The sequence below is a fragment of the Alosa alosa genome, chromosome 3, assembly GCF_017589495.1.
Source record: "Alosa alosa isolate M-15738 ecotype Scorff River chromosome 3, AALO_Geno_1.1, whole genome shotgun sequence".
NCBI lineage: Eukaryota > Metazoa > Chordata > Actinopteri > Clupeiformes > Clupeidae > Alosa > Alosa alosa.
This window is the reverse complement of record NC_063191.1, coordinates 19,997,507-20,058,454: the sequence shown is the minus strand read 5'-3', so window position 1 is coordinate 20,058,454 and position 60,948 is coordinate 19,997,507. Positions and strand designations below refer to the sequence as shown.

The 60,948-nt window shown below is 43.8% G+C and overlaps 1 protein-coding gene across 1 annotated transcript; it reads left to right on the top strand.

Moving 5' to 3' along the window:
* Nucleotides 1-555: 555 nt before the first annotated feature.
* Nucleotides 556-34,427, top strand: LOC125292527 (anosmin-1). The gene is made up of 14 exons (XM_048239873.1): nt 556-794; nt 6,251-6,298; nt 19,401-19,463; nt 19,809-20,031; nt 23,696-23,880; nt 24,158-24,287; nt 26,606-26,811; nt 27,804-27,948; nt 28,201-28,347; nt 30,366-30,454; nt 31,415-31,586; nt 31,887-32,107; nt 32,649-32,790; nt 33,168-34,427. The coding sequence occupies exons 1-14, from the start codon at nt 603-605 to the stop codon at nt 33,224-33,226; spliced, it is 2,022 nt and encodes a 673-aa protein (XP_048095830.1). The 5' UTR covers nt 556-602; the 3' UTR covers nt 33,227-34,427.
* The last annotated feature ends 26,521 nt before the right edge of the window (nt 34,428-60,948 follow it).

The following is a 60,948-nucleotide window of genomic DNA, read 5'->3' as shown; positions in this document are numbered from 1 at the left end:
GATACACACAGCAACATTTGGATCAATGTTGCTGGGCAATGTTCCAAAGTTTTGTTGTTCTGGCCCATTGATATTGGGAAACATTTTTTTTTTCTGAGAGGGTTAATTATCAGTATGCAAATGATCATGATCACTCAATCTGAACCCATTGAACTGGTTATGTGGTTACCCAGCAATATTGCACAAAAAGTGGCTTTATGTATCATCACCTTACCACGTGCAAGCTAGAGTTGTTGACTTTTTGCACGTTCAGAGAATAGCTCTACAAGTTTGGAGCCATAATTGACAACATTTAATCTCCAGATGAGTAATGTTGGCTAAAATACTACCTAGCGTTTAATTTAATTGACTGTACTTGGATGATTCGATAGATCATTAATAGGACAGGGAGAAGGTTTACTTACACACAAACGTTTACTAGTTTGGACCTACCTGCTTTGGGGGACTGGTCGCTTTCGTCTATCACCTTAAACTCATCCAATAGCGAGCTACACGCGCCCCTGACTCCTCCCTGGTGGGTAACTGAAGTTTCTTTAGTTTCTCCAGCGAAGTCAGAACGCATAGTAGGGCCAACTGTATGCGGATAAACATTGGGTCGCACAATGTCCAAAAGGAGTCCAGTTATGTTCTTTTCCCTTTGTTTATGGATTATAGTACTTTCGAACCCGGTGAAGGTCGGTGCGAGGAAACACGACGAGTCCTTCTTCACCACTAGCATTTACCGAGCAAGATGCGCTTCGAGATGTCTAAGTCTTCACATCACCCGCATATCGGCGTTCTTCAAGCATTTTCAGGTAGCTTTGGCACATGTGGAGTTATTCATACGTCAGTTTGAGTGATGATGTTTATTTGAAAATGTGCCGTACATCAGCTATATTAGCTGTTTTGCAAAAACAATGTTGGCTTATTGCGTCTCTCTTTTGGACACCCCGTGCGCGCATTTAGACCTGCCTGTCGTTAACAGCATTAGTAGGGGATTCCTGAAGTTTTTAATGTATGTTTCTCACACATGGTGAATCATCTTCAACAAATAAGAGAAGCGTTTACAAGACGTTAGGTGTCACTGGGCTGCATTTGCTATTTTGCAAACTATTGGTGCTGATTTCAGAAATAAAATGAATGGAACACCTACCTGTTAAGCTGGCCATGGCAAAAACATCACCAATGCTAAAAAAAAGAAAACGAATTACTGCTTATAGGACCATACTATTTATCAGGTCCACTTGAGAGTCTACTGTGTCTTAGTTTAAAGTTCCAGATAATTTCCGTTCTCAACCGAGGAGTTGTTTAATAATGACGGTGATTACTACTCTAATTCATTTCTACTCTACTACTAAGAAACTGAGGTGAGAGAAGAGTGTTTTACTCAGAAGACGTGGTGAATATTTTACTTTTCCACTGAGGGTTCAGAGTGCATGTTGTAGCCAATTTCATTTTGGCAATATCTGTCACATTTCATATTCTTGGGATTAGACAGGGTAGGCTACTTGATCTTCCACCTTCCACCATTCATTCTTGTAGCATTTTGACAGAGTAGAAAATTATGTTCTCCCCATTGTAGTAGGTGTTCAGACCATTTCATCAGGAGAGGAATTAACTATCTCCTCCTCTGGGCTATTTGGTATGTTGTGTCAGAAGTTGTTTTTCACCCTTGACTAGACACACTGTTCTCTCCCAGAACCCCACTAAAGAGGACTGCAATAGATCTTTTCTTCTTTTACTTTTCATTCAGGGACTATCTCTTTTCTTTTATCAGTGGCATTAGCATAGCAGCCTTGTAGTTGATGTTCTAATTGTAGTAGACAGCACTCCATTTGGTGGTCACTGCACTTGTTCATTGGTGGTTTAGTAAATTCACACACTGTTTGCAAGTTTGTCAATTTTTGGCGTGGCAGCAGTATAAATTGGCAGTATAAAATAGGTATGCAAAAAGATGCATCAAGTTACCATTAAAATAACATTTATTTGAAAAGGGGAGAAGGACCATGTATTTTTTGTAAGAAGGAAAAGAATAGAGTACAGACCTGATAGCATCCACCTTAAGTAATTCTTTTCAGTCATGTAACCTGAAACAAGTCTTGGCCAGATAGATATGCAAATGTATGAACTGACCATCTAAAAAAAAGAAAAGAAAAGTTCTCTGGTGAGGATATTATTTGCTTGCTTGAAGTGAGTGTTACATATTGTGCTGCTTTTGGCTTTAGGCATTTCCCCAAAGCAGGAAATGGGAAGGTGAAAAATGATGCATTTATTTCTTGATAAGAGGCTGGTTGGACGGGATTGAACAGTGCTAAGAATAGAATGCAATTGTTGATTCTCGGAGTGGACTACCGAATGGACTGTGTTCTCAACAGGCCTTTCATGTGGAAATGGAGGTCTGGTCAGCTGCAAAAACATCCCCCCCCACCCAGCCCTGTGCCCCTGCCACCAAATGCCACCGTCACACTTCATAGAGGACACTGTGTCTCTCTGCTTTTCACTTGGTGAGGTCACCTTCTCTCAAAAGCAACATAACCTCATGTGATCAGCTCCAATGTAGTTTTTCTGGAACACACACACACGCTTCAACTCATATGGCAGGCAGCAGACTCTGATGAGGCAGCTAAGACTGACTTCAGATTTTATTATTGAGCTTTGTGGACTCAGAAATGATTGAAATGGAGAATGTTAGCATAATCAAATTGCAATTAATCATGCATGCATTTGGTTGCCACATGGGTGTTGCTGTCAGTGGTGAATTACAGCGCACAGTTTTGTTTCTGCCCTACTTTCCAATGCAGACTAAGGATGTTTACAACGGGGAGCACAAATATGGGGAGCTCCTGTAGCCCTTGGGTGCTGTGACATTAAGGTGTTTAAAGGTGAACGTACATGTGTACATGTGTTAATGGCTTCTGTGATAATGTTCATAATGTTGCACACTCGCCAGTTGCTCTGGTGACTAAATACTGCTACAGAGGAATACTTTTTGGCGTTTGTGACAGAATAGCATTAATGGGTTAATTGAAGCATGTTCTGTTTTGTTATGTGTTTTACTTTGCCCTGACTGGGTTAAGGAGAGTTCTGTCCACATTGAAGGATATTTTCGATATTTTCCGTCCTATATGGATGATTTGTATCTTTTCCACCATGGATAGAAGTAAACTCCCACTCGTAAATATTGTGGCTGACAGTGTGAAGTGAAACAGGGGTTTTGTTCCCTAATAGACTCAAAAGGCATCCCCCTTCTTTTGGATTATTAATGTGCTGGTCTACAGAACCAAAAAAACAAGGTGTGTCAATGAGGTCTTGTTTTTCCATGTGCAGCCATAAAACGGTGCATGTTAAATTCCACCCTTCATTCCCCCACATTCATGTTGAGGCCTTTGGTGTAATGTATGGCACACTGGGACCTGTGTTATTAACCAGTGGAAAGAAAAACAGTGGAAAGTAGTTTTGCTGTGTCCCCTTGTTTCATCTTTGATATTAAATAACTCCGGGTGGAATCAAACCTCAGCTACAGCTCGCCTCATGTGTGCAGGTTTGTAGTAATCATGATGGGATGAATAGGGGCCTATGTTGCCTGGGTTCACCTCTCTGCATGGGGTTATAGACCAGGACAGTCTTGTCCAGTCTATGCACCTACTATTGCACCCATGCCTCATCTTACCAGTGCCTCACAACTTAATGGCAACTCTTAACCTTTGAGCAGCTGATTTCATATGCCCATCGATTCAACATCAATGCTTTTGAAAAAAACATGTTTTTCACCTAAAGATCACAATAGGGGGGAAATGTGTAGGTTAAGAACATGCTCACAGATGTTGAGCAGGTGGAGAGGGATGAGGTTTGTGCTCTTTGGCCTGTCCTAGGGATTGTTTTGTTTGGATTAAGGGTGTATGTAGGAAGCTTATCTTAACTGCTGTGTAATCAAGACACTCTAAACATGCTAAAGAGCTATGCGCCTAGAGAGTGGCCCTTAGCATTTCCCATGAACAGAACCTTGGAATGTGACTTTATTGTTCACAATTATGTCAATTTCAGATTGTCGCTGCAACTGAATGCAGTTTCTATGGCTTAATGAGGTGTTCTGGAGCAGTGTGTTGATAACCAGTATCGCAACACCTCTGCTGGTGTTCTGTGAGCTCGGGCTGCAAAATGTCCTTTTGTACTGATGGGAATGTACAAGAACAGGCCCATACACCACTAAGGAAACTGTGGCTATATCCCCCTGAAATATCCAAACAGGAAGGCCCCAGGTCACCTGCTAGGTCTTCTCAGCTGACAGGGACCATAAACCAAATCTGAATGCCGTGTTTACACGTCTATATCAACAAGGCTTAAACATGGACCCACTCCCAGATGCACTGTCACTCACGCAGCTTCCGCAGGTTGCCTCTTCTCTCCGATGGCAGCAGCTGCACTGACGCAATGCAAAAGCAATTGATCTGCAGACTCCACGGCGTGCATCAGCTCATCATAACATTCAAGCCGAGCAGGAATGTCTTCAGGACTTTAGGGGCTGAGGAGCTGACCTATAATTATCCCTCGTCGGCCCGTGACATGGAAGGGTCAGCCCGTAACAGCTGGGACAACATCCCGCTGAGCCGCCGCGCTGCAGAGATGCTGTCACAGATCAAAATGAACCTCTCCATAGAGCCCTGCCACTGATGACTGATGGGTTCCGAGAGGTGTCAGAGACACTGGCCATGATGTAAGGGTTTGTCAGTGGCCATGACACGCCATATAAATTACTCTGAGTGATGGCCAGTGGGATAACCATAAGGACCATTTTTTTTTTTCATTTTAAAACATGATTTACTGTTCTCTATTTTCTCTCTCTCTCTCTCTGTTTCTCTCTTTTCTCCCATGCAGTCCCCTTTCCTCTGTCTCTCTTACCATCACCAGGCTGCAGGTACCATACTGGGATCAGAGAAATCAAATCTTTGCGGCTGTAGCTCCCTCCGCAGAAAAAAAGAATTTTGAATTAGGTAAAACGGAATGAGGGCAGGTGACGCATTCCCTTTTCCCTCCCCCCAGTGGAAATACTCCTGAACGCTGTTAAGTAGGCAGCGGCTTCTCGTCTGAAATGGGATGGTATCGACTTAAAAGGATAGACTCTGTTCCAGTCTCGGCCATGGATGGCTTTGAAGCCTGTTGACCATTATCCTTGACACTGACTGCACAACACCCACCGGAGCTGGACGGCAAATTAAGTCCTTTAATGATAAGTTCGCTCCCAAGGTTTCACAGGGAATTTCCAGTGGATTACATTGTTTGAGGAGGCTTTGAACTTGACATTGAACTTAAGCAGACTTTTTGCATGGCAGGGTAGTGAAGTTTGGCTGTGTCCTTTAATGTAAGGACCAGAACACTGATTCATTGCCTGCCGTGACCTTTTATTAGCCTCACATTTGTCTCAACGACTTAGTTTTGCCAAAACACTTTATTACTAGACCCCATGTTCACCAAATGTCAAATTCTGTTATAAAATAGAAAATAAATAATGAATAGAAATACATTAAGTAATTACTAGGCCTGTTCAGGGAACATCTAAAAATGTGTGCTCCATCATCCCCTGCAGCCAAACTGTGGTGCTAAATGTTGTGTCATTGTATTTCATATCTCCACCAGAGGAGCACTGCCAGGGCTGGAAGTAACAGCTCACGTCTCCCCACTGGAACCCAGGAAATTACTGCCTGTAATTGCTCCTCCATGGTACATTTGAAAGTGAACAGGAAAAACTACATTGTTACCCAATACACTTAGGACAACATGTCTGAGTTCATGGAAACCATAACTTGGCCCTCTCGGAGAAATTAGAGAGTGGTTTAGGTGTTTGCGCTCCGCATAAGTGTGCTGACACAAGTTCCTGTTTGTATAACCTCTCAAATGTCAGGAGGTTATAAAGCAGTCTGTGATGGAGCTGGGGTCAGGGTGTCCTCTGGCATCCGTGAAACTGACCAGAGACTCGGCTGGTACACATCTTTCAGCCATCTGTGGCAGCTCTCGTGGGATTCTGAACAGAATGTATACCGTCTTAATTAATTACCTCTGGGATTGCAGCTAATTACTGTGAGTGTATGAAAGGTAAAAGAAAAATCCATTGTTGAGGGAGGAGGGGCACTATAAATGTGTCTATGTTTGACTTCCTCTGGAGAGAAAATTTACTGTAACAAAGCATTCATTTTATACGTTTTACAACTTATTGATTCTAAATGTAATGCAACCCTAACTTATGCCCCCCCTCCCTCTCTCTCTCTCCTTACAGAGTAATGGATCCTTGGCATGGTGTCAAAATCACAAACAGTGCTCAAAGGTAAAGTAACAGGAGGCTAAATGGGTTCTTTGGGCAATGTGACATGGTGCTATAAAATGTAATTATGTCTAGCAATTTACCACAACATGTTTTTGTTGTTGTTGTTACAGTTACAACTCATTATATAGCATATTAATAATGGCATTATGGAGTTTCAGATATAGATACAGCAGCCCAGTGGTGGGATGTATGTAGACAGCTCAACCGCCACACTGTCAGATGAGGATAATCAGTTTGTGTGTGTTTGTGTTGTCTGATGTCCAAGCTGTCATCGCTCCGGCTCCTGCTGCTTACACAAACATCCTCTGCAGCTCACCACAGTTTATAGACCTCATTTATGGATTCGCTGCAGATTCACATCAACATCTTTTATGGCCGACTTTTCCTCTCACTCACAATAGGTGAGGCTGAAGTTGCTGGCTGTTGTAACCGCCGTGTCGGGCCTAATAAGCGTGCCACTGGGATGCCTGGACCGGGCTCCTGCTCATTTGAATTCTTGTCATTTTGCTCCGTGGCTGGGCTCATGGCGCGCTGCTCATGGCGCGCTGCTCTGGCGCGGCGGTGTCCCGTGGCGGAGGATGGTGTGTTGGCCGGCTGAGGGGCTGGTGTTGACATGTTCTCTCAGCTCTCCCCTGAGCTGTTGACATCCCGTTCGCAGTTTGCCCGAGCCCACTGTGGGCCGCGCATTCACGGGAGGGGAACCTGCTCAACAGGAGCGCTCTTACTGGCGTCCACATGGGACCGGGCCAAACTCAGTGCCGTGATGTTGTCTGTTTTTCTTTTCTACGCTCATGGCACCAGTCTGCATATTTTGTTTCAAAGGTTGTCAGAGGTAGAAGGCAGCGGGTGGGAAGGATTGAAAATAAACTTGGTATTGAATGTTGTCTTTTACGAGAGCCTAGATGTTTATACTGTCTGCCATGCGATTGTATGAGTGCTTCTATTTTGATTGCTCTGTTTTTTTTACACATTGAAGAAGTTTACAGTAAATTGTGTTTTTGATGAGGTGGTGACAAAATTGCTGTCAACCATGTCTATTTAATAGCATTGATAAACAAAAGTTTAAGTAAATAAAAGTGTTGAAACATACACTTTGGTTAAGATTTTCAGTCAAACAGTCCCACATTCCAGTCCCATGGCAGTCTGATTAGAACTGAGGTAATACTGCTGCAACTTTAATATGTTCGGTAAAGACAGTGATAGTGAGAAAAACTCTGTAGTCTGAAGTAATGGATATGTTGAACCAGAGCTGTGTGATCCATTTGAACATTTGGTATCATTTATTTGAACCACGAAGTAGGCCCAGTTCACAAATCCTGCATTTTTAGTTGCACATCTTTGACACATGGATGTGTCTATTTCTGTTAGGACTCACTCCAGTCACATGCCTTCTGTATGAGGAATCCGTGGATGAAGGTCTACAGATTACACACTAGTCTGTCTTGTCACAACACATTGCGTAATGTCATGGTTATGACATCCATGGTTTATAAAGGAACTGCTATTTTAAATGGTGGAAGCCAGACACCATGAGCTATCTACTTAGGCACACCCTTTCAGTCTTTTTGCTACTAGCTGTCCAGTTCTGTGATGGTGTTTTTAAGTTGTAAATGTGTTAGTAGTTGTGTGAGCTGATAAACAGTTAGCCTGAAAATATGGCTTATAAAAGTGGAACAGAAAGGAGCATCCGTGAGCTCCTGCCAAAGGCCTTGGGCGCAAAACAAAAATGAATTTCATCCAGCTTAAGGCAGATGAGGTTTTACGAGGTCAGGGCTAATGAGCTTGTCTGGGTGCTTGAAGGAGGAGATAGAGGGGCATCTCTCTCAAGGCTCAGGCTCCCTCTTCAATGCAGCAAAACTTGTTCCCCTCTGTGCGGAGATAGCCAACCTTGGCTCCTGGCATGAACAGATCCCAAGTCATTCATCAAGAGTTTTATGTTTGAAAAGGATGTGGCTGGATGCATGCCCAAGCACAGCACATTGTTTTCATAATCAGCCATCTATGTCACAGAAAGTCTAAAAATGCCTGGGATTTTTTTTCTTCTTCATGCACATATTGTCCCCACCCCCTGAATCAAGCATGTCAGTTTGCCTCATTCACTGTGTGAAGATAAATAATATATTTTTGGTGTGAATTAGACACAGATGTAGATGATGTAATTATTTTCTATGCAAGGCAATGCTATCTGGCATTATTATTGCCAAAATAACTTGGGGATGCTGTCATCAACCCCCGACAGATCGGAGAACATAGGGCTATATTGCAAATTCAGTTATGTCTGTGTAGTATTGTATTTCTTTCCAAGTGCATACTATTTTATGACAGCATTATGTTTAGAGACCCATAAACTCAACTCAACACAAAAGCTGAGTTGAAATAGAGTTACTAGAGCATCTGTTTTCATCCTTGTGTGTGTTTATAGAGTTCAGATATACTCTACTGATCTGCATAATTGACAGAGTGCTTTATTGAGGTATTCAGAGTGACTGGCACACAAAGGCTCTGGCCATTGTGACCATGTTGAACAATTCCCTCACACAGGCCAGAGTGTTACAGTGCTGGGCGTGTGAATGGCCCTACAGCTACCGATTAGCCTCCTCACTTCATCAGCAGTGCACAGCCTCAGTGGAAGTCAAACAGGACGACAAAAGCACTGGTCCAAGCAAACCCCCTGTGACTGCTGTGGGGATCAAGTCTCTCACACTGAAAGGTTCGTCAAAGACTCCCACTGGGGTCCCTGGGCAGATAATGTGTGGAGAGATTGGTTAATTATTTAAACAAAGATTCTGACCCACCCCCCTCTAGTCTGTCAGCACTTTTGGAAATCAAAGCCTGTAGCATTAATTTGAGTGGGGAAATGTAATCTTGGCTGGCTCATATGCAGTGTCCAGAGTTGGCCCGACTTGGCAGTGTGGCCATTGTTATGGTAATTAACCTCACTGGCCTCTCACTGGAGCAGGGAGAGGGGGCATTGGGGACCGATGTGGAGTCATTAGCATGCTATAACATCCCCATTTCCCCATTGAGGCGCGAGACGCCAGGAGGCCGGAATGCCAGCCTTTGTGAAGGGTTTTGTCATGTTGCTTCTTTATCTTTCATACAACCACTTGAAAAAAGCAAAAGCAAAACCAGGCTTACCCATCAAAAGTTTGAGAATGCCGGGCTCCTCTTTCACTGCCTTCACAGTATAAAAGAGGTGTATGGAAACAATCAAAACAATCAGAAATATCCCAGATTTTGAAGTCTGCCGAGTACAATCAGGACAGCACTCTACAAGAGTCAAGCATCAAATCAAACACTGGAGTTGATTTGCGAATAGGAATTACTCAAACCCAGCTCCACAGCCACATGCATTATTCAGCTGGCCAGTGAGACCACAGGAACCTATCCAAAATGTAATTACATTGTTTCCTGAAATCTTCAATCGAACATTTAGAAACTGAAGCAGTAGAAGTGTTCCTCTTTTTATTCTGTTATGCTGAAATGAATATGTCAGTGAACAGAGAGGCCCCTGTTGCAAGGCTGAGGAAGATTAATTCATTAATCTCTAACTCGGCCTCCCTGAGCGGTAAGACTTCGCTCCAGCATCCTCTTCCCCCTCTTTATTCTACTTCCAAGGTCTTCCTCATCAGCCAGTAGAAAGGCTCTTTTGGGCGATGGCGTCTATAGGGCCGCTATTTAATTGCAGGGAGTCGTGTCCTTAATGAGACTGAAATGCCCAGGTGTCTCTTTTCAAACTGCGCTTTTTGCAATGGTGCCTATTGTGAGGGAAAGCCCTGAAGATATGGCTTGTGTGTGAGTGTTTATTTAGTGGCATCACTCTTGAGATCTCCTTTGAATTCGATGTAAACGTGAAAAATAAAGGTCAGTATGACAATCACAACACACCCCTAAGGCTTTCAGGGAAGAGTGTTGTTGGAATACTGCTGGTTTCCTCTCTCCTTCTCTCTACTTGTGCTTGAGAACTGTCAGGCGACACGTCTCAAATGGTAGTGTTGTTTCTAGGTCAATCAGTCCAGTGGAATTAAATTGGTAGCGCTGGCACTGCATGCATCTTCATTAATCTTCATTTAAGAAATAACTTTTGCTTCAGGGAAAATATCACTTTCCCCATTTGCTTCAAACTTGGCCGGAGAGTGCTGGCGTTTCACTGTGAGCTCTTTGTGTGGTCATCTTTTCTTTGCCGCCAGCAGTCATAAAGGGTCCCCTGAAAAAGAGGTAGGTGCTAGGTGGTTGTTTTATTGTGTGGCGAGGCTGGTTTCCTTGTCTGGCAGGAAATGCATCAAAGCACCTTTTGGTTCTCTTCAGCCAGACTCTCACACCTAGCGCCATGTGTGTATGAGGTGTGCCACCTTCGTAGACAAAGCAGACTACAGCTAAAGGTGTCGCCACTGAGTGTGAAACTACCATTTTTTCCTGTACCCCTGCATTGAGACTTAACTGGATCCAGTCCAAATATTTAGTTGTCAGACACTTTTCTCCCTCCCTCTCCCTCTCTCTCTCTCTCTCTCTCTCTCTCTTTTCTTCTCTCTCTCTCTCTCTCTCTCTCTCTCTCTCTCTCTGTCTTTGTCTTTGATTCTCACTCTTCATGATGTTGTTACCTCTTGCAGATGCCTTAACATGGACCATTTATTTCTCAGTATTTCATAGCTTTCCACAGTGGCTTCACTAAACACATTAATGGATCCCTTATCCATTAATATTTACCTCTGTCCTGTGCCGTGGTGGTGTGGGGGGGACGTGGGGGGGCATGGGGCTGCGAGTCTGGCCGGGTGTGTGGGTGGCGGAAGAGTGGCGCAGAGGGCTGGTCAGTCTCTGCAGGGAGGAGCAGCTCTGGACATGGCTGTTAAGTTTCATTGGGTGAAGGAGGGGGCCCGCGCTGTTGCCTGCTATCTGTGGAGCTCATTATTCACATGGTGGGTGGCAAGGATGGGGGTGAAAAAAGAGAAGAGGAGCTGGACTGGGGCATGCAGAGAGGTGGAGTCCTGCTGCAGCCTAGCTCACTCCCAGGGTCATTGTTCTTTTCTCAGACTAGTCATGTCTGAAAAGGAGCGAGGTGACTTTTATGTTGGATTCAAACAGTTGGCAAGCTGTAGTGGCTTGCTTGCTTGTTTATATATATATCTTCAAAAGGACTGAATGTGGGTTGCATGTTAAAGTGTGTCATCAGGAATGTGTACTTATATAGCATCTGCATTCCAAATATATCCTGATTGAGAAATAATCTGTTTCTTTACAGCTGTCATGATCTGATGTGTCTGCATGTCAAATAACAGCTTGTTTTTAATTTAGCTGGTGTTGAAGGAGGATTATCTGAATTACGACAGCTTGTAAAAATCCTCTTTAAGCAATAAAGACTTGTCACAGAAAGAATGTCTGTGATTATCCTCATGCCAGAGTGTGTACTGCTTCTCTGAGGGCCTATCTTTCTTATCAGCATCCGCAAGTTCCTATGATAGTTCTGTCCTCTCTGGAAGCCTCCCGAGATGATGCAGATGGACCAGAAAAAGCCCTCAAAAGGGACCGATAACATGGGATAGAGGTCAACACTGATGGATTGAATGTTTCTGACATTTGATTTAGTTGTTTCAGTGACCTAGCAATTAACCACAGTGATGTGTCAATTAATAGCAGCCTACCCACTGATACCACTGGAGCACTAGACAGTTGAGAATATGGAGATTTATATTCAAAACATGTTCTATTTGTTAGAAATATGTAATTCCAACTGTATTTGGATTGGATGGGCAAAGTGAACTTTGTACCACTATAGCTAAAGTTGTTGTAGCATTCTTTGCTACACAGCACAATTTACAAACTGCATGTTTATCAGTTTGCTGCAGCAGCAGTGACATTTGTTGAGCTTTACTTGAAATGGTTCAGCAGGGGCTACTCAATTATCTTAAGCCTCTTGGTTGTCTGGTCAGTATGTCGGGGGAGTGAGTGTGCCTGCTCAGATTCCTAAGGACACCCAATTTATCAGTAATCAAAAAGTCATCCATTCTGGACTAATCCCACATTGATCCCCTGAAACGTGCAACGGTTTAAATCTGTTCCATTTGCTATTCCATTGCCCTATGACTTCCAGCTGGTCTAAGCTGGAAATAATGGAGCATGTTAATTATTTTGAAGACCTTATAGCTCCCTAAATCGCACCATACTGTAGCCGCATTCCCCAGCAGATGATTGAAAATGATTGGTCCATATCCTCACTCCTCACTTCAGGCTGCATACTCACAACATGGCATGACTGCTATGTGCAGCCCACAACCAAAGCCTGGCCATGGGAACTCATGCTCTGCTCTGGAGTGTATATCTGAATCTGGAGCAGGCACAGCATGTTCACACATTAGTTTGTGTTCGGTGGCATTTTGAAGTGTCCATCATTTCTCGAAGACTGTGGGTTTTGCCGTCGCCACCTCCTTAATATTATGGAGTCTTAAGAAGAGTTGTGTTCAGGAAATCTTCTGAGAAGCTAGCCAGAATGATCCAGGCGCTGTGCTGAGCGGCTGACTTTCCCAGGCTTGTGGCCCCTGAAAAACCACCAAAGCAGGCTGTTATCAGGCATCTGACCTCTCCTGATGGATGTATCCTGTTGAGTCTAATTGTCACAGAATGTAAACGGAGCCCCCAGAGGAGCACTAAGTTCAGCTTGTGCCACCACGGCGCTAGCAGGCTCGGCACACCCTAAACTAGTTTATCAACACCAATTAACCCACTCTCCCAGATCTACAGCACGGGCTGTCTCATGATACCAGCAACAACAACAACAACAACAGAACAAGAGCAGCTGTTGAATGGGCGCAGTTGTAGTTTGATCCGCGGCGGTGGGGGGTCGGTGTTGTCTGCGCGAGACGTCAGGTTCATTAAGAATTAAGCGAATTGGCTATTACATTCCACTGTCGACAAAGCCTAGTGCTGTTCGAGCCGTTTCACTTTTTTCTCCAGCTCATAAATAAGACAGGCACCTCTGATTGTGAGGTGCATGTATAATTCATAGAATCCCCCAAACACCGCCCCCCCCCCCCTCCTCCTTCCCCTCCCAGCCCATTCTGCTGAGCTATCCCTCCCAGTCCTTTTGTTGTCTGCTTCTCCAACTGCATTTAAATTAATAATTGAGGTGATACTTCAAGAATGTCTGTTTGATACCACCTGCTAGGCAATTCAGCAGTGTTCTCTTTTCCCCTTCAAAGGAGGCAATGCTCCATCTAAGTACTTTGAGCGATTAAACGTGTTGGGTGTGTTGCTTAGACCAATGCTAGTAGACCTATGAGCTATACTTTTAATGGAATTTGTTGTGCTTGAATTGTGTCTATAATCCATGTAGGCGTTTGTTAAGCTTCAAATCGCTGGATATTTTCATAGTTTCTTATGGCCTTTTACCGTCTCTAAGACTCTAAGAGCTACTGAATCACCCAGCTCACAAAGAGTGTGCATTCAGCGTGGCTTTTCTACAGTAAATGACATAACTAAATATCTGGGCGGATGGGTGGATAGATACGGTAATTGCTCAAATAAATGTTTGAAAGCTGAATGATTGTAAACATATGAGTCAGATTGACAATTCACATCTAAGCTCAGCGATGAAAAGCAGACAGCCTCCCTTCCCCTAAAGGCTTTTATATGACAGCAGTGGTGAAGTCGAAATTCAGTTTGGTGAGCGTTGTTGTACTCTGAACCCGCCAAAGGGTCCAGGGCTACATGACTCATGGAATCCTTGGTAAACACCACGACCAACACAAACTGATGTGGATGCCTTTCAAGTCCGATGCAACTTGAGTCAAACCAGTGCTTGAGTCCTGATGAAAGATGGAGGGGGTTGGGGCGAGAGTCGAGTTGCGGAGTCGAAGCACCGAAGCTAATCAGTCGCGCTCTTTCTCCAACCTTGACATGCCTAATCCACTCACACACTTAAATGTGGCAGCATGTTCAGACTGCTTTTGCAAACACACACCTGTGTTGATTTACCAAAAAGGAGAATGATACCATACTTGATAGCTTGTGCTATCCTGTCCATTGCCACATTTTTGAAAAATAGCTTCTCTGAATAAAGATTTCACTGAGCCATGATTAAAATATCTGTAAGTTCACAGAGTGCATGCCACATGTTTCCACGCAAGTTGAGATCAAGGCGTCGCTATCAATCTTCACCTCTCATTCCTATACACACCACAGTTGGAAAGCATTCGTAGGTATGTGTAGGTATTTAGGTAGGTAGGCTGTGTAGGTATTGCAAAATTGTATGGAGGGAAATAGCACAGCAGTGAAAGTGTTAGTGATAGTGAGGTCTTCAGCACAGTGTGAGTATGTTCAACAATTGTAGAGATACATGAGATACATACCCCAGCAGGGCTAATTATTCTGTGAAGCTCTGTGGTTATAGGGACTGAGTTCACCTCCCTTGTGCCCAGCAAGAGATTGATTTTTAATTCCCGATATGCCAGGAAGCCTGTGTGGATATTTTAACACGGGCAAGGAATAAAATGCCTGACTGCAGTATGGATTTGGACAAGAATGAAACTGACTTTATGTTATGATAATGTTGTTGGAAGCAGGGCCCATGCCATGAATAAGAATGAGGTGTTGTAAAGGGTAGACCATGGGTTGACAGGGGAACTATCAAGAGTAATGGTGCTTACAGCCTTCCCTGTGTTAGTGTTTGTGCGTGTGTGTGTGTGTGTGTGTGTGTGTGTGTGTGTGTGTGTGCATGCTTGTCAGGAAGCCTAAAAGAGTGTAAAAGAGAAAAGGAGAGAGAAATAGGTCCACAAACCGATATGAAGCTCAAGGATGGCGATCAACCTGAGGAGGGCTCGCTGGGTCGATACTCACTTCCATATAGGAGGGGGGGGGGGGATTGAGTCCCCCCCACGTTTGTGAAAATAGCAAGGGCTGGGAGAGGACACATAACTCAGTGCTGTACAGTACCAAACGGGGACGCTGAATTTACACGGCCGATCAACAAAGGGAGATTCTCCCAGGCCCCTCCCTGGCTGGGTCCACAGCGGGGCGCGATCCCGCTGCTCACCTCTCCGCCATTCCGCTCACACTCCATAAATCTCCCGCTGCTCCGCACTGAGCTGACACGCAGCCTCACCGCGTTGTTTCAGGCAGAACAACGCTTAGCGTTGGTGGGAGAGAGATGGAAAGAGGGAGAGGGAGAGAGAGAGAGAGAGAGGGACCGAAAGTGAGGAGGTGCGCTGGAGGGAAAGTTTTTCATCTGGTGGAACTGGTGTAGAAAAGGAAGTGTTGGCTCTCATCTGGTTGTTTTTAACAGGAGAATTACATTTGTAGTGGCCAGCCATTTGGTAACAACATACACATGGCTGTGTGTGTTTGTGTGTGTTTGTGTGTGTGTGTGTGTGTGTGTGTGTGTGTGTGTGTGTGTGTGTGTCTGTGTGTGTCATTTGATAACAACATACACATGGCTGAGTGTGTTTGTGTGTGTCTGTGTGTGTGTCTGAGTGTCTGCTGTGGAGCCTGGCCACACACATGCGTTCTCTCTTGTGTGAGCTTGTTCTGTGTGCGTGCCTATTCCTCCCGTGTGATTCAATTTCAAGAGTTATGTGCCTCTTATTATTATGACTGCAGTGTGTATGGTAAAGCCTGCGGCAATCTTCACTGGTAGCACTTCATGCTTCATTAAGCAAAGCAAAGCACCTCAGCTGCCTTTTGTACATTCGTCTCAGCATAGTTTATGTTGTTTCAGCTGTCCCCTTTGGGATGTGCATGTTTCAGGACGAGACAGAGATAATCTTGAAATGCCACAGGGAAGTTTGTTTTTGGATGCTCAGTGTCCTCTTTAGTTGTCTGCCCCCACCCCCCCCGCCCCATCCCCTTGCCTTTACCCAGGGAGGAGAGATTGTGGCGGGGCCGCCATTCATCCTGACTTTCACATCGGCCCCACATAAAGCCTTTCAAGGTTCCCCAGTGCAACAACTGCTGCATTTTATTACAGCGTGAAATGGGAAAAAGAAAAGAGCCCAACGGCAGACCCTACTTATCCATGCAGAATGTGTCACTTTTGGGGAAGAAGATAACAACACAAAGGGAGGCGGGTGAGGCACAATGCTTTTGTTTGCAGGCTGCTCTAGCCGCCATTCACTGGACTTACAAGCTTCTGGTAAAGCCGGCAAAGCTCGTGTTTGGGTCTGCACAGGGAACCAGTGTGAATTTCTCCCCACCACCCCAGTTTCCTTTGCTCCTACACAATAAAATGGTGGTTCTTTTTATTATCATTTCACCATGTAGATTCAGTCATCTGAACAAAACCCTTCTGTTCTGGACCCCGAGGACACTGACACAGAACACCTGATCCTAACAATCAGCACTTACTGTGGTGAATGGATCCAGTTGTAAACATGTGTTTTAAAAGCTATATTTTTGATTGATGCAAGCGGCTTTGTAATTATAAAGAGCTCTCATATTTGCTTTGGCAAGACATCTGTTGTCACCCTTCCCCTTTCCCTGCTAAACTGTCAGTGTGTGGGTGGGATGTTGGGAAACGCTGACAGATTGTCAGTTATCAGCACACCTGTGCAGGGGTTTCAGACGCTCGACTGCTCACTTACCTGCTGCCACCCTCACCTTTTGTGACACACCTTACCGCTCTGAAAGGCTGAAAAATGCCAAAAATTCCATGAAAGGGATGAACGTGAATGAATGCAGCTTATCCTGCTGTGTGAGAATAGTATCAACAGGTAGAGAGAGCCCTCTAAGGTACTGGGCATTATTGTTAAAAGAGAACCATTAAAGGGCCAAAAAAAGAAGTATAGACGTATTTGACCTTCCCCCCCTTTAACTATTGTAATGCCTTCATATCCTGTGTCCATGGGAGCGGTGAGAACGAGAGTGGCCCTGATCCTGGGCTTTAACTGTGTTTAGAGATTTGTAGAGGGGATTTAGAGCCTTGGCCTGTGCATGAGCTTGTTTCCTCCGTTTCCTCGGTGGGTCTGCTGGAGCCACGCAAGTCGTTGTCCAGGTATGGCCTCGAAGACGCACTGGAAATCAAACTAAGGGTGCTGCTATGTTGCCGTGAGGGAAGGATAAATCCCTCTCTTTAGTTTCATGCCTTGCCTTGGTCAGCTCGGCGTGGAGTTCTTTTTCTTGTGGGGGAGAATCCACATCACCATGCAATTTCAACATCATCTGGTTGTCGTCAAATTTTCCACCAATCTGTTCAGATATTGGCGTTCACTCACCTCTGAATTTCTAAATCAGTGTTCCCTATTCCCTGAGTTCCATTCCGTGAGGCCTGCTGTGATGTGGGCTTTCACTGGCCCCAATCTAATCATCATTAAGGAACACTTGCACCGGATTCCAGGAAGCCAGCGTGCATTCTGAACACCTCATCACCTGTGTTCTCTAATCTCACAATTGTTTAGGCCCTGCATAATCAGGCTGGACAACCAGTGCCTGAGTCATGAGTGAAGATGTTCTGCCCACTTAACACAATGGCCCCCATCTCTCAGCACCACGTCTGCGCCACTTAACACTTGCGTGGCCAGACGATGTCACACGTCCTCCCCTGAGACAGGACACGCCAAGTGCTAATTAAGAGACTTGCGGAGTGTAAAACTGGCAGTGCCTGCGCGCCGGGCCCCCTTGATTTCAGCCTCACAGGAGCCAGGCTGTACGCTTCAGCATGTGCGTGTCCCATACTCGCCATTAAAGCCAAATAAACGTTTTCTGTGGGAATGGCATTATAACGATGGACCCGCCTAATGAGCGAATTAAAGAGCCATAAACAACTGCGCAGTGAGCAGTGCATCAGACAGAGGCTCTCGTAAAAGTCCATTTTCCCTTTGCTCCCCTGATTTACCCTGATTTTCCCATCTCGGGAGTCCTTGTTACTGTAGATGTAAAAGGCTACCTAGGTCTGTATTTTCGGCACACTATAAGTCCGTTGATTGGCCGTTCCCTCATGCAGCTCAGACAGCCCCGGTCATCTGTATGGACGTGAACCTAACGTGGGCTCCTTCCCAGGCTGTCTCTGCAGCGGGATGCTCGTGCAGGGCTCGGGGTAGACCCAGGCTCAAATTGAAAAGGGCTGAGTCTGGTTGGCCGCTTGTCTGCTTGGTGTGGTTTGGGTCGGCCCCAGTGGCTGCACAGAAGCAGCCCGACCGCAGGTTTCGGTTCTCCCTGCGAGCAAGCGCACTCCCAGGGTTCTCTCTCTCTCCGAGCGGCCGGCACCAGGAACGTATGAACCGTTTGCTCGCTGCTCGATCCCGTCTGAAGATGCGCTCTTTGTTGTGGTGGACTCAGCATGATTCTATCAGACATGCATGAACTTTCATCTTTTATTACATTTGGACACATTGGATTTGATTTGTTGTGGGTAAATAGCTGCACTTACGACCAAAAGAATATGACTGTAGTGATACATTTTCTCTGCTTCTCATGCGCTATGTTTGACTGGGTGCCTGGCGTTGTTGTTACATTATAGTGCATAGCTCTTTTATCTGCAACCCACGTAAAATATCCAGTAAATAAGTTCCATGTGTGGCAAAGAAGGGAATCCCAGGAACATTTAAACGGGGTGTATCATCCATTAGGCTGCTCCCAGTGCACAACTGGAAGTGGTACAGAGAGAAGCGTGGTGCTGATGCCAGAGCCTATCAGGTCCAGACGTGAGCAGGACCGAGTACTGATGCATCCCCAAAGGAATTTCTGAGCGCTCCCACCAGCCAAACGCCACGCACCGCCGGCAACCGAATCTTTTATGCTGAGCCGTCCCCTATTCGCCGCCACTCTAACACATTGCTGGTCTGGTAAATATTAGAGGACTGTGTGTCCTGTGTGGAGGTATTTTTGGGGACATGTTTGCTTTGTGGGAGTGCGCTGCATCATGTGGATAATGGCGCACGTGTGTGTGTGTGTGTGTGTGTGTGTGTGTGTGTGTGTGTGTGTGTGTAGTGTGGAAGTGGAAGGTGCTTGGCAGACGGTGTGGAGGCAGCCGGCTGCTTTGATGTGGTGTTTTCTTTGAAGCACTGACTCTGTCCTTTTTTGTCACTGTCTGTCTCTCCTTTTCTCCTTGTCTCTCTCACTCCATTCTTCGCTCTGTCTTGCCCCTTCTGTCTTGCCCCTTGCCCCTTGCCGCTCCCAGTGCCTTGAGCCCTGCAAAGAGTCCTGGGACCTGAAGGAGAACCAGTGCCAGGACTTATGTGAGGTATGTCACCGACTCTGCTGTTTGAGTGCTCCCTGTAGGCTGGGAAAATTCAATAAGGGAAATGATGAGAGAATAAGGCTGAAGTGGAAGCTCTGTGTTCTTAATGTCGTACATTACCGAATCAAAGCCCTTACCCACCCACCCATCAAACTCATGAGTCATGAGCTGCAATGTAAACAGGGCTATTCCTATAATGGGGCACCTCTCTGACCTAACAGGCGGTGCTGCACTTGGCTTCTCAAATCAATCTGACATGGGTTTTTCCTTCAAGTCATATTTCTTTCCTCCCTTTCCCCCCTGCTTTTACTCTGCTCTGTCAAAAAAAAAAAAAAAAATGCTCCTCAGCCGCTTTTCCCCAAGAAGCACTACGAGTGTCTGACGAGCTGTGAGTTTCTGAAGTCGGTGGAGTCGGCGAAGCAGGGCGACTGCCCGGCCCCCGAGAAGGCCACTGGCTTCGCCGCTGCCTGCGTGGAGAGCTGTGAGGAGGACAGCGAGTGCTCCACTGTCAAGAGGTGCTGCTCCAACGGCTGTGGACACACCTGTCAGCTGCCCAAGAACCTCTACAAAGGTACAGACCCACACACACACAGGCACACACACACACACATGTATGTGCACACACATACACACATGTACACACACACACACACACACACACACACACACACACCCCCCCACACACCCCCCCACACACACACACACACACACACACACACACACACACACACACACACACACACACACACACACACACACACACACACACACATATACACAAATGCACAAACAAGTAAAATGTACTGGTTTATACCACACCACACTGGCTGATCCATAATGTATCATGGTATGTTCATGAATAGGTTATTTTGATAGGCACAGTTGGATTTATTTAACAACTATACATTATTTTCAGGAAAGTGCACATGTATTTACAGAGCCCACAGAATAAATAGAGCATTTATCTCTGTGAAATGATCATGTGTAATGTATGCTATGTAGTATCACAGGAATAGCTCTGTTTGCGTGATGGCTCAGCTTGCAGTTCTGCAAAACGAGACAAAGGATTCAACAAGAGACTCAAATCTCAGAGTTCTTTATGTGTGAAGCACTTGGAGCGCAGGAGAGGTGTTTAGAGGCCATGCTCTGGGAAGTGAAGCATTGTTTTAAAGTCCTCCGAGACTGAGCTCTGAAATGGAACTTCTTGCTCTATGATCTGAACATAGTGTAGCCCAAGGCCAAGGCTTTAAAGGAACTGAACTCAGTTGGGGAGAAACAGAATGCAGCTTTGAAGAACCATAGTAACAACCCTGTACCCATCTCTCTCTCTCTCTCTCTCTCTCTCTCTCTCTCTCTCTCTCTCTCTCTCTCTCTCTCTCTCTCTCTGCGTGTGTGTGTGTGTGTGTGTGTGCGTCAGGGAAAGTTAAAGAGAAGGGAAATGGACAGAGAAAAAGCTCCACAAAGGTCCCACAAGGACTGATACAGTATAAAGCTCAATGATGTATGTGTCTCTGTATAGATGGATTTGTGCAAGCCTGTGTATGCTTGCAGTGCACGTAGATGTGTTTTCCATCAAGTACATCCTTGATGGGATGTTATTCCGAAGTCTTTGCAATCTCATGCCAGGCAGTAAGTCATAAATGAAGCAATTCTTTCAGAAAGCAGCATGTGAAAATAGAACAGCAAGAGATCCTCTTCCTAAGACCCACGCATGTATGTTCATTCCTCCTCATTTCCAGGTAGACTGAATTTCTTCATTATAAATCACCACTTCAGTTTGCACTGAGCAAACATCTAATTATTTGGCCAGTTTTCTGAAGCTCTAATTGCTTCTACGTGTGCAGAAGCCTCGTAATGGTGCCGAGGGGGGGATGATCCATAATGCTGGAAACGATTACCCCATCATGAGTGGGGTGCAATTGAGCGTTGCTCAGGGTGAGATGGTTCTCAGATGTTCTCAGCGTGCAGGTGGAGGTCCTGGGAGAGCGTGTCCCTGACAGAGGGGGAACCGGCTCAAAGAACCCGACCCTCTTTGTGCGCAGGAGATCTTTGAACACTCAGAGACAGAGGAGCCCATGCTGGGGTTTTGTTCCACAGTGCGCTGGGGGTCTTCCATTACATCTGCACCCCCAAGCTGGAACAGCGCAGATCCACTCTGTTGTTCCATCTCGCCCTGTTCAAAGCCTGAGGCCTTGGCGTAGGTTCATTAATAGTGTTTGTGTAGGGAACCAGCAGACATTTCTTTTCATCTTTTTTCTCTAAAACGTTCAGATTTTGCCAAGGTTTTGGGATCTAATTATGGAATCTCGTAATTATTGCAATGAAAAAATTAATGCAAAAATTATGCTGTGATATCTGCTTCTTGCTGAGTTTACACTCTCTAGCGTTGCGGAGTTGTCCTCATTAGACTGCTATATTCAGCGAGACTTGTAGCTTGCGGACAGTAAAGTCTGTAAAGCTCACTCCTCCCAAAGGGCTGGAGAGCTTGCTGCTGGGAGGCTGGTTCCTGTAAGCTGCACGCTGCCAGAGCCAAGACCTCTTCAGGCAAAGATGGAATGTTTGGGCACAAAGGAATGTGAAGCTCCATATTCTCTCCTGTTCCATACATTGCACTTCATGGCTTCATGATTTTTGGAGAGGAAAAATGACCAGTTAGGAGTTGTTTTGGACCATTTCATATTCAAATATTCCAGTGCAACAGTTTCATGTTATATGAGCCCAATCAGTGATGCCAAAGGTTGAAGTTCTGATTCATTCTGTCGGTTTGGGAGATGGATTTTTGAAGGGTTGCACCATGGAAGTCAATGTGACTGGCTCGCAATTCTGTTGCTGATTGGTTAGGTTCGTAGACTTCACATGTGGTTAAAGAAGGCTATAATCTGCGAGTGCACCACTGGAACCTGATAGCCATAAATAGACACTTCTCTTGTGATGGAGGTGATGTGAGCGGGTGAGGTAACATGAGCTGCATCATGAGCGTGGCTGCTGGAAGCTGCCGGAGAACGTGTGTGGAACATGGATGCTGCAGCTATGATTCTTGGACGAGGTGCAGAGGGGGGGGGATGGCCAAGCCAGGGCCATGATTATGATTGGCAGACTGTGTCGTATGTGGGTGAGTGCTGGAGCAGAGGAGAGCTTGAGCACGTAACGCTGTGGTGTGTCTTCTCTCAGATGAGGAGGGGGTGCGCGGGGGAGGGGGGGGGGCAGGACTTGCCAGCAGCCGTGGGAGGAGGAATGCTGCGGTATTGTTATTGCGTTACACATTGTGCTGGGAGGTGTGACACACGCTCGGCCTGTGAAAACCACAGCACAATGACAGGCAGCTGTTCGCTCGGAGAGCCCTGGAGAGGCGCACGCAGGAACGGCCTCATATGTGCCTGGCGGACGCCTCTGTCCTCCTCTGTCTTATTTAAATCACACGTCCACCCTGAAGAATAGATCACAATAATGTGGGCCTCTGTGCAAAAAGTGAACTCCCTGATAGAGCTACAATGACCATTTCCATGCCTTAACTTAATGGAATACATTAAGTAGGAGGGTCTCCCAAAGACTGAAGACAATGATCAGCTCATGGTTCATTCAGGTACTCTTAGCTGAGGAATGGCTTCATGTGTTTATGCTCTTCCTCCCACACAAAACAGTAGAGGTGCTCAGGTGCTAAACATCAAGTCCTCTATTATTCCATCAGAAGCGTAGTGATTTATAGAGAAGTGTGGAATTTGTTCAGCATTCCTCTGCACTTAGAGAGCTTCCTTCTCTATTTCCATTTCATTAAACCTACGGGCTGCTCCTCAATCAGCGGCTCAGCATATCTCACTAGTAATAAATTGAGTGGGGAGAGTTAATCTGTCACGCTGGATGATTTTGTTTTAAAGCCCTGCGCTTAATAAATCTATAATTTATAGCACATGGACACATTTATTATGGTTTATAGGGTTGAATGGGGGGAACAATGATGCAAATGGAGTGTGTTTGTGTTCTCTCCGACAAAGAGGAGCTCTCAGCCCACAATACCCCAGATAGCACTTGTCTAATCCAGATGTACTCACATCCTCCATAGAAAGCATTTGTCAAAACATGTGTTCCTTCCCTGAGGTTGAGCGCCCGCTCAGTGCGATGGCTGTGATTAGAACGGATGGAGTTTTATGTGTTTATTTTGCCCTCAGTCCAGAGAAGTCCAACAGAGCACCACAAGTTTGGAGTGAAATGGGTGAAATGTATGTCCTCTCCTTCAGGAGTGCCCCTCAAACCCAGGAAGGAGTTGGTGTTTTCGGAGCTCCCCGCGGGCCAACTGAACATCCACTGGTCCTCCAAATTTAACATCTCTGTGGAACCTGTCCTCTACGTGGTCCAGAGGAGATGGAATTATGGGATTCACCCCAGTGAAGATGACGCCACGGAATGGGAGACTGTTGCACAGGTAGGCATGCATCCAGTAGATATTGTTGCTTCAAACATCTCTTCTTTTAAATGCCTATTTGACCTTTCTGTGATGCTGGCAAGTTTGTTGTATATATTTTTATTATTCAAATATTTAGATATGTGTTAATGAAATGACAGGTGCAGATTTTGTGCGATTTTGAGGAGAAGCATAGTGAGTCAGAGCGGAGAGATGTAGCAGTAAACATGTGACCTGTGACTCTGTCCGTGACCCCTGACCTCCGTGTGCCTTTGCCCTCCCTCCATCTGTCCCCCAGACTACAGAGGAGCGTGTCCAACTGGCCGACATCAGGGCCAGCAGATGGTACCAGTTCCGAGTGGCCGCCGTCAACGTCCATGGCACCCGCGGCTTCACCGCCCCCAGCAAGCATTTCCGCTCCTCCAGAGGTCAGTCTGCCTGGGTGGCCGCACTTTGATGGCCAGTTCCTACGGCTCTGGCCCTGACACCTAATCCCGCTCAGCTCTGGTGTTAAGACCAGGGAACAGGTGGAACCTTTGCATAGGGATTTTACAGCAAGTCCCCTCCTTCAGTGCCCAAGTTTAGCAAGAGTGTTGAAGTGCACCCTGACGCATAGTTCCCTGTGTGTCAACTGTTGATGTTCGCATGTCCATAGGTGGTAAATCAGTTTTAACCCACTGATGTTAGTGCGAAGTGTGACAAAGCCCAGCGTTGCCATCCTCAGCCCATCAACTCACACTTGTACACTATTGACACTTTTACTGCATAAGCCTCTTTAAACTTCTTGGCTTTTACGGCGTTGTTTCTCTCCCAATTCAGAACCGCGCAATGAGCAGAGCAGAGCCGTGAGCCGGGGTTGTAATTCACTGTGATGGCTGTCAGTGCCCAGGCGCTGTGATGATGTGACGAGCGCAGAGCGTGCCCATTCACTGTTGCAGCTAGCGCTTCATCTGCCTCCACTGAGGGGGTTCCCCTCTTTACTGCCATATAAAGTGTAATATCTTTGAATTAGTAGGGATATTGCAGGTCTCAGATACATGTAAGGGCTGCCTCTGTGCCAAGATGAATGAGGTAAGCAAGCCTGCTTCAGATCTGGCCCCAGATTAGTAGCTGCTGATGGCAGGGAGGCCAAAGGCAGACTTTAGCACAGAGTCTTAAATGCCCAATGACATTGAGGAGCTTTCTAGCAGAAACCCAGATGTGTGTTTTTTTTTTGTTGAAAACTCAAAATGATTTTTTGCTGGCATAGATGCATACTGATGCTTTATAAATGTGATGACGTGTCTGAATGTGGACTTTTGTATCTGCAAAGTGTGACATACTGGCAGAATTCATTTTAATTTCAGCAATATATATATTTGTTTTTAGGACATAGTTACAATTTAGTGTGCAGAAAAAAATGAATTTGGTTGGAAGCTGGTTTAGTTTCAATCATTTCCAATTGCCAGCATTATACTCCTCTATTCTCTGGCCTATTTAGGCATGTTTTACTTAATGGCAAAGAAGCAACACATCCATGGCCTGAGGGCAATTAGAAAGCAGCTAATGCATTTGCTCTCTGTAGTGTCATGAATCATCAGATCTCTGGTGTGGAACTGTGAACAGTTTTCGATGTCTCCTGTTGCACACACCCACACTGGGAGGCTCTGGTCTGTCTACTGACTTCCTGTTGCCATGAGATGATTAGCTGTGCACGATTCCAGTAAGTTTTTAGAAACTCACCCGGCTGAGGATGTAAAAACATCTTGCGTGAGTTGGGGGGTCAGTAGTGTTGATTGATTGTGTTTGGTGTTCCTGGCGTGATGAGGTCAGCGGAACTGATGAGCATGTCAAGGTGTTGTGTTTTTATGAAACGCACACAAGTGTATCATCTGATTCCAATTTCTTACTTGTATAATTTGCAGCGGCAATTTGCTGTGACATTGGTTGCTTATTTATCTTGCATGGATAGCATTAGCTAGCTCTCCGTGATGCATCCAATTGCTCTCCGCGAGTAGCCCAAATGTGTTTCAGGTGGGAGCAGGCTTGGTAAGAGGAGCCGCCTGCCTCACAGTCCATGTCATTTTCTCATTAAAACCCAATTCCCCCTGGTCTGCGATTTGGCCCTCAATGGCTCAACTACTCTGACATCATCGGTCAGACACACGCTACTCACGGCAGCCGGCAGCAATTCACGGCTCAGTCCATCTGTCAGAAGGCCTGTCCACATATGAGGCCTAACAGCCTGTTTATACAGGCCATGTGCTCAGCAGTCAGGTACAGTAATGTTGAGAGGCAGAGCAAACATAAAGCTGCATTTACAGACGTGCGCCTGAGGGTCCGCAATAGTGCTCTTGCCATCGCTATAGTAACAGACGAGATGTTACATCAGAGTTGTCTGTGGAAAAAGGCATTATACTGCCATTATGGTGTCATTAGTATGACATAGAAACATGACCCACATAATTCATAGAGCACACATTTTGTTACACTGACAAGCCTGAAACTAAAAGTACCACCATCTAATAAACAACTTAAAATTGTGATGACACCTTAAGAGTTTACAGATTAGACTAGTAAATGAGCTAAGTGGAAAGATTGTGTTCTTTTGGAGGGAAAAAAACATTCTGAGGAGGGAGAAAAAAAGAATCAGAAACTTGTGTAATTGAGTCAAAGGTTGCAATAAATCACTGTTCTGGATTTTTCCAAGAATGGACCTCCTTAGCTGCTGAAAGGCCCACTCACAATGCGGTGATGTTTTCCACAGACCCCTCCGCTCCACCCAGCCCGTCCAGCCTGAAGGTCACCAACGTGACAGTCGGCGCTGACGGCTCGGTGACGGCTTGTCTCAACTGGACTCTTCCCGAGGAGCCAGATATCCCTGTGCACCACTTCAAAGTCTACTGGAGCTGGACTGTTGCTGGCAAGTCTGTGGTGCCGTCCAAGAAGAAGAGGAGAAAGACCACCAACGGGGTAAATCTGCCCCCTCTGTCTCACTAATGTGGTGCTGGATGGTTCACACCCCAGTGCCTGGGCGGGACGGCTGAGTGCTAACATCTCGACTCGAGTGTGCAACCCGCAAAGCTGTAAATAAGAAACAGTCCCACAATGGAAATGATACACAGCAAACGGCAATCACTGTGATTGCGTAAACTGTTTAAGCCCATTGTTTATGCATACACACAAGGTCCCATTATTGTTTTATTGCCGTCTTCAACAAATTAAACTCTTTTTACATGGATGGTTAATCTTTTAAGGGGAATAGAACATAATGTTTGTGCCTTATTTACAACAAGGTATCCTGCAAGGGGTACTTTGGAAAAGCCATTTCCCCCTTTTTCTCATTTGTTTTCAGTTGGGACTATTCAAGCCATGTGGAGAGAAAACAATTGGATTACATTTACATTCATTTCTAATTTTTAAATTCATCAGCATTCATCAAACTTTTCATCTTTGACATTGTTCCACACTGCATTACGTGATCTAGGTGTCACAAAAGCCCTCTCACATTCCAGTTGAAATTAGTGTTGTAACAAGTTTCAGATGTGCCACTGAAGCCTATGGGCACAGCAACATGAGATACTCATTTGACACGAGTACCAGTGGTTTTCACTTCGACACCTCAGTGCTTGGAGAGCGACCTGCTGGTACTGGAATGCCAAAACAAGCACTGTCAATAATGAAAGGCAATCAAATGCATGCTGTTTAAGGAATGCCAAAACCAAAACATTAGGTAGCTAAGCGCTCAGGGGGTTGATAACACAGTCTTTCCCACAGGTTCTAAAGAAACAGACCTCAGAGTGGTAATTCTCACCATGTCAGTCCACACACCCAACATATGCTTCTCATAACTCGGGTTTCCCATAGGCCCGGCTCCGGTTCCAATGTCAATTGGGTTGGGTGACACTGACTAGCCACAGTCTGGCTCCGTGATCAATGCTCTGTCTGTGCTCTGTCCATCTTAGGCCAGAACCTCTGTGGAGCTCGAGGGTCTGCAGGCCAACAGCAGCTATACAGTGGAGATCCAGGCCGTGACGTACTGGGGACAGGTGCGCCTCAAGAGTCCCAAAGCCTCCCTTCACTTCAGCACAGCGCTCTACGATGACTCAAGTAAGCACTGACAACCGCGCTATTTCTCAGTGGTGAGACATGTCAGAATACACGATTTGAAGCAACAATACTGTGCAATGTTACGGCCCATCTCAAGTTGTAATATCACAGAGATTCCCAAATACTTCACATATTTCAATTAACCACTATAACAACCACATCTGTGGTTTATTGATCTTTTCTGGTCAATTTCCAAAGCATCAGACACTCAGACACTTGAATAAATAGATCTATTTTGCAAATCGTCCTTAGCAGAGTCGCTGTCCAAGACAAAGAAAGAAGATGGTCCTGCTGTCAGCTCGGTACCAGGCAAACGCCCAGCAGGCGCTCTGGAGGTGGGAACGCCCTTCTACCAGGATGGCCAGCTACAAGTCCGCATTTACTGGAAGAAGAGAGGAGGTAAGGCAGATCGACAGCTCCCCCTTCTCAGTTCTGCTGCCAGCCCAAGTCACTCTAGCTGTTTTACAGGGAATTTGTGATATTAGCGCCTGCAGCTCCGATTCATTGAATGGCATAGAGGAAACAATGGCTACTTGTGGCAAGTTAATTAGAAGTGTAAATGTGTTCATGCAGAACCAGGGTTTGCATGGGCAATCCAACAATAAACACTTATTGGGTGGACCTGGCCTTCAGAGTGGATTGAAAGCTGAGTTTAATAGATTATCCTCCCCAAAGCAGTCCCATGCTCGTGTGTTGAAACAGCCCATTTTGTTTTACAAGACTTGACGTCACGCCCAAGAAACACCAGAGGGGAACACAAAAGGGTTAAATGGAGAAATCCCCTCTATAGCTGCACATATGCCCCATCCTTCTATTAGGACCAGAGTGGAAATACTGAAACCTTGAAAGGCATACTCCAAGGGCAGCTTGTCAGGTCCCATTCAGTGGTCTATGTTATGTTACTAATATATGTCATCACCCAAGCCAAGCTCCACATAACAGAGTCAAGAATGCACAGGCCATGGGGAGCCTGGTTTTCGTGATGGAGTGGCCTTATGCAGAATCCTAATGAGGGAAATTCTTCCTCGTCTGGAACTGTTAGCAGAGCTGGACACGGCTCTTGGCCCTGAGTGGTTGTGACTCGGCACGGGCACATTTTCAGCCCCAAAAGAGCTCCAAATTTACGAGCTCTGGTCTGTTTCCTGGTGGTGCTGGTAGTGGTGGAGGTGGTGGTGGAAGTGGGCGTGAGCGTGGTGGAGGTGAATGGGCAGCCCAGGCTCCTTGAGTGGCTGGAGCAGGCAGCTGCGCCGTGCTGGCCAGCTAATCCCTCCACGCATGGGATCGAGTTCCTCATCAGCTCCTGCGGCTGCGGCCTGAGGAGCAGGTTCATTTAGTGCTGATTAGAGCACTCACTCATCCCTCTGCTCAGCCTCTCTCTCTCTTTCTCTCTCTCTCACTTTCTCTCTCCGCTCAGCCTCTCTCTCTTTCCTGCTGCCTGTGCTGGAGTGGAATTGCACAGGGACAAAGCCATGCAGCTGAGACACACCCGCATTAAATCATCAGCCATCATCAGCGAGGCCCTTTTGGACAGGAACCTGTGTTCACGCCACACTCTGCGTGCCATAGCCATGTTCCTTTCTTTGCTTTACATACCACTTTCCCTTCCCTGTCGGCCATGCTTTACATGTCTTGTTTACTTTTGCCTTCTTCCCGCTTCCTACTCGCCTGTGATTCCTCTTTTCTGCTTCCAAAATGCTCTGAGCCACTGTGCACCAGATCCATGTCTAAGTCTTCAAAGGAGCCCTTTTATCTCGCGACCGCAATCTAGGCCCCTGCCAAGGGCTAACACAGCGTAGCTCAATTATTAATTTGAGAAGTATAATTTCACATCTAAACAGCACAGCTTGATGAATAATAAACTCTGCAAATAACATTGGGCATTGCGAGTATAAACACCCTGATTATCCCCACTGAAGCACTACTGTTTAATAATAACCAACACGGGGGAAGTTGAGTCAAGTGAGGCCATGTCCTGCTGCGACGTTTAATGGGAAATATTTGGAGGGGGGGAGGGGTGTGCTAGTAGATATCTATGTTGATACTGTATGCTCCCACTAAATTCTTTTCATTATATGGTCTGTTTATAAAGAGTGTCCTTGGTGAACTGCCTGTTCATTGACAGTATTTTTCCAGAAATCAAGTTGTTATCTTGCCACCGAAATGAATTATCCATGTGAGGCAGATAAATTTATAGCAAGAGAGATTACAAGAGCAGAGCTCTTGAAAAAGAGTTGCAGTGAACCGAATCTGCCACACAGCAACATCGCCATGATCTAAAAGCATTGGGTTGGCTTTTATAGAGGAGTTGTATGTGGATGCAGGATTACTCTACTCAGCAACTTTTGTAATGGGATTTTGTTTTTCCTTGGGACCCCGAAGCACTCACCCAATGATTCTATCTGTTCTATTGGCTTTAGACCCACTTGTGAGTCGCTACCATGTACAATGGGCACCTGAGTTCTGCAGCTACAATGAAACCAAGGGACCAGAGAAGTCTGTCACCCAGGTATGTTTTTCATTTATATGGCCTTGGAGTCACTGAGCATAGAGGGCTGTTCACAATCAGACACCCTCTTGTCTAACTTGATTACTCTACAATCGATACCTTGCCACGGTACAAATGCATGTTTTTTTCAAAAACAAAATGTCTATCGCTTTAACAGTTCCCTGAAGAGGGCGAAACAAGTGAATGTTGTTTTTAATAATGACTTGGTTCATGTGGTGGAACATGTGGTGTGTTGGCTAATAAAACCCATTCACTAAAACAATGTTTCTGGGAACCAGGATTAAACCCTCCCTGAACCCCTATCCCAACCCCCCCTGCATGCCCTTGCGTCGGGGCTGGGGCTTGGGCTGGGGGCCTGTTTGGGCTCAGTCTGATGGAGAATGGCAGTGGCCTGGTGATCAACACATTCTTTAGAGACCTCTGCTCTGGTTGCTAGGAAATGCACATCCTTTCTCTATAGATGCCTGGAAAGAGATCCAAATGTGGGCCTGTCCCCTACACTCTGTATGAATGCCGTGCCTTGCTTGAATTCATTGGGGTCTGCTCCATATCACAGTAGTACATGCCCCCCTTCCACCATGATTCTGGCTCCACAGTCCCTGGTTAAAACATTTGTGCCACAAATAACTCAAATAGTTTAGATCTTGAATTAAAAACATGTATAATTATATTGTATATCATTTATATGAAGTGAAAGTAATTCTATTAAGAATTAGGAACCAGTATCTGCTGTCACTTTTCATTCAAAGAAAGTTTTAATAAACTAGTGAAATGAATGTCACTGATCTCTTAAAGTGTTCTAGCTTTAATGTGAGTGACAGTTACAGAGCATGGCAGGGCTTCCTGTTCTTTCACAGCATTTATTTCATTATTTCCTGGACTTCTTTGGACTTGACCTGTGAGAGATGAGAGTCTGTGAGAGTCATCAGGGCTGACAAATGTTTTTCTTTTTTGGCTCAGGAGAACTACATCAACCTCCCTAGCTTGCTGTTCTCCTGCAAGTACAAAGTTACTGTCCACATGATGAAGTCAAAGAGACGTTCCAAGGATGAGAGCGTTACGTTCCTCACCCCATCTTGTGCTACAATCAGGAGCAAGAGCCTCAAGCCCATCCACTGCCCTGGAGAACCAGGTAACTCCCAATACACAATGCAATGATATCTCATCAGTATCCAACCTTTTATTTATCCGGCCATTTATTTCCCCATAAATAAAATAAATAATATAATAAATAAAATAATACCCTTTGTCAGTAGTTCCATTTCAGCTTTCAACTGTTAGTTCCTCTGAGTACTGAGATGTAGAATTTTAGAACTGCTTCTAGTAGTGAGTCATTCTAAAATATACCACATGGTACCCAGTGCATTGCCAATTGGGTTTCAAAATTGACATGTAATGAACTTGATGTAAACATTTACATTACATTTCTCAGTTTCAGGGCATCCCAAAGTTCTGGCCAAACCAGAGAACCTGACCGCAGCCTTCTCTATCCACGAGGGGAACATCACAGGGAACTTCTTCTGGAGAGTGTCTCGACCGCAGCCACACCAGCGTATCACGGGCTTCCAGGTCACGTGGGCCGAGGTGACCACAGAGAGCCGGCAGAACAGCCTTCCCAACAGCATCATCTCGCAGTCCCAGATCCTCCCCCCGGTATGCCTGTCTCCAGACCCGCAGGGTCACCTGCTCTCATGTGGTTTGGGATATTATGTCTACAAGGCCCTTTTGAGGCGACAAAGAGGGAGCGCAGATGAGATCTGGAGTGCTGCTGTGAGCTGTCAGTCAGGGGCGCTCTGGGTGGATATGAATAGTTGTGCAGACAGAAGCGGTGTGAGATCCCAGAGGGTGAGGATGGTGTTGCTTCCCGTCTCCTCTTTTCATCTGCCGACTGGCACAAACGCTTTCATCTGCCAGGAGCTGAGGAGGCTGAGAAACCCACACGTTTACATAACGTCCCCCATCAACAACACACGTGGCCTGTCGGCACCACCCAACAAGATGAGGCCCTCTATAAATACATGTCCCATACACCATCTATCACACCAAAGAGGGCCACTAGAGAGGGGGGCAGAGATGACAAAGTCTTTATTTACTATTTGTTATGAACGTGCGCCCAAAGTGCCTTTGATTTACAGATATTCTCTTTATCTCTTTTCTCTCTCTCTCTCTCTCTCTTTCTCTCTCTCTCTCTCAGGATCATAATCTGTTGGTAGTGGCTAACCTCAGGCCAGCGACATACTACCGGTTGGAGGTGCAGGTTATAACATCAGAAGGGGAGGGCCCCGCTACAATGAAGACTTTTCAGACGCCCAGTGTTTCTCCAGTCCTTCAGCATCGTAAGCACCAGCTCTCTTCACTACTTTTCCAGTGCTTTTGTGGCCACTTTTCAAACCTGGTGGAAATGTAAAGGTTTAAATTGATTTAGTACATTAAAAGGAAACAGCAGTCTGCTGGAAATTGCTACCAAAACAAGTGGTTTAGAAATAGTAGTTATTTAGTATGTGCTTCTGAATACCACTGTCATCACAAAACTGCCCAAATGTTAAAGACAGGGCATGCATAACTGTGAAGTGGCCACATATTTAATGGGCATGAAGCATCTGGAGACAACAGTCTTAAGAGCAGTGCTGTGTGTTGGGCATAGCCATATGGTTGGCAGATTGAAGCAGAATGAGTAAGAGCTCATGTTGTTCCCCAATGGCATTCCACACAGGGCCTCGGCTCAGGCAGCACCACCAACACCACCAGAAACCAGCGGCAGAGAAACACTGAGGAGAGGCTGACCAGACCCACTCCGCCAAACCAGCTCCGGCACCCTCAGCCTCTCATCCACAGGCCGACTGCAGCACACCGACCGCCCCAACCAACCATCAGGGGAGAGGCCATGAGTCCCCACCCCACACCCCACAGCCATGGCCTGGGAGTCTGCCTGCACCACGGCCGATGCCTCTCATTCAGTGGAGTAGCTCAGAGCTTTCAGGAAAAACAACACACACATGGGAGGAAGATTTCATTTAGTTCCTTCTTCCCCTGGCCTCCCTCTTGTGCTCATGTGCTGTGCGATTCTGTCATCTTCATGGACAGCACAGACAAATGTGCTCTGCGATCCCTCCGGTTGTTCATCATCAAAATGATTATACGCTTTTCTGTTTCTTTTGCCACAAAACTCATGAGTATATCAGGGGAAATATCCATACTTTTTCACATAAACTTTGCATAAATTTGACATCAAAGACACTTGAGAGCAATGGAATGAGTACCATGTGAGTGTTGAATAGAATCAAGCTTTGAAGCAGTGAAAGACAGACTCCACCTATTTATTTTGTGGTACAGCACCAAGTCTGCCGCCTAGGCACACAGAATATATGAGTCATGTAGCTAAAGAGCTGTGTAGTGGACCTGAGGATATCACATTTAAAAAAAAACTGTGTAGTTGACCTGAGGATAATACATTTAGGTTGATGTTGCATGTAGAAGTCCATCTCATTTTAAGCTGTAAATGTGTAACTAGCTTCAAACTGAATGCTCATATTGGTTTTGCATGTGAGACCTTCTTGTTCAGTAGGCATGAGAATACATCTGTGTCACCTCATATGAATATGTTAGCAATATTCCATTAACAGATTAACAGATAATTATTTGGGAAGTAATATGTATTGTATTATTAATGAAATTATAACTTTTTGTGTGGACATGATGAAACTGTATATGTTCTTGGCTGTAGAAATATTTGTTGTGAAACAGTCAGTGAATGTCTATATTTATTTATGTGTGTGTATTGAAAAGTTTTGATTTGTGTGTATGTGTGTGTTTCTGTGCTCTTGTCTAGACCTTTTCTGAACCAATAACTCTGTAAAGACATTTTGTAAAAAATCAAATTGTAAATATAGTCTTATGTTACGTTATTTTTCCATGGTAGACCCTGTACATACTGTTAAGTAATAAAATAATCCTCAAACTCCATTGGCAAACACTGAGACTCTTGTGTTTACATGTTCTACCACGGAAAGGCCTTAATGTCAGCATTTAAAGTTTTCTCTAAACATTTTGCTTTTTGGCACATGCTGCTGCTTATTTAACGCCAAAGTGCAACTCAGCATATTTGCACATCTCTCTCTATTTTATTAAGCATGAAACATCCACTCAAGCGCCCAAAATAAAAAGGTTATTCAGGTTGAGGGGAGCGCAGCGTTCCAGAGGCTGACTCATTAAATATGATCATCATGTCATTGTTTATTTTACACCATGGTGGAGTGATAGAAAGAAAGGCTTTCTAAATGTGAAAAACAAACTGTCAAACACTGCTTAAAGTAGCTTATCTGAAATATGAAGCATGTGTTTATCATGTCGTGTGGATGATATGTTATTGCATGGCATACATGCTCAGTGCTGTTTGGAAGTGGACTGTGATGTCAGCCTGTCAGATGAGGGCAATTCTGCTACACTCTTGGCTGCTTTGCCATGATGCTATTGTGATTAAACCAGGGTGTTGCTCATGGAAAAGAACATCGCTACCATCTCTTGGACTGATCTCGATTGCAAATCCATCACCCAGTTTTGTTTTGTACAAGGCTGAAATGTTTGCAGGTGTAGGTCTTTAAGCTACATATGTTGTGTCTTTTAACCATCAACATTTTCCATTTTTTCTTTTGAGAAACATAGGCTACTGAGCAGTATGTGAACGGAACTGCTTGAAAATGAACAAGATTCATAAAATATATAGCCAATAACTACTCATTTTGCCCATGTTGAAATGCAATTATTTTTACAAGCATTGCTTCGGGAGTGGTTTCTGTGTATTCATATTTGTAATGGCAAACGTCAGACTTATTTCTTTAGCTGTGGAATGATTGATTCTGTGTACAATAATCTATTTGTCAGTATGTGTTTGTAGGAAAATAGTGCAGGCACAGAATGTTTCATCCATCTCATTTATTAACCTACCTGTCACTACTGCATACACACACATATTTCCATTGTTGGTTCATACTGTAACGTTATCTTGAATGTGTCTCAACCGAATCCCATATATATTCGACATATCCACGGTATGTGCACTTTATCATGGCCTGTGCCTGGGAGAGTGCCTATAGGAAAACTGTGTTATTATGGAAGTCCTTCATCTTTAAATTCCTGCAACAAGAACTCAATCTGGATCCAGACCTTGCCAAAGGCTTCTCTGGCAGAGAGGAGATATAAGCACTCTCCCACAGAAACACATGGTTTTGCCCAGCTTGCCTTCTTTTTTTATCTGGACTGAGTTTCTCAGGCTCAGTTGTGTGTTTGTTCAGAATGTTCCTTTACATTCCTTGGTATTAAGAAACCCTTCAATGGCAAGTCAGTTCAGGGTAGAGCATTTGAGACAACCACATTACCAAGTGGTCAAGGTCTGGCCTTGATGCCAATAGACTCTGCAGCAAATTGTTCTGAGAACTTGTTTTCACACTTTACCCATCTTGTCAGTCCTTGAACACTTTGCTATTCAGCATGTTTATGTACAGTTCTATTATGTCGCAAGAGATTAGTTCCTCTCTGTCCATGCAAGGTAATCCTCTTGTCTGCACTGCTACCCTGTTCGTGGCTGAGCCAAGGCCTCCTCTCCTCCCAGCCAAGTCCATCTCTCCTCCCCCCTCTGCAGCCTCTCTCAGCCCAAGCCCCTACAAACAGCAAATGCCATTGCCCTCAAGTGTGAAGACATCAAAACAAAGGCTTCAACTCTCCTTTGAAGCCGCCCAAAATGCAGCTGTGGGTGCAAAGTTTTGGCGGGGACAAAAGGAGCAAAGCTTCAACAATGAAATACACGCACATATCGGATAGTGCAGGATTGCGGAGGAGAAGTGCAAATGTAAATGCCATGTAAACAGGATTGCTCGCTGCGTGGAGATGAATAACTGCGCTCACTCAAATATTTACTCTTCTTGCCTGTTGACCTGTGTCTTTTATTTGAGTAGAGAGTGATGAAACACTAACCTTTTTGTCTCTTTTGAATAGACCAACAAAGCCCAGCCCTGTCTCGGACAGATTTTGTTCCAACCCAGCAGCACCCGTTCTGCAGATTAGCAATGCCATATTTACTGTTCATCAAAGCTCTCACGCCATCACTGCCCTTAGCCGCTCTTAACCGCCCGCACAACCCCTCCCCATGTCCCAGGATGGCACACAAGAGCACCAGAGGGTTTCCATACATACGCCTACAAATGTTTATGTTCTTTGGTAATTAGTGGCAGTTTTAGATGCCAAAAAGAACAGTATACAGTGAAGTTCACTGTGTGAAAGAGGACATTTCTCCTCTTGTGTAATTTCTCCTCTTGTGTGGTTTATTCAATTTAATTAAGTCATTTTTCTTCATATTTCTTCTTTTCTATTTTTAAGCCCATGGACTAGATGTGTGTATGGAATGTCACAAAGGAAAATCTTTCACAGTCATGGTCCTTGGGTGGATTGGGGCTCTCAAGGTACAAACGGCAACAATATCCTGTGCAATTGATAAAACTTTTTTCCCTCTCTTCATTAGATGCTTTGTGCTGGCTAGGACTCCCCTGACCTTGCCCAGGGGTCCGGTGTGTTTCTGGTTACAATCCAGTGAGTGGGAGCAGGCGGGCCACAGATGAAAGACTGTCAGACCGGGAGGATGTTCACTCCAAGTCTAATGAAGTCCAGAGTGCTTATGCTCACCACACCATGAGGAGCTACACTACACACAGACACATAGACCCACATAAACACATCGACTGCAATCCAGTCTTTTTTATTAGATACTTATTCACCCCTCTTTGAATTGTAATGTGTGATTAATGTCCTTTCAGTGAGATTGTTAACAGTGTATGTCATTATTTTTCCTTTCAGTTCAACTAAGACTAAAGTTATATCTAAATTATCCAGTACTGATCAAATAGCAGATATTTTCCAGAGCTATCTTTATAAGAGGCTGATGCTAATTCCATTAGTCTTAGTGAGGATCAGTGAGGATATCTCCTTAACCAGCCCAAAGCAAAACACACTTAGTGACAGGTCTTTTTGGTTTGAGTAATCTCTTTATATTGACTAAGACTTAAGATGCACCAGACCACTGTCTACCTCACTGTTCCTTTCTGAGACGGGAGCTTTTCTATCAAAGCCACACACACTGAGTACAAAATCCTTTTCTACCGCAGGGTATTGGGGCCTCACCAAGGCTAGCCAGGAGTGCTTATGCTCCCTTAAGCATTATTCAAGGCCTATGAAATATATTTAAGCCCTCTGCTGTGCACTGAGTCAAATGCAGAACACTTTTAATGACTTTTACAGCATCGCTCATTCTGTCACTAGAGGGAGAGAGCAGTGTTGTGCTGAGAATATTCTTTGAAAGTGGAAGAGAAACAGTTTGGTTTGAAACTTTCAGTATGAGCAATAAAGTATTAAGAGGAATTATGCAATCTAGAAATAGCCTTTCACAGAGCCAGAGGACAGTTGTGACTTTCCACAATGAATCGGGACAATTAAACCCAACTTTGAGTCCTTGTCGGTCCTCTGTGGCTGAAGCAAATCATAACAAATCTATGCAGTAAAGTCACTCATGCCTGAAGAAAAGTCATCCTTCCAATATCTCAAAGTCCCACTGTGTCCATCCCAGTGTGCTGCGGGGTAAAGGCGGCAGGGTGCTGTCTATTGTGTACACAGCCTGACGTGAGTTGTCTGTGAAGTTTATTAAGATCCACAGGCTCCTGAGATGAAGGCTCGTCACCTCCTCTCAGGGACATGTGTGTCACATTAAAGCAGATAAGGCGTAGAGAGGAGAGGAGTGGAGAGGATGGAGTGGCCCCTGGATGCTCAGGGACAGAGTGGAAAGGTAAACAGAGCGGGGGCCCGTGCAAATCTCACTTAGCAACTGGAGAACAACCCCCTGGGAGCGTATTATCTAGATCTCATTTGCCCAAAGGAAAACATCCTCTCGTGCCCCGCTGCAAGGGCTCCATGACTAGGCGATATTTCAAAATCTATTACATATCCTAAAACTATTAACCGTCGGTAAATCTGAACGCTGATTAGCAGTAATCCTCCCCGAAGGCTCTTCCAGAAAATAAACAATTATTGACCCCCCTATTTCACCTCTGTAATGAAGCCAAGGAGTCCAATCAACAACAAAGAGCTTAATTCATCACTCTAACGCAGAGTGATCTGTGGTACATTTATTGGCATAACATTGAAGTGGATATGATTTAGACGAATTGCTCGCTTGAAAGTGGAAAAAAAAAAAAATTTATTTGTGAATTCAATGATGGCATTTGTTGCAGTTGTAGCAGACTCCAGTGAATGCTCCTCAGTTCTCCCAGTGTGCCGGTGTCAGAGTCTATTGTGATGCTGCTGCTGCTGGTGTTTGGTGTTGAGACAGGCCATGCCAGGGGTCAGCAGGAAAAGAACAGGTCTGGAGTTCCGCCACTCTGAAGTCGCTGGTGGTGGATGGTAGCAGGACCTCCGAGGCAGGTCAAAAGGTCGGGCCCCCTCCCAGGAGGAGGACGGCACCAGAGGGCAGCAACCTGGCTCTGGGACAAGCATGCGGTCACGGGGTCGGGTTCAGCTCAAATCCACACACAGCAGATGTAATTGACTCTGTCAAGAGGGAGCTCCGCCTGACGCTCACACAGACCTGCTCCTCCTGACAGGAGGTGAGGGTACGATGAGGAGGACGAAGGGAGGGAGCCACTGGAATAACAAAAGAAACCTGAAGCTTGTCATTAGGGTGCACAGCAGAAACCGCACAGGGCTGCAGAGGGCAAGAATCTGCTTGATGTCAGGATGGGGTTTCTGCATACCGCATTGTAAGTGCAATGTAAATGAGTTTGGAGAAGAGGTGTACTTTCGTCAAATTCTCTTCGTTGTGTTGTTGAATCTGATCACTACTTCCACCATATTAGGATGAAGAAGGAACTCCTAAACATCCCCAGGAGAACAAAAGAGGCCAAAGGGCGGAGAGGAACAGCAATTTTCCAATAGGATCAGCACTGCCCATTCCCCTTACAGAGGTCAAGGAGAATAAATCTGTAAGGGCTGAAGATTGTAGGGAATAATATCAAATACCAATCATAGTGTAATGATTGACAGATGACACAAATAGATTGTGAAATATTTGATGTCTGACACATGGATCGAGTAAATGTATACATCTGTTAATCCTCATGGTTCTCCACATGGATTTTCCTTAGGCAAGAAATAGTGCATAATCTTTAGGCAATATATGAAAAGAGCAAAGTGAGTCAGAGTATATCCAGACACTGGTAAAATCTTGCTATTATGTGATGCCCAATATCCATATGTATTGTCTTACTGGTGCCATTGTGTTATTTTATGTATAGAGTCTGTTTAAAATCAGCCCACATGTGTTTTCAGATCAGAGTGGTGTATGTTCTTTATTCTTCATTCATTCGTGTCTTATAAACGAGAGGCAAATGGTAGAATGGTTGGCATGTTATAATGTTATAAAAGTTCAGCTAATTTGTGTTATGAAGGATCACAGAAGGAGCTCTGAGGTGAAGTATAACAACTCCAGACATTCTATTATTCTTTGCACAAACACAGGAAGGAGCTGTTTCATTTGATTGACTCCTACATGAAAACACCAATGGGGTGATCTAATGTGATTTGCATTATTCCAGTAAGTTGTGTCTAAATATAATAGGATGGAAACCAACACATGGCTTTGGCAAACCACCATGTTTATAAAAGGGGTGCCGGCCTGCTGCCTGTGTGAGAGAGTTTTGTGTGAGACTTTATATGTATATCCTCTGTGTGTGTGTTTTCTGAATGTGTGTGTATGTACAAATGTATTGAACTGGGTGTGTGTAAGAGAGAGAATACGAAAGCAAGAACGATAGAGACTGTGTTTCCAAGTTTGTGTATTCTTGTGTGTGTGTGTGTGTGTGTGTGTGTGTGTGTGTGTGTGTGTGTGTGTGTGTGTGTGTGTGTGTGTGTGTGTGTGTGTCAGAGTGTCTGCACAGCCAGGCCCAGAGCTTGTTTCCACTCCCATGCTCACCGGCACCATTGATTATAATCACAGCGAACAGGCTGTTCTGCCCTGTGGCACACCAAGGAATCTGGACGTGTTTAAAGCACTAACTTTTATGTTTGCTAGACATGTATGAAGTTAAATTCTGATGTTGCGGCCAGCTGGGTTTCATTAAGCAAACATTATGTCAGACAGGGGCCTGGCTGATGGATGCTAGCGACTCTCCCTTTCTGCTCCACTGGGGTGTGATTGAAGCCTTCCGAGCATCCCACAGGTAAGCCCCCAAATGCCAATCTCTCTCCAAGGCTACATCCCGCCTCACGTGTCAGACAAATTGCACACTGGCCACAGTTTAGCTTTTACATATTAATCATGGTGAGGAAAGGCCCAATGGTTGGGTATCTCCATGGATGCCCACAAGCCAGCACTTGTTTGTGGTTTTGTTTTGGATTCATATTATTCTTGTGTTTTGGCGCGTGCACCACAGAGTTCCTGGTTACAATCCCTGGAGCTCTGTGGATTTCACATTATGAGGATATTTTCAAGTCTATGTCTTGTATTGTGTTACTGCTTTTTGCAGATGAATTGGCTGTGCTATTGTTGGTGATTAAATCAGACCACATGTATGCCTCATTTACCAACATGCCTATCTGTGCTCATCCTCAGTCACAGCATTTGGCTGAGGAGCTTCTTCTGACTCATAGAACAACAGAGGGTTAGTGGTTAACCCTACGTCAGATTGCCAGTGCCCAGGTCGCAGATGGTGGGCTGATTGGGGGTGTGGAGGATGCAGTAACTCACTCGTCACGTCAGTACAGGGTGGAGCTCAGGTGCGTGAGCCGTGAGGATCACCCATCAGCTCCTCATCTGCCTCATAGCTGCCTATTTAGAGGTCCAGCACCGGCAGTTTTTTATCACCGACTGCAGCTGTACTACTGTTTGCACAGGCTGCACACAACACCGGCTCTACGTGCACTGGAGCCGGTCCGGTGAGCCACAGTAAAATGCGCTGGAGGAAAAGCGTGCAGTGACACTGAGTGCAGGGGCCAGTGGAGGCGGGAGTGTTTTCCGGAGCTCCGCGCTTTATTGGCTGTTGTCAGTGTTGCAGTTGTTTTATGCGGGAGAGCTCAGGCGCATGTGGGATCAAGCGGCCCCTGCCAGAGCAGCGGTTGAGCTGGGGTGGAGGTGCTGAGACGGCCGGTGATTTATGCGGGTCGGGAAGCCCCGCGACGCCGTGTCAGAGCAGGCCGGTGTGGCCACGCAGCTCAAGAGGCTCCAGGGACAGGGAACATGTGGGATCTGTGTTAAACAGTCTCCGACTGCACACGACGGCCCCAATATGATCTCTCCTCCTCTCTATCTAGCTCCTCTCTCCCTCATGGTCACCAGGCAAAGGGAGTCTCCAGCTCTACTTTGATAGATGTTGTTTTTGTGGTCTGTCTAATGTCATTATTAACAGTTTTACTACATACTTGGTTGCTTAACTTCAGTACACAGTTTCAAAATTTCACTTTTACAACAAATTGTACAACACAGCTGGTATGCACAACGTTGTCATGATGATTTCCTGTAGTGAATAAAAAAAAACAACATCAAATACTATATTATGACTTGAGGTTTTTAACACTTTCATGTATTCAACAAATATCATGAAATAAACTATAAAGAAGTAAATTAAAGTGAGGCTTTCCATAAGAGCCAGGGAAGGCGGTTGCAGGTTGTTTAAGAAACACTGGGTGGTTCCTCATAGAGGAGGATCAAGTCCCAGAACACATTCAGAGTTTATGAATCATGAAGGTTGGTTCCGAATGCTGAGATTCTACGACATGACACCGCAAAGCCATCCCCCAGTGCAGCGCTGCTTTTCCATGGAATGTTTTCAAAGATGATAAAAAAATACCTTAACCCTCCACAGATGGTCCTTGACCAAATGGATGGTCGGGTTTGAGATTCCAGCGCATATCAAACAGTCCGAGGTATCAGAAATCTCCCTGACAGATGAGGGAGCTGAAGAAAAAAGCTTCACAGATCCGGAATTCTTTTCTATTTACTTTTAAAGGCCCCGAGAGCTGCCCTGAGCCATCTAAGGCCTCATGGAAAACACAGAGACATCAGGGTAGTAAGTGGAACAATAATAACTCAGTGTGTTCTCTTGGCTTCTAAGGAAAGGCTGGATCAAATATTACACCATTTTGCCCTCAAGCTGAAAAATATTTATTTGGGATATTTATATGAAATGAGAGGCTTTTGTTGTGTTTTGCGCCTCTCTCTACTCCCTAAGGGTTGTGAGCATATTATGTTACGGATTATGATATAGGCCCTCTCAACCCTGCCGCCCCCTCACTGGACACACATATCGTCTCATCCTCAGCTCCACTCTCTATAAGGGAGGTCTACAACACAAAGCGCCAAAATACAAGGAAAATATTGTGTGGTCTGTAAGACTTTTAGGTCTTTTTTTGTTTTATGAAAACCTTAAGGTCTGTTGGACATGTATCATTTCATGTTTCAACTATCTGTCTGGAACGTGTGCTTTGTTAAATTTAAATGTACTGACAGCTAGAAGTCTTAGTCATCACAGCAAAGCAAAGACAGTTGGTATTTTTCGACTAAAGAACTCACTGGTTCTATGGAGAATTGTTTATTGTGAAGAAAGAGCCTTTCATGAGGTCTTTGAGGGACTTACTCTAATACATTACAGACACATTTTTAGCATCCACACTTTGTAATGGTTTTGTAGCCTGTTACCCAGCTGCTTTTATGACACAGCCCCAACTAACACTCACTCGTACCTTCTGTTAATTTAGCTGTTATTTGCTTAGTTGCTTATTTTGCTTCTCTTCTCTCTTTGGTCAGTTAAACTGTCCACACAGCTCATGCTTTTTGTGCATGTATGTGAAGATCCTCTTGTACATTTTAAGAAGCTGAAACACTGAAACATGGTCTGTAAGGATGCATTAATTAATGCTATACTGAGGCTTAACAGCTCATAAACGCCATCTGAACTGGAGCCTTTTCATGCCAGAGCCTGAAGTAGCAAGACTAATGATCTCCCACAAACAAATCATTTCGTGTAATTAAAGCAGTGGTTTTGCACGGCTGTTGCTTCTTCCTTCGCTTGGACCTCATCAGAGTGCCAGGCTCGTGTGGTTTACACTATTCCAGTGGGCTATATTAACCAAGGTCCTACTCTAAACTTTGGTGATTAACATAATTAGCAGGGCCAAATCAGAACCAGGAAGCAGTAATATGTAAAGATAATACGAAACCCAAACATTTTATTAACAAACCACTGCAGTGGTCTCCCCAAAATCCCTGTAGAAGACGTCTGGTCTTGCCTTATGATCTGTCTTTCATAGACGACCTGAGCAGACTGCCAAGAATAGCACTCTCTCAGCTGTGTCTGGCTCTTGTTAGCAAAGGATAGGTTCCACTCAGAATCAACTTTTCAGAGAAGTGATTTCTCTGGATGGCTTCTGTTCTTCATCTGTTGTTATGCCAGAGAGAGGGGCAGTGTCCCATTGTGTGCGATCATTCAATGACTGATAAGTCAGGAAGAGTAAATGACACACCTCCAATCATCTGATGTTGTGCCAGGGTCCAGTCCACTTCTTATTTCATTAACGAGAGGTAGGAGCAGGCCAAATGGAGCCCAGATGTCCAAAGTCTCAATGTATCAGCGTCCACTTAAGCTTGTGGAGTTGTATCATCTTCCTTCTTAACTCTGTGATATCCTTCGAGAGCAGGGATTGTGCATTTGAATATAATCCCATAATCTATTTAGCTATCTCAAAGAACACTGTCAGATTGCAAAAGGGGAGCCACACCCTTCCTCTATGCTGTAGTTAACCACTTCCCTCCAAATGGATCTGGCACACATTTGTGATACTTCAGTTTGTACCTTCTGGGATCAGTTTTTCTCGCTGATTAAATTTGCTTAATAACATTTCACTGCTTGAAAATGTATGATGATTACCAGTATCCAGCTAACTCAGATATGTTTAAAAAGGATTCAATTTAGCATTGCTCATTCGACTATAAATCTGGTCTGCATTGATTTCCCAAACCTATTGGACTTGAAGACTGTCTTTAAGGTGTAAGAGGGAGAATATTCATAACAGTCTCCCAATGAATGTACACTCCCCATGGAGAGTGAGGATATGCTGAGGGATTAGAGTGGATGTTGTAGATGACACACACAAACGTGATTAGATTCCTCGAAAAGGCATTTGGAAAATCCACGGGTATTAACTTGCACAGAGATGCCAAAGCAGACTATCAGCATCTATGCAACATTTATTTCCCTCCGAGATTAAACAAAATACCTGATAGGTCAGTCACCTGGGGACTAAGCATTTTGCAATAGTGATCAGCTTGAATAATGAAGTTAAACAAGCAATGGAAGAACAAAGCAAAACACAATCACTGAATCATGCCATATCTTAAAAAGCCTTTCAGCATATCTTATTGCATTTTGTTACCAACTCCATCTTTCTTTAAAATATGGACTTTCAACTTGTTCTCCTTAGATGCTGCCAAGCATACGGTCTGTTTTTTATTGGCCCGTTGTCCACATGGTCGGAATATTCATATTGCTTGCCAAGGGCCCCATTTCTTCACATCAGCAGCTGTTGACGGATGACCATTTCAGATCTAAATCCTATAATTGAATAGATGGAGCTTGATTGATGTTTTAAGGAAGTTCCTTTCCTATTTAAATATTCATGTGTTCCATGGCCTGCAGGGAGGACTGGAGGAAGCCAAGGCAAACCTGCGGAGGACAATAACAGCATCTGACTTCCCCTGTCTGCTTCTCATTACGGCCGTTCTCATGGGCCGCCATCCGCACTGCATTCCTGCCGCACTCTTCAAGCGGCTGGGCTCAGGCACACATGAAAAGATGATTGGTCAACAACAATAACAACAGCAACAACAAAAGATCACGTTACTCTATTGATCAGTGCCGGCGTGATTGCTTCCTGCTGTTTAATGCTGCATGTATTTCTCTCAGGTAAAACATTGCTATGAGTTAGACAATGACTGTATGCACAACTCATTTCATTTAACTCATGTAAACACAGCTGAATTTCCTTGCATAGATAAAGCAAAAATGTAAGCAAGTCAATCTATTGAACTGTTGACAGTGCTGGCTTCAATCTGTTAAGACTTGCACAATATAGGAGTAATCTATCAGAGCTTTACAACTTGCCCAAACCCATCTATTTGTTAAGCATGAGCAGCATAGAAATATACAGTATAAATTGATTATCATAAACCCAACCAAACAATGTTCTTGGGGAACAGGCAAAACAATTTCAATAGAGAGATTGTTTGTTATTGAAGACACACTTGCCACAGGGATTTTGAATAAGAGCACAGTTTTCTTTCATTACTCTTTTCTCAGTGAGACTGTACATCAACCACAAGCAGCAAGTTGTATCTAGCGCTGTTAGCAGCTCTGAGTCCAGTGTGTGTGTATGGCTTGGACATTTACATCCACACCAAGTCTCAAGGACACAGAGTTGGATAACACTTTTTAACAGATTTTTGATTGAGTGATGTCCTATCATACCTATTAAAGTACTCTTGGCAATAACCTGAGAAAAGTGCTGGGGTCTTTCATCCAAACCTTGAATTTTTCAAGTGAGAAAAATAGAAGTCAACCTTGAGTCTTGCAATAACATATCCCACGCAAAAGGTCTTGCAACATCATAATAGCCAAAGATTTTTCAATTTGTACAAATACTTTCCATTTGTGTCATTGAAATTAAATCGAGGGGTCAAATTAGAGTTGGCTCGTTGTGCACAGAGTGGCAGAGTGCTTCTAATGTCGACTGTCTCCTCTTTCACTTGTAGGAGGACAAGAAATAAATAGTAGAAAAAAATCAACGGAGATTTAATTAAATGGGTTTGTTTGGGAGACCAGGCAAGTAACAAAACAATAAAGTTTTGTTTCCTTACTGGTGAGTAAAAGCTGATGGGAATGCAACTCTCTGCTCACATTCTGTCATCCAAGGCTTTACCGCCATGCATAATTAGTCTACACATCTTCAGGTTTGGGCCATAGCCAACACATACCTCTCCAGCACTGACACAGTACAGTCAGAGTGACATTTAATGGGCAGGGCAATTATAGACCGTTTATTATATTATTTATTATGCATTATTCCACTAAGTGAAGTGCATTTTACTCTAAAATAAATGAACCAGTATTTTTCTCTCTTTCAATGGACGTGTCGTGTCTGAATCTGATCTGCAAAGCGTTTAAGTCTGTGTCCAAATCTGCAAAGCAACTCTGACTGTGTGTGTAATATGTATGTGTGTGGGAGAGAGAGAGCTCAGAGCGTTGGTGTGTGAGACCTGAGAAAACCACAGAATAAAACAGAGGAATCAGTTGTCTTTATCACTCGCTTCCGCCACAGAGCCTGAGACCGGGCCGGAGCAGATAAGCAATAAAAAGGATATGAGGTGTTCAGCGGTTAGACATCCTCATTGCCTAAGTCACTGGCGCAGGCCCAGCCTCTCCACTGCAACACAGTGCTTGTTGTTGCTTTGACAGTCAGAGTTGTAGCAGAGTCTGTGGAAATAGCTGGATCAATTCAAATGCAGAGGCTTTGAAGTCGCAGATAACGTGAAGTGAGCCATAATATCCTCCGGGGTCCTATTTAGTGTTTAGGAAAATAAACAGTTGTCCACCAAGTTTCATCTTGTGTCACTGATTCTGAATACAGAACTCTGGGACAGATGCCAGTGGTGTTTTGACAACATAATTAAAAAGACAGGAATTTAAGTATGTGTTCTTCAAACACACAATGTTGCGCAATGCTTGTCTGTCTGTATCAAGATGGAGATTAATAGCAATGCGCAGGTGATGAGCACTTAATAAGGCGGCGATGAAGAGTGGAGTGTGCAGTATGCAAACTCTCTGCCCTGACATCTGCCGCTGGATCAGAAGCATACCCATGAGACACTTCATTTGATGCACGCAACAGATGAGAGATATTCAGGGATTGAACTGAGGGTGTTTTGAAATTCATCTCTATCTGAACCCTGGATTATTATTGATCTAACCCAAAGAAAACCAAGGAACATACAGCTGTATGATATAAATGAATAATGTACATGGGAATATGATTTCCTTGGATAACTTACATGGGGAAATACATTGCATGATACAATCATTGTCTCAAGTGGAATATGACATTGTCTCAAGTGGAATATGATAATAAAATAACATTTATATAAATGCGCCATAATCTAGAGAATATTCTAGAGTTGGGATATCACAGTCTCTCCAGTGTCTCCAGTGTCATTTTAGATCCACAGTACTATGTGTGGGTCTCAGACCAGCAAGTGCTGTTGGTCTTTTGGACGTTTCAGACACATACAGAACACGCTGTGCATGCCTTGGGCACTGGCTCATTAAGATCAATGTCACTCTGTTTTTATAAACATGGAATCATGGAATATCAAACAAGTTCCTGAGGCATTCTCTGGTAGGAAAAAGAGTCTGTCAAGGTTGAACTCACTCTATTTCATCAGTGTCCTCAAGTACTGGTCTTATTGGTTTTAGGGAATGACTCCAGCAATGAATGAATGTACAGTAACAAAGGGCACTGGGTTTGTTGTTTAGTCCAAACTGCTTTAGAAAGTTACTGTGAAATGCACAAAATTAATATGTTTTTTTTTTGTCAGACGTCACATAATGTTGCATGACTATTACTAATACCGACCCACCCTGACATTTACTGGAAACATTTGCAACTTGCTGTTCTCTATTTTCTGCAGATCCTTTTCCTCCATTTGTCATCACATAACCGCAATGCAAATAGTTTATACATAAGAAGCCAGTTGTAATAAAACTTTATGGTTGCTTGAAGTTTTTTGAAAACGTTTTTATAACAAGACCCACCTATTTGCATACAATAAACTCAAGCTTGTTACAAGTTTTAATCCATTTACATGGAAAAATGGATTTTCACTATTTTAACTTCAAATGCGGTGGTTTTAGAAAGCCTATGTCAGAATAAAAAGATGATTGTATATTACAGTTGCATGGTGAAAATGAAATAGTTTTGAGAGACACAGGCATACTCCCACCATGGAGAGAACGGGACAAGACACTCTCCTATGACACAAAAAAAAAAAAATTTGAGGCGAAGCAGGCCAGCACGCCAAAAACACTCTTAAAGAGGCATGAACTGGCAGGGTCCTGTTATCCACATCTTGGAAAATAATCACTACCTTCTGGTTGTATTTATGAGGGCAGTGTGGCCTCGTCTATGACGCTGGAACAATACATTGTGAAAACACACACACACACACACGCACGCACACACACACACACACACACACACACACACACACACACACACACACACACACACACACACTCACAGAGCAGCTGATCTCCTTCACACTGGAGCAGTCGGGCCTTGTGTGAGATGGGGGTGGGGGGCTGGGTCTGCTTGAGATTATGTAGTTAAGGCAAAATGCACTATATCAGCCTTGAAAGACATCAACAATCCACTCTTCATACCAGCATGGATTTCATTTGCAATTGTAATGATTTATGATCTACATGCAGGCAAATTATTCGCTGAGACTTCACAGAGAAAGTTCTCCACTCTACATCCCAACTGTCACTCTGGGTTTTTGTGGGGGTGGTTCTAGGAGAGGTGACATTTCTCCAAACAAATTACTTGTATCCGTTCCATAATTGATGAAAAAAAAAACGATTGCAGTATTTTTTATTTATGTACTGTATGTTTATATATGTATCTTAGGTATTCCACACATATGCTTCTGATCAAGTCATAACCAGCATACATTAAATTGTCCTTGAAAATCATATATTATGGCACATGTGAGCTTATATAAGTTTTGCCATAAAATAAAATATTTGTCCCTGGGCACAGAGAGATTGCTTTGTCCCAGTGAGAGCAGCACCATCCACTGCCACACAGGAGAGCCCATTTGTCACATCACTGGAGAAAGGGCACATTGAGCCATTGAGGCTGGACAGCATACTATATGCAATCACCTTTAAAGCTGTTTTTTCTTTCAGCACACGCTCTGCAACTCTGGTGGAAATGCTGGAAACTGAAATGCTGTCCTGAGTTTTTTGAACATGTAATAAAATCATAATTTTGACTTGTGCCCGCAAATAGAAAAATAATAAAAGGATGGACTGAATTACTGCAGTTTGGTTGCTTGTTTACAGACTCAGATATTTCAGAGAGGGTTAGGTTGCAGATTCATATTTGAAAACAATACATAAACAATTTGAGATTACTCTGGGATAGATTTCTTCATGTGACTTTGAAATGAGAGGCTGGGCAAAGTTTCTGCAGAGATGATTTTCTCCATTTTTTGGGCTCACAATGTTTATTTATGTGGGCCTCTGAGGATATGTCTCAGGCAAAGCCAAAGACCAATTTGCAGCATGCACAGACGTAACAGCCACGGAAATGCTCCTAATAACATAACACATTCATTTTTGGATTAAAACTAATTTCAGTCAAAGAACATGAGATTACTCTTATGTAAATTTTTCTACAACAACCTTTCATATCACGTTTCAAGTGCTTCAGTTTAATTTATTGCACTCAGATTTCAAACAGTTTGGACAGATGGACACATTTAAGCCTCCTTACAAGACAAGTCGGGCCATGTACTGAAATTTATATTCAACCTTAAAAGAAATAACACAATGCATATCAATCTTTTGTGTTTGCCAGTTAGATTTTTTCCCCCTCATCTTTGCCATTTCTTGGCTGGAATAGGATTTTAATTGAGTGAAAGACCTTTTTGCCTTTTTCTGTGATGTGCTGTTCTGTGCTGACTAGTGATGCTATAATGATAATGATTATAATGATAGTGGGGTCCTTTCCGGATCCCACCCCGACTCTCCCATTCGCTTCCTGTCATTCTCCACCTTTTTTTTTTTTTTTTTTTTTTAAAGTAAGTAGATACAGCAGGTATAAAAAGATTTCCGAGTACAGGTAAATACTATTGTATGTGATCGGTCTGCAGCGCCACCATTAGTCACCTACTCAGAAAGGAGAGCATATTCCTGAAGAAGTCATGCATGACTGAATGGTGACGCTTTCTCTCTCCAGCTCCATTCTCTGGGGTTACGCTTGCTAAAAACTATCCAGTTTTATTGACAGATGACTAACCGTTGCCAAAATCATGAGGGGACAAAAGAATGTAAGGAAATAGAAACTCCAGAATGTTAGGAGAACAGCTAGCTCCTCGATAATCACCCTCTACTGAAATAACACTTCACGTGAACTTCTTCAGTTCTATCACGTTCGAGGTTCTGATTCCCAGAGTTCCAGAAACTTCCAGTGCATTATTGTTACTGTGGTGTGGCATCATAAATCAGAAGACCTCTCTCCACAGGCTGTCTTCCTTGAGTCATGAATCTTTGCAATATACACCTGATTCTCCCTAAAATGTCCCATTCTTGTCCCGCCACTTCAACTCCTGCAAATGACATCAATTATTCTGCACTGACAGATATCTCAATCATTCTCAGACCCACTTTCTTAGTTTCACTGCTGACCGTCAGGATGAAAGCGATGGAGTGGCCATCGTGTTAAAGTCCGCAAGAAAGCTTTTATGTGTCTCAGTGAGCTTGTTAAGAAGCGAGAGGGAATGCCATGGAAAGGAGCACATGTGGATATACCATTCCCAGATGAGCAGCTGAGAGTTTAAGAGACAAATGTGTGCGGTTATGTCTGCCAACTTTTCCTGAGTGGTTGCTGCTATCAATGCATTTCATTAAATATGAAATGAGTTTTACACAGGACAGTGCCAATGGTCAAATATGCTATGAAAAGCCTTTCCTGGAACACAACTCGGAAGTGCTATAAAACGTGTTTGTTAGTGTAGCTCTTGAGAGGCATTTGTGAACAAGATTGTTCACATTTTTTTCCTCATGAAAAACAATTCTCTCAGTGTATGTATAAATGCTGGTCTACAAATTTGCAACAGGTAATCAGTTCAAATCACAATTTGTTTCATATAAAATTTAAATGCAAGCAACACATGGAGCATGTCACAGCGGTCACACTGTATGTTTATGATACGTGGCAAAAAGATTACTGATACATTTACAGTTACTGAAAATGTAAGCAAGACACCAGTCAACACACTATTACAACCTTCAATTCATGGACAACTAAATCACAAATAAACTCACTACACTACTACTCACATACAAACACAAACACATTTTGGCATCTTCAAGAGCTTTGATATGGCACTAATATAAGATATATTTGTCCACATGCAGCATCAATATCTCTGCAGATCTCTGCAAGAGCGTATAGGGCTATGCTTGATCTCACTCACTCTCTCACTGTCATATCAGAGAGCCCTGATTGCCAAGCCCAGCTGAGGAGCTGCTTTGATATTCCTCTACATTTCCTCTGAACAGGGCCAGCTGTCTCTGTGTTTAGGCACCAGGTATTTCACCTGCCATAGAGTAAATGACTGAATGCTTCAAGACAACTGCTGAAGTCATTTGTATGTTCCGAGACACCTGTTAAAAAGTTGGATTCTGAATATGAGCTGAATATCTCTCTGTTGTTAGGTTGATGATTGTCTTCAACTCAAATGGTGTCACTGGCATGATTAGCCTTCACCAATATCCCTTAGTTACATGTTAAACTTGCCCATTTTAATAATAATAATAAATAATAATAAAGCTTTATTTGTATAGCACCTTTCATACACAGAATGCAGCTCAAAGTGCTTTACATTTGAAGCATGTAACACAATAATAGTCAGTCAGTCATTATCAATCACTTTTCTTTGCTGTTTATGTTATACTCAGCAACATATCAAAAATATAGAAAATTACGTCATAAGACTGGCAGCCTTAACCCTCTTACCCCCCCACAAGCACGCCATATGGCAACTGTGGCAAGGAAAAACTCCCATATTCCAGGAAGAAACCTTGAGCAAAACCTGACTTAATAGGGGGAGCCCATCTGCTTCTGGCTGGCTGCGCCCTCCAATAGTAGCAGATGTAGAATAATCTGAAAATGTAGTCTACAGGATAAGATGAGTTAACTAAAAGCTTTCCTGTACAGGTATGTTTTCAGATCTTTTTTAAAAATATTTACTGAACTTCGCCTGCTTGATGTACAGAGGCAGGGTGTTCCATAGTTTGGGGGCATAATGGATAAACGCAGCTTCTCCACTTTGTTTGTGGAGCACTTTGGGTACGATTAAAAGATTAGAATTGGATGATCTAAGTTTCCTTTGTGGTTGATAAGATATTAAAAGCTCAGAGATATATGAAGGTGCTATGCCATTCAGAGCTTTGTAAGTAATTAACATAACCTTAAAATCAATTCTATAGGAAATAGGGAGCCAGTGCAGTTCAGCCAACACAGGGTGATGTGTTCTCTCTTCTTAGTCTTAGTTAAAAGTCTAGCTGCAGAGTTCTGTATGAGTGCCAATTTCTTTAGTGAAAAGTGCATTGCAGTAGTCTAACCTGCTAGTGATAAAGGCGTGAATTAGTTTTCTGCATCTTGTTGAGTTAAAAGGGCCGACTTTGGCAATGTTTCTCAAGTGGAAATAGGCTGTCTGAGTAACTTTACTGATATGGGGCTTAAAACTTAACTCTGTATCTAAGATGACACCGAGGCTTGTTACTTTTTGGTTTGACCTGGTGTGCCAAGTTCCCCAGATTACTAAGAATAATATCTCGCTTTAGTTTTGGTCCAACCAGAAGTACCTCTGTTTTGTCATCATTTAGTTTCAAAAGTTTTTGCTCATCCACTGATTAATGGAGGTTAGGCATGCAGTGAGGGAGCAAAGGCCATCTGGGTTAGTTGGCTCCACAGAAAGATACAATTGGGTATCATCTGCGTAGCTGTGGAAGTTTACATTATGCTGACTTATGGCGTTTCCCAATGGAAGCATATATAGAGAAAATAGCAGGGGACCAAGGCAGCTCCCTGGGCCACACCAAAAAGCAAGTCATGTTTTTCAGATACATGATCTCCTAGACTGATATAAAAATCTCTGCCAGTAATGTAGGTTTGAAACCAGTTTAGAGCATTATCAGAGAGACCCACCCCTTCTCAAGGAAGTGTGAATTAGGATGCTATGATCAATGGTGTCAAATGCAGCACTCAAATCCAGAAGAATAAGGATTGAGACTTTGTTTGAGTCGGTAGCTAGTCTGAGATCATTGACTATCTTTACTAGAGCCGTTTCTGTGCTGTGATTTGATCTAAAACCTGATTGGAATTTTTCAAGGATACTGTTTTTCGTTGAGGAAGGTATTTAACTGATTGCAAACAACTTTTTCAAGTACTTTGCTCAAAAAGCGATAGGTTTGATATAGGCCTGTAGTTGCTCAGATTGGTATGGTCAAGTTTTGACTTTTTAAGTAAAGGTTTCACAACAGCGGTTTTAAAAGCAGTTGGAAATATACCTGTTTCTAATGAGGTATTTATTACCTTGAGAAAAAGGGAGCTAAGCCATCATATACTTTTTTGAGGAATGTAGTAGGGATTGGATCTAAAACACATGTTGAGGGGCGGTTTGAGTTATAATTTTACCAAGCTCAGATTGAGTAATAGTGCTAAAGGACCTTAGTTTTGGGGGGCTGTTTTTGGGTGTACTATCAAACATATTACTTGTGTTACCAATAGCCTCCCTTATAGAAATAACTTTGTTTTGAAGAAGTCTGCAAATTCTTCACATCTTAGAGAGGATGCCTGACTGAGTGTATCAAAAGGTGTTTGATGCAATAGCCTATCAATGGTAGAGAACAACACCCTAGAGTTTCCACTGTTTTCAGCAATTACCTTAGAGAAGTGGTTCCTCCTCTCATTACGAATAGCTCTATTATAATTTGCAATTTTTTCTTTTTAGAATGGCACGGTGAACCTGTAACTTAGTTTTTCTCCATGTTCTCTCAGCTTTCCTACATGATCTTTTTTAGATCATGGATATTTTCGTTCATCCAAGGTGTCAGTTTGCTACAGGGCCTTTTTTTAGTCTTTTAAGGGTGCCACTCTGTCGAGCAGCGCCTAATTCATGATTAAGAGCCTCTACCATTTGATCAATGGGATGATGTAAAATATCTAAATTTATGGAGTCTATAAGAGCTATGAACTGCTGTTCTGCTCTAATGTCCAAGAGTTGATTTGATTGCAATTTCGGGATGAATTTTTGGAGTATGTAGTACAATATTAAAAGATACACAATGATGATCAGACATATTTATATCATTTACTGATAAGTCTGTGACTTCTATCCCTCTGGAAATGACTAGATCGAGGGTGTTGCCAAGGTTGTGGGTGGGTCCTGTAACATGCTGCTTTAGCTCTAAACTGTCCAACACATTAAGGAACTTACTGGCTTTAGCATCAGTTGTCTTATTGACATGAATATTGAAGTCGCCATTTACAATTATCCGATCATAGCTAGTGATGATGAGCGACATAAGTTCAGAAAACTGGAGAAAGCCAGTCCATAGTTTAGGAGGGCGGTATAAGGTTAATAGAAGTACAGCTGGGTCAGCCTTCAGAGTGAGGGCAATATACTCAAAGGAAGCGGATTCGCCAAAGTTGACTTCGTGTGCAACTATATTTGTTTGAGAGAATGGAGGCAATTCCACCACCTCGTTTGCCTTGTCTAATTGAGTGGAAGAAATTATAATTTGGGGACAAGTCTCAACAAGAACAGCTTAAGCTGTCTGAAGTCAGCCAGGTTTCAACAAGAAACAGAAAATCCAATTTTTTTCACTAATAAAATCATTGATTGCAAAGGTTTTGGTAGTAAGTGCACCTATATTTAGTAAAACCATGTTAGCTGAAAATGCCTCTGGCTTTTGAGGAATATGCTGAGGTATGGAAAGAATATTTGTTAGGTTTCTAGTTTTAAATTTGTCTTTTCTTTTTACTATCACGTTGGGTAGAAATCAACGTTGGAATAGAACTATAAGCATAAGTCATGCTATTGCATGACACAGCTTGATCTATGGTAGTAGTATTGTATGTTACCCTGCAGAAAACATTCTCAGACTCATCCACATGTATAATGCCATTGAATCAATACCTGGGGGCGGAATCTGTAATATTTTCTACAGAATGTCAATGTCTCAGTGTGGACGCTTATGTTGTCAGAGAGTAGCCTGGCTCCATGTTGGTTTGGGTGGAGACCATCACGCTTCAGCATACTGGGCCTCTCCCAGAACAAGCCCCAGTTGTTGACATAGGGGATGCTTAGGAAGCGCAGTAGCGTTTTGAGCCAGGTGTGGAGATCGAACAGTCTGGACCATCTCAGCAGCACCTTTTCTGTAGGTAGGGAGAGGCCCAGAGATGACAAAGCGTTTTTCTGTGCCCATCAGAGTGGTGATGAGAGTTTTGTAGTTTTCCTGCAGTGCTACTGACTGCTTATCTCTGATGTCGTTCGTGCCCACGTGTACGATGATGTTGTTGACCTTGGTGTGGCGGGCCAGGATGCTTGGGAGTTTCTGCTGGATGTCAAGGACCTTGGCACCAGGGAAGCAGTAGACCTTGGAGGGACCGCTACATGATGGGGGAATGCAGAGGTCTCTAACCATGGAACTGGCGGATGACCAGGGTGGAGGTTGATGAGGTCGGGGGAGGAGGGGGTCGGGGGCCGACTTTGAGGGAGGGACCAGGATGGTTGTCTCGGGCTGGAGGGGCTCCTCATCCTCGGTCAGAATGGCATAGCGATTTTCCAGTCGTATAGGTTGGGCTGGGCCTGAGTGCCGTCCGGACCGTCTGCCGTGCTTGTGATGCTTGCTTCTTCACGCCATGGCTCAGGCTGGTGTGGAGTGGAGCTGGCCAGCAGAGCAGGCTTGGTTCTCAGCAGAGGCCGGGAGAGGCAACAGGGACAGAAGTTGCATTAGTGCATGGCATGGTTAAAGTATTGGAGGACAGAGTGAAATCAGGGCATCTGGCATTTGTGTGTGTAAGAGAGGTAACGTTACTTTACGGAGAGAATGGTGTCGAGGAATTGTTCATCCTTCTCAATCTGATGGAGGGTCGCTATTCTGGCTTCGAAGTTCCACTATCTTTTCGCTGAGAAGGACGCATGAGTCGCAGCCTGGTGCACAGCTGAGGGGAGGCATCGTGTGCGGCGAGGGCTCGCCGGTGGCAACTGTTTTTAAACGTTTGTTTGCTAGTTGGCTAGCAACAGCGATATCGTGCAGTTCCTTGATAACTCCAACACAGGTAGCGGGTAAGTAATTTGAGAAGATCTCACTTTTATATTGAATCACTAGTTTTGAGAGACGTTAGAAGGAATTTGATGCTTTCTTCTTCCAGATATCGTTTCCTTGGCCCGGTATTATTTGCAGCCCTTGATACTGGCTTAACGTTTAACGTTAACGTTTGACAGAAAAGTTTGGCGATCAAGGTTATAGAGTCCGATAATCCAAAGCCTCGAGCAACAACAGTTTATGCAAGAGTTTGTTCACGAGATATAATCGGTAGCCAGTAAATCCGTAGAAAGTAGTGTATGCAGGATGTAAACTGATCCTGCTTCCTGCTTTGTAGTTGGTCTTAAATTTAACAACTTTATTACAGACTTGTCTGCTACCACATTTCATGCAGGCTTCCTCTGCTGACATTTATAACACCCGAGGTAATAGCAATGGCTCTAACAGGCCTCATCACGAATGCATGGACTACGACCTTCCTGTCATCCTGTACAGGCTCTATGTGGAAAGTCCACTGAAAAGAATTCAAAGGTCCCAACTGACCAATTCAGTGACAGCACAGCCACATTGGAACAATCATCTGATGTTTGGGTACCATGTGATTTTCAAACTCCTGAGGTCGTTGCCCAATGTCCTACAACAACCTCGACTTATTTTCCTCATTCATCATTGAACACACATTGGCAGAACCTGGAACACAAAGGCTGAGATCCAAAGGTTTGGCTTTGATATGGAAAAGATGCTAATGCATCATAACCCTGAAGTTTCGCTCCAGTGGATGGGAAGGGCCAACATATCAGGCTAATGACGTTGATTGTAATTGCTCGTGCAAAAGCGTTACCTTATGTTATTTCTGATTTGATTTAAATTTCACTTTAAAGGTATGATGACAAACAGGCCAGGAATCACAAGAATGGACAAACATCAAAGTCTCTGGAACCAATCTAAACACTGTCTGACCCACTGTCACAAAGTGTCAATGTGGAATGAAAGCCTTTGCATGTTCTCCTCAGCTGAATGGTGATGTGTCGGCCTGACAACTGTCCCTTCTCCTTCCCAACTTCAGGAAAAGCTCCGAGTGTGAAGTTCCTTAATAGAAAGGGCAAGGGCATGCAGAACATGTGCAAGCAATTTGTTTTGAATAAATAAAATGGACGATCTCCTAAAAATCTGCGCAGCTGGTGAGAGTCACAGTGGCAGCATGCCTTTGTTTTGAAGCTGGAGAGCAGCTTCACTCTGGTGTCACTTGAGTGACATTCCTCTGTTGTCAGAAATGGACTGAGTGAAAAAGAAGACCCTGCCCATGGGGGGGACTGGTCCTTCAACACTTCTGCGAGAGGTGAGCAGAGCCGGTGTCTTGGGAGCTCTTACACAGGTTCCTGAATGACTCAGAGACCATGTGCAATGGCGGGACAGAGGGAGAGAGACATATATCACTTTCACAAGTCTCAATGATACAAGGCTAAGAGTTCCCAAAGACTAAATCGTGACATGTGTTGTGCTTTATAAAGGCTCTATGCATGGGAGTGGTCCTCCACTCTCCCCGGTTAAACAGATGTGGTATTTGCACATTGTTCAATGTGTGAGAATAGTGATTTATGTACTTCATTAAAGGCACTTTGTGAGAGTAATGTACATCAGATGCATTTTCAGACTTCTAAAGTATACTGAGGTATGTTCTGAAGTCGGCATGACAATGGATATTTTTTACAGCTACCCATATTCCAGACGCTAGATGCTTTCCTTAAAGCCAAGGGTTTAAGGACATAATGATTTAATACGTAAAAGTGGATTTTTTTTCTTGAGCAGTAGGTTTCTCTTACAGCATGCTTCCAGAATTTAAAAATCAAATCTCACATTCCATTGAGAATTCCAAAACAAATAAAACACAGGGAGATAAACCGTGGTCTGATGGTCAATCCGTCATTTTGCTCATGGTGTCAAATAAATTTACCAAAGCTGGTATGGATCATGGTGTTGCTAGTCTTGCAGAAGTCCAGATGGATTGAGATGAAACCAAGAAGCCTGGGAATTTGGAGGTGAGTGTCATTGTGCAAAACTTATAGAGTGGAATAGTGGGACAGTTTTTGTACCTTGGCCCTGCATTGGAATTGGCCACAGCTGATCAATGAAGTCCAAGAGTTTTTAAATCTGTTTAGGAAAAATATGCTCGAAGACATCAGCGCAAAAGACTCACTTTCCAAACAAGTGTGCAATGAACCTATAATAAGTTTAGTGCAATTATTTTCTTACAGTGAAGGCACTGCAAGGTTTTACATGCAGTTTTTTTATATGATCTCTCCCAGAAAAAAAATATGGAATATAGCTACACCTAAACTGTGAATTTGGATATCTGATGACAAACTTAGTTGCAACCAGTGTGCATAGGCTATTTTTGAAGTTTCATGATCCCATAGAGTTACTACACCTAAAGCCTTTCAGGGAAAAAACAGTTGCAACCTCTATTTCATGATACTCAGTTACTTGTGAACCTCACATCCTCCAAGAATAAGAAAAACACAAGGCATCTTGCAAACCTGGACTATCCCTGTGGTTTTGAGGCAAAGCTCAGAAGCAATAAAGGGAATCCCAAACACTTTAGGAGGCATGGGAGGCTCATGGGGTTGGTGCAGCTAATTGTTTTCTGGAGAGAGAGGGAGAAACATGCTGAAGATATCCACACTGACATCACAAACTCCTCTGTATGACTTATGCGTCCAGCCACATGCCCTTAGATTCCTCTATCTGATTTATGGCTGGACAGTGGCCTGAAGAGGTGTTGGATTAAATGAAATACAAGAGAGAACATCTGGAAAGGCCATTGGCTGGAATTCACAGTCTAGGCCTATTTGATAGGATTGGCTGGAGTAGGTCTGGAAAGCCAGAACATATTAATGGACGCTCTGTTACTTTTTGGTCAAGGAGCAGTATATTTAGCAAATGATTTTGATGTCCAACTTAACATCTTCCAAATTTTAATTTAGTGTCTGAGAATGCAGTGATTTATGAATGTGATGAGTGTGTGGGTTTAATGTTCCTCATTTCCTCAGCATGTTCTGCGGTGTGGCCATTTTGTCATTGTGTTGATTTGAAATAGTTTCTGTATTGTGTTCAAACATATTCTAATATGCTATAGACATACCAACATCTTAGAAGATATGTGAGAGATTAGATAAGAGAGTGGCATGAGGCAGATGTGTAGAACAGCCATACTGCAACCAACTCAAACACCTACTTAACTGTAAATGGTAAGATAAGTGCATACTGTGTATGTATTACCAATTCCACTAAATGTATCCAACAATGTTTTATTCTTAACTGCTAATCCTTTATTTTACTACAGGGGTTGATTGGTCACTGTATCAAGTTCAGATATCCTCTCCAACATAAACGATTAGCTGATCATTTTCTCCAAGCACCTCAACATGAAAATCATTTATTTGTAGACTTACAGGCATTTGTGTGAGATGTAGGCTAAGATGCAGAAAATTAGCATGGAATGTGGATCTTCACATTACAGATGTTGTATCATAGCCTATGCCTTTTTCTAGACTGACATTAACCCATTCACGCTGGATGCTGCACAACGCAACATTCTATCTCCAGCCGGTTGCTGCGTAGCACTGCATGCTTTTATGTTTCTATTATTTAGTCTAGAATGCCATAGGATTCTATAAGTGTTTTTAGCAGGCATTTTAGGAGTAAATGGGTTAAAACATGATAAGTGATTATGTCTGCCTGAAACTCATTTTCATGGAACACGATCATAAAGGTCAGATTGACACATCTGTGACAAGGCTCACTTCAATTACTAGGTAGTTTTGCTGTGTCAGGTACAAGAAGCCCCAGCTACACTACACCAGACACGTGCAGAGAAGGGGGGCTACAGGGGCTCTAGCACCTGCCCTTTTGTCCCTTTGATGTCCAAGTGCCCTTTTGGCAAGACCCGTTTTTTACTTTTTAAAATTTGTAATACTTCCGCTAGTTCCAACATGAATATTCGCTAAAATGTCTCATTAATATTTTGTGAAATTAGAAATGTACAAAAATAAAAATTTTCTGTGTTAATTAAAATGCCTTGCGGCCACCAATCCGTGACGTTATCCATTCAGTGAACTCTCAGAAGGTGCACGCAGGCACAGGGCTGCAGGAGACGTTTAGCACGGATAGTTAGCCTATCTGAACATGCAAAGTATTGTTAGAGATAGAGAATAAAATGTTTAAAGTTGTTTCATGTTTAATGAAGTAGGCTATGAAACCCGTTTTAACCATGTCATGGTCCATCCATTT

Excerpts from the sequence above, each read along its gene's own strand:
- LOC125292527 (XM_048239873.1), top strand. The coding sequence starts at position 603 with ATGTCCAAAAGGAGTCCAGTTATGTTCTTTTCCCTTTGTTTATGGATT. Across the intron at positions 20,032-23,695 it reads GCCCAAGAACCTCTACAAAG|GAGTGCCCCTCAAACCCAGG; the intron begins GTACAGACCCAC and ends CCTCTCCTTCAG. Across the intron at positions 26,812-27,803 it reads GGAGAAAGACCACCAACGGG|GCCAGAACCTCTGTGGAGCT; the intron begins GTAAATCTGCCC and ends TGTCCATCTTAG.